Source organism: Chiloscyllium punctatum, unplaced genomic scaffold (assembly GCF_047496795.1).
Source record: "Chiloscyllium punctatum isolate Juve2018m unplaced genomic scaffold, sChiPun1.3 scaffold_116, whole genome shotgun sequence".
Lineage (NCBI taxonomy): Eukaryota > Metazoa > Chordata > Chondrichthyes > Orectolobiformes > Hemiscylliidae > Chiloscyllium > Chiloscyllium punctatum.
The window spans coordinates 645,856-717,944 of NW_027309850.1; positions in this window are offsets into that span (position 1 = coordinate 645,856).

Consider the following 72,089-nt stretch of genomic DNA (forward strand, 5'->3'; position numbering starts at 1 on the left):
CTCTGACAATGCTGCACCCCCTCCACACTGACTCTCTGACAATGCTGCACTCCCCCCATACTGATCCTCTGACAATGCTGCACCTCCTCCATACTGACCCTTGACAATGCTGCACTCCCTCGACTGTGAACCTCTGACAATGCTGCACTCACTCCACACTGATCCTCTGACAATGCTGCACTCCCTCCACAGTGATCCTCAGACAATGTTGCACTCCGTCCACACTGATCCTCTGACAATGCTGCACTTTCTCCACAGTGATCCTCTGACAATGCTGCACTTCCTCCACAGTGATCCTCTGACAATGCTGCACTGCCTCCACACTGACTGTCTGACAATTCTGCACTGCCTCCACACTGATCCTCTGACAATGCTGCACTCTCTCCACACTGATCCTCTGACAATGCTGCACTCTCTCCATACTGATCCTCTGACAATGCTGCACTCCCTCCACGCTGACCCTCTGACAATGCTGCACTCCGTCCACACTGATCCTCCGACAATGCTGCACTCCCTCCACAGTGATCCTCTCTCAATGCTACACTCCGTCCACACTGATCCTCTGACAATGCTGCAATACCTCCACACTCTTCCTCTGACAATGCTGCACTCTCTCCACACTGACCCTCTGACAATGCTGCACTCCCTCCATACTGAATCTCTGACAATGCTGCACTCCCTCCATACTGATCCTCTGACAATGCTAAACTCCCTCCAGACTGATCCTCGGACAATGCAGCACTTCCTCGTCACTGACCCTCTCACAATGCTGCACTCCCCCCACACTGACCCTCTGACAATTCAGCACTCCCTCCGTACTGATCCTCTGACAATTCTGCATTCCCTCCACACTGATCCTCTGACAATGCTGCACTCCCTCCACACTGACCCTCTGACAATGCTGCACTCCCTACATCCTGACCCTCTGACAATGCTGCAATACTTCCACACTGATCCTCTGACAATTCTACACTTCCTCCACAGTGATCCTCTGACAATGCTGCACTCCCTCCACAGTGAACCTCTGACAATGCTGCACTCCCTCCACACTGAACCTCTGACAATGCTGCACTCCCTCAACAGTGAAACTCTGACAAGTCTGCACTCCCTCCACACTGACCCTCTGACAATTCTGTACCCCCTCCACACTGACCCTCTGACAATGCTGCCCTCCCTGCACACTGTACGACTGTCAATGCTGCACTCCCTCCATACTGACTCTCTGACAATGCTGCACTCCCTCCACACTGATCCTCTGACAATGCTGCACTCCCTCAACAGTGAAACTCTGACAAGTCTGCACTCCCTCCACACTGACTCTCTGACAATGCTGAATTCCCTCCACACTGACCCTCTGATAATGCTGCAATACATCCACACTGATCCTCTGACAATGCTGCAGTCTCTCCACACTGATCCTCTGAAAATGCTGCACTCCCTCCTCACTCATCCTCTGACAATGCTGCTCTCCCTCCACACTGACCCTCTGACAATTCTGTACCCCCTCCACACTGACCCTCTGACAATGCTGCACTCCCTGCACACTGTACCACTGTCAATGCTGCACTCCCTCCATACTGACTCTCTGACAATGCTGCACTCCCTCCACACTGATCCTCTGACAATGCTGCACTCCCTCCACACTGATCCACTGATAATTCTGCACTCCCTCCACACTGATCCTCTGAAAATGTTGCACTCCCTCCACAGTGATCCTCTGACAATGCTGCACACCCTCCACAGTGAACCTCTGACAATGCTGCACTCCCTCCACACTGACTGTCTGACAATGCTGAATTCCCTCCACACTGACCCTCTGATAATGCTGCAATACATCCAAACTGATCCTCTGACAATGCTGCACTCTCTCCACACTGATCCTCTGACAATGCTGCACTCTCTCCACACTGATCCTCTGACAATGCTGCACTCACTGCACACTGATCCTCTGACAATGCTGCACTCCCTCCACACTGACCCTCTGATAATGCTGCAATACATCCACACTGATTCTCTGACAATGCTGCACTCTCTCCACACTGATCCGCTGAGAATGCTGCACTCCCTCCTCACTGATCCTCTGACAATGCTGCTCTCCCTCCACACTGAGCCTCTGACAATTCTGTACCCCCTCCACACTGACCCTCTGACAATGCTGCACTCCCTGCACACTGTACCACTGTCAATGCTGCACTCCCTCCATACTGACTCTTTGACAATGCTGCACTCCCTCCACACTGATCCTCTGACAATGCTGCACTCCCTCCATACTGACCCTCTGACAATGCTGCACTCTCTCCACACTGACCCTCTGACAATTCTGCACTCCCTCCACACTGATCCTCTGACAATGCTGCAATCCCTCCACACTGATCCTCTGACAACGCTGCACTCTCTCGACACTGACCCTCTGACAATTCTGCACACCCTCCTCACTGATCCTCTGATAATGCTGCTCTCCCTCCACACTGATCCTCTGACAATGCTGCACTCCCTCCATACTGATCCTCTGACAATTCTGCACTCCCTCCCCACTGACCCTCTGACAATTCTGCACTCCCTCCATACTGATCCTCTGACAATGCTGCACTCCCTCCACACTGATCCTCTGACAATGCTGCACTCCCTCCATACTGATCCTCTGACAATGCTGCACTCCCTCCACACTGATCCTCTGACAACGCTGCACTCTCTCGACACTGACCCTCTGACAATTCTGCACACCCTCCTCACTGATCCTCTGATAATGCTGCTCTCCCTCCACACTGATCCTCTGACAATGCTGCACTCCCTCCACACTGATCCACTGACAATGCTGCACTCTCTCAACACTGATCCTCTGAAAAGGCTGCACTCCCTCCACACTGACCCTCTGACAATGCTGCACCCCCTCCACACTGACTCTGACAATGCTGCACTCCCCCAATTCTGATCCTGTGACAATGCTGCACTCCCTCCACACTGATCCTCTGACCATGCTGCACCCCCTCCATTCTGACCTTCTGACAATGCTGCACTCCCTCCACATTGATCCTCTGACAATGCTGCACTCCCTCCACAGTGATCCTCTGACAATGCTGCACTCCCTCCACAGTGATCCTCTGACAATGCTGCACTCCGTCCACACTGATCCTCTGACAATGCTGCAATACCTCCACACTAATCCTCTGACAATGCTGCACTTCCTCCACTGTGATCCTCTGAGAATGCTGCACTCCCTCCACAGTGAACCTCTGACAATGCTGCACTCCGTCCACACTGATCCTCTGACAATGCTGCAATACCTCCACACTGATCCTCTGATAATGCTGCACTCTCTCCATACTGATCCTCTGACAATTCTGCATTCCCTCCATACTGATCCTCTGACAATGCAGCACTTCCTCGACACTGACCCTCTGACAATGCTGCACTCCGTCCACACTGATCCTCTGACAATGCTGCACTCCCTCCACACTGATCCTCTGAAAATGCTGCTCTCCCTCCACACTGATCCTCTGACAATGCTGCACTCCCTCCACACTGATCCTCTGACAATGCTGCACTCCCTCCACACTGACTCTCTGCCAATGCTGCACTCTCTCGACACTGACCCTCTGACAATTCTGCACACCCTCCTCACTGATCCTCTGATAATGCTGCTCTCCCTCCACACTGATCCTCTGACAATGCTGCACTCCCTCCACACTGATCCTCTGACAATGCTGCCCCCACGTCCACACTGAATCACTGACAATTCCGCACTACCTCCACACTGACCCTCTGACAATGCTGCAATACCTCCACTGTGATCCTCTGACAATGCTGCACTCCCTCCAGACTGATCCTCTGACAATGCAACACTTCCTCGACACTGACCCTCTGACAACGCTGCACTCCCTCCACACTGATCCTCTGATAATGCTGCACTCCCTCCACACTGATCCTCTGAAAATGCTGCACTCCCTCCATACTGATCCTCTGACAATGCTGCACTCCCTCCACACTGATCCTCTGACAATGCTGCACTCCCTCCACACTGATCCTCTGAGAATGCTGCACTCCCTCCACAGTGAACCTCTGACAATGCTGCACTCCCTACAGACTGATCCTCTGACAATGCAACACTTCCTCCACACTGACCCTCTGATAATGCTGCAATACCTCCACACTGATCCTCTGACAATGCTGCACTCCCTCCACACTGATCCTCTGACAATGCTTTACTCCCTCGACCCTGACCCGCTGACAAAGGTGCACTCCCTCCATACTGATCCTCTGACAATGCTGCACTCCCTCCACACTGATCCTCTGACAATGCTGTACTCCCTCCACACTGATCCTCTGACAATGCCGCGCTCCCTCCTCACTGATCCTCTGACAATGCTGCACTCCCTCCACACTGATCGTCTGAAAAGTCTGCACTCCCTCCACACTGATCTTCTGACAATGCTGCACTCCCTCCATACTGATCCTCTAACAAGGCTGAACTCTCTCCACATGGATCCTCTGACAATGCTGCACTCCGTCCACACTGATCCTCTGACAATGCTGCACTCCCTCCACACTGACTCTCCGACAATGCTGCACTTCCTCCACACTGACCCTCTGACAATGCTGCACACCCTCCTCACTGATCCACTGACAATGCTGCACCCCCTCCACACTGAACCTCTGACAAAGCTGCACTCTCTCAACACTGATCCTCTGAAAAGGCTGCACTCCCTCCACACTGACCCTCTGACAATGCTGCACTCCCTCCATCCTGACGCTCTGACAATGGTGCACTCCCTCCCCACTGACGCTCTGACCATGCTCCACCCCCTCCATACTGACCCTCTGACAATGGTGCACTCCCTCCCCACTGACGCTCTGACAATGCTGCACCCTCTCCACACTGAACCTCTGACAATGCTGCACTCTCTCCACGCTATCCTCTGACAATGCAGCACTCCCTCTATACTGATCCTCTGACAATGCTGCACTCCCTCCACACTGACCCTCTGACAATGCTGCACTCCCTCCACACTATCCTCTGACAATGCTGCACTCTCTCCACACTATCCTCTGACAATGCAGCACTCCCTCCACACTGATCCTCTGACAATGCTGCACTCCCTCCAAACTGACCCTCTGACAATGCTGAAGTCCCTCCAAACTGACCCTCTGACAATGCTGTACTCCCTCCACACTGATACTCTGACAATTCTGCACCCCCTCCACACTGACCCTCTGACAATGCTGCACTCCCTCCACACTGATACTCTGACAATGCTGCACCCCCTCCACACTGACCCTCTGACAATGCTGCACTCCCTCCATACTGACCCACTGACCATGCTGCACTCCCTCCACACTGATCCTCTGACAATGCTGCACTCCCTCCACACTGATCCTCTGACAAATGCTGCAATACCTCCACACTGATCCTCTGACAATGCTGCACTCTCTCCACACTGACCCTCTGACAATGCTGTACTCCCTCCATACTGATCCTCTGACAATGCTGCACTCCCTCCATACTGATCCTCTGACAATGCTGCACTACCTCCATACTGATCCTCTGACAATTCTGCATTCCCTCCATACTGATCCTCTGACAATGCAGCACTTCTTCGACACTGACCCTCTGACAATGCTGCACTCCCTCCACACTGATCCCCTGAAAATGCTGCTCTCCCTCCACACTGATCCTCTGACAATTCTACACTCCCTCCATACTGATCCTCTGACAATGCTGCACCCCCTCCACACTGACTCTCTGACAATGCTGCACTCCCCCCATACTGATCCTCTGACAATGCTGCACCCCCTCCACACTGACTCTCTGACAATGCTGCACTCCCCCCATACTGATCCTCTGACAATGCTGCACCTCCTCCATACTGACCCTTGACAATGCTGCACTCCCTCGACTGTGAACCTCTGACAATGCTGCACTCACTCCACACTGATCCTCTGACAATGCTGCACTCCCTCCACAGTGATCCTCAGACAATGTTGCACTCCGTCCACACTGATCCTCTGACAATGCTGCACTTTCTCCACAGTGATCCTCTGACAATGCTGCACTTCCTCCACAGTGATCCTCTGACAATGCTGCACTCCCTCCACAGTGAACCTCTGACAATGCTGCACTGCCTCCACACTGACTGTCTGACAATTCTGCACTGCCTCCACACTGATCCTCTGACAATGCTGCACTCTCTCCACACTGATCCTCTGACAATGCTGCACTCTCTCCATACTGATCCTCTGACAATGCTGCACTCCCTCCACACTGACCCTCTGACAATGCTGCACTCCGTCCACACTGATCCTCCGACAATGCTGCACTCCCTCCACAGTTATCCTCTCTCAATGCTACACTCCGTCCACACTGATCCTCTGACAATGCTGCAATACCTCCACACTCTTCCTCTGACAATGCTGCACTCTCTCCACACTGACCCTCTGACAATGCTGCACTCCCTCCATACTGACTCTCTGACAATGCTGCACTCCCTCCATACTGATCCTCTGACAATGCTAAACTCCCTCCAGACTGATCCTCGGACAATGCAGCACTTCCTCGACACTGACCCTCTCACAATGCTGCACTCCCCCCACACTGACCCTCTGACAATTCAGCACTCCCTCCGTACTGATCCTCTGACAATTCTGCATTCCCTCCACACTGATCCTCTGACAATGCTGCACTCCCTCCACACTGACCCTCTGACAATGCTGCACTCCCTACATCCTGACCCTCTTACAATGCTGCAATACTTCCACACTGATCCTCTGACAATTCTACACTTCCTCCACAGTGATCCTCTGACAATGCTGCACTCCCTCCACAGTGAACCTCTGACAATGCTGCACTCCCTCCACACTGAACCTCTGACAATGCTGCACTCCCTCAACAGTGAAACTCTGACAAGTCTGCACTCCCTCCACACTGACCCTCTGACAATTCTGTACCCCCTCCACACTGACCCTCTGACAATGCTGCCCTCCCTGCACACTGTACGACTGTCAATGCTGCACTCCCTCCATACTGACTCTCTGATAATGCTGCACTCCCTCCACACTGATCCTCTGACAATGCTGCACTCCCTCAACAGTGAAACTCTGACAAGTCTGCACTCCCTCCACACTGACTCTCTGACAATGCTGAATTCCCTCCACACTGACCCTCTGATAATGCTGCAATACATCCACACTGATCCTCTGACAATGCTGCAGTCTCTCCACACTGATCCTCTGAAAATGCTGCACTCCCTCCTCACTGATCGTCTGACAATGCTGCTCTCCCTCCACACTGACCCTCTGACAATTCTGTACCCCCTCCACACTGACCCTCTGACAATGCTGCACTCCCTGCACACTGTACCACTGTCAATGCTGCACTCCCTCCATACTGACTCTCTGACAATGCTGCACTCCCTCCACACTGATCCTCTGACAATGCTGCACTCCCTCCACACTGATCCACTGATAATTCTGCACTCCCTCCACACTGATCCTCTGAAAATGTTGCACTCCCTCCACAGTGATCCTCTGACAATGCTGCACACCCTCCACAGTGAACCTCTGACAATGCTGTACTCCCTCCACACTGACTCTCTGACAAAGCTGAATTCCCTCCACACTGACCCTCTGATAATGCTGCAATACATCCACACTGATCCTCTGACAATGCAGCACTCCCTCCACACTGATCCTCTGACAATGCTGCACTCCCTCAACAGTGAAACTCTGACAAGTCTGCACTCCCTCCACACTGACTCTCTGACAATGCTGAATTCCCTCCACACTGACCCTCTGATAATGCTGCAATACATCCACACTGATCCTCTGACAATGCTGCAGTCTCTCCACACTGATCCTCTGAAAATGCTGCACTCCCTCCTCACTGATCGTCTGACAATGCTGCTCTCCCTCCACACTGACCCTCTGACAATTCTGTACCCCCTCCACACTGACCCTCTGACAATGCTGCACTCCCTGCACACTGTACCACTGTCAATGCTGCACTCCCTCCATACTGACTCTCTGACAATGCTGCTCTCCCTCCACACTGATCCTCTGACAATGCTGCACTCCCTCCACACTGATCCACTGATAATTCTGCACTCCCTCCACACTGATCCTCTGAAAATGTTGCACTCCCTCCACAGTGATCCTCTGACAATGCTGCACACCCTCCACAGTGAACCTCTGACAATGCTGTTCTCCCTCCACACTGACTCTCTGACAAAGCTGAATTCCCTCCACACTGACCCTCTGATAATGCTGCAATACATCCACACTGATCCTCTGACAATGCAGCACTCCCTCCACACTGATCCTCTGACAATGCTGCACTCTCTCCAAACTGATCCTCTGACAATGCTGCACTGTCTCCACACTGATCCTCTGACAATGCTGCACTCACTCCACACTGATCCTCTGACAATGCTGCACTCCCTCCACACTGATCCTCTGACAATGCTGCACTCCCTCAACAGTGAAACTCTGACAAGTCTGCACTCCCTCCACACTGATCCTCTGACAATGCTGAATTCCCTCCACACTGACCCTCTGATAATGCTGCAATACATCCACACTGATTCTCTGACAATGCTGCACTCTCTCCACACTGATCCGCTGAGAATGCTGCACTCCCTCCTCACTGATCCTCTGACAATGCTGCTCTCCCTCCACACTGAGCCTCTGACAATTCTGTACCCCCTCCACACTGACCCTCTGACAATGCTGCACTCCCTGCACACTGTACCACTGTCAATGCTGCACTCCCTCCATACTGACTCTTTGACAATGCTGCACTCCCTCCACACTGATCCTCTGACAATGCTGCACTCCCTCCACAGTGATCCTCTGACAATGCTGCACGCCCTCCACAGTGAACCTCTGACAATGCTGCACTCCGTCCACACTGATCCTCTGACAATGCTGCACTCCCTCAACAGTGAAACTCAGACAAGTCTGCACTCCCTCCACACTGACTCTCTGACAATGCTGAATTCCCTCCACACTGACCCTCTGATAATGCTGCAATACATCCACACTGATCCTTTGACAATGCAGCACTCCCTCCACACTGATCCTCTGACAATGCTGCACTCCCTCCACACTGACCCTCTGACAATGCTGCACTCCCTCCTCACTGATCCTCTGACAATGCTGCTCTCCCTCCACACTGACCCTCTGACAATTCTGTACCCAGTCCACACTGACCCTCTGACAATGCTGCACTCCCTGCACACTGTACCACTGTCAATGCTGCACTCCCTCCATACTGACTCTCTGACAATGCTGCACTCCCTCCACACTGATCCTCTGACAATGCTGCACTCCCTCCACACTGACTCTCTGACAATGCTGAATTCCCTCCACACTGACCCTCTGATAATGCTGCAATACATCCACACTGATCCTCTGACAATGCAGCACTCCCTCCACACTGATCCTCTGACAATGCTGCACTCTCTCCACACTGATCCTCTGACAATGCTGCCCTCTCTCCACACTGATCCTCTGACAATGCTGCACTCACTCCACACTGATCCTCTGACAATGCTGCAAACCCTCCTCACTGATCCCCTGACAATGCTGCTCTCCCTCCACACTGACCCTCTGACAATTCTGTACCCCCTCCACACTGACCCTCTGACAATGCTGCACTCCCTGCACACTGTACCACTGTCAATGCTGCACTCCCTCCACACTGATCCTCTCACAATGCTGCACTCCCTCCACACTGATCCACTGACAATTCTGTCCTCCCTCCACACTGATCCTCTGACAATGCTGCACTCCCTCCACACTGACCCTCTGAAAATGTTGCACTCCCTCCACAGTGATCCTCTGACAATGCTGCACTCCCTCCACAGTGAACCTCTGACAATGCTGCACTCCCTCCACACTGATCCTCTGACAATGCTGAATTCCCTCCACACTGACCCTCTGATAATGCTGCAATACATCCAAACTGATCCTCTGACAATGCTGCACTCTCTCCACACTGATCCTCTGACAATGCTGCACTCACTCCACACTGATCCTCTGACAATGCTGCACTCCCTCCACACTGATCCTCTGACAATGCTGCACTCCCTCAACAGTGAAACTCTGACAAGTCTGCACTCCCTCCACACTGATCCTCTGACAATGCTGAATTCCCTCCACACTGACCCTCTGATAATGCTGCAATACATCCACACTGATCCTTGGACAATGCTGCACTCTCTCCACACTGATCCTCTGACAATGCTGCACTCCCTCCTCACTGATCCTCTGACAATGCTGCTCTCCCTCCACACTGAGCCTCTGACAATTCTGTACCCTCTCCACACTGACCCCCTGACAATGCTGCACTCCCTGCACACTGCACCACTGTCAATGCTGCACTCCCTCCATACTGACTCTCTGACAATGCTGCACTCCCTCCACACTGATCCTCTGACAATGCTGCACTCCCTCCACATTGATCCTCTGACAATGCTGCACTCCCTCCACAGTGAACCTCTGACAATGCTGCACTCCGTGCACACTGATCCTCTGACAATGCTGCACTCCCTCAACAGTGAAACTCAGACAAGTCTGCACTCCCTCCACACTGACTCTCTGACAATGCTGAATTCCCTCCACACTGACCCTCTGATAATGCTGCAATACATCCACACTGATCCTCTGACAATGCAGCACTCCCTCCACACTGATCCTCTGACAATGCTGCACTCCCTCCACACTGATCCTCTGACAATGCTGCACTCCCTCCACACTGACTCTCTGACAATGCTGAATTCCCTCCACACTGACCCTCTGATAATGCTGCAATACATCCACACTGGTCCTCTGACAATGCAGCACTCCCTCCACACTGATCCTCTGACAATGCTGCACTCTCTCCACACTGATCCTCTGACAATGCTGCACTCTCTCCACACTGATCCTCTGACAATGCTGCACTCACTCCACACTGATCCTCTGACAATGCTGCACTCCCTCCACACTGATCCTCTGACAATGCTGCACTCCCTCCACACTGACCCTCTGACAATGCTGCACTCCCTCCTCACTGATCCCCTGACAATGCTGCTCTCCCTCCACACTGATCCTCTGACAATGCTGCACTCCCTCCACACTGACTCTCTGACAATGCTGAATTCCCTCCACACTGACCCTCTGATAATGCTGCAATACATCCACACTGATCCTCTGACAATGCTGCACTCCCTGCACACTGTACCACTGTCAATGCTGCACTCCCTCCACACTGATACTCTGACAATGCTGCACTCCCTCCACACTGATCCACTGACAATTCTGCACTCCCTCCACACTGATCCTCTGACAATACTGCACTCCCTCCACAGTGATCCTCTGAGAATGCTGCACTCCCTCCACACTGATCCTCTGAAAAGTCTGCACTACCTCCACACTGACCCTCTGACAATTCTGCACTCCATCCACGCTGATCCTCTGACAATGCTGCACTCCCTCCACAATGATCTTCTGACAAAGCTGCACTCCCTCCACACTGACCCTCTGACAATGCTGCACTCTCTCAACACTGATCCACTGAAAAGGCTGCACTCCCTCCACACTGACTCTCTGACAAAGCTGCACCCCCTCCACACTGACTCTCTGACAATGCTGCACTCCCCCGATACTGATCCTGTGACAATGCTGCACTCCCTCCAAACTGATCCTCTGACCATGCTGCACCCCCTCCATTCTGACCCTCTGACAATGCTGCACTCCCTCCACACTGATCCTCTGACAATGCTGCACTCTCTCCACACTGATCCTCTGACAATGCAGCACTCCCTCCACACTGATCCTCTGACAATGCTGCACTCCCTCAACAGTGAAACTCTGACAAGTCTGCACTCCCTCCACACTGACTCTCTGACAATGCTGAATTCCCTCCACACTGACCCTCTGATAATGCTGCAATACATCCACACTGATCCTCTGACAATGCTGCAGTCTCTCCACACTGATCCTCTGAAAATGCTGCACTCCCTCCTCACTGATCGTCTGACAATGCTGCTCTCCCTCCACACTGACCCTCTGACAATTCTGTACCCCCTCCACACTGACCCTCTGACAATGCTGCACTCCCTGCACACTGTACCACTGTCAATGCTGCACTCCCTCCATACTGACTCTCTGACAATGCTGCTCTCCCTCCACACTGATCCTCTGACAATGCTGCACTCCCTCCACACTGATCCACTGATAATTCTGCACTCCCTCCACACTGATCCTCTGAAAATGTTGCACTCCCTCCACAGTGATCCTCTGACAATGCTGCACACCCTCCACAGTGAACCTCTGACAATGCTGTACTCCCTCCACACTGACTCTCTGACAAAGCTGAATTCCCTCCACACTGACCCTCTGATAATGCTGCAATACATCCACACTGATCCTCTGACAATGCAGCACTCCCTCCACACTGATCCTCTGACAATGCTGCACTCTCTCCAAACTGATCCTCTGACAATGCTGCACTGTCTCCACACTGATCCTCTGACAATGCTGCACTCACTCCACACTGATCCTCTGACAATGCTGCACTCCCTCCACACTGATCCTCTGACAATGCTGCACTCCCTCAACAGTGAAACTCTGACAAGTCTGCACTCCCTCCACACTGATCCTCTGACAATGCTGAATTCCCTCCACACTGACCCTCTGATAATGCTGCAATACATCCACACTGATTCTCTGACAATGCTGCACTCTCTCCACACTGATCCGCTGAGAATGCTGCACTCCCTCCTCACTGATCCTCTGACAATGCTGCTCTCCCTCCACACTGAGCCTCTGACAATTCTGTACCCCCTCCACACTGACCCTCTGACAATGCTGCACTCCCTGCACACTGTACCACTGTCAATGCTGCACTCCCTCCATACTGACTCTTTGACAATGCTGCACTCCCTCCACACTGATCCTCTGACAATGCTGCACTCCCTCCACAGTGATCCTCTGACAATGCTGCACGCCCTCCACAGTGAACCTCTGACAATGCTGCACTCCGTCCACACTGATCCTCTGACAATGCTGCACTCCCTCAACAGTGAAACTCAGACAAGTCTGCACTCCCTCCACACTGACTCTCTGACAATGCTGAATTCCCTCCACACTGACCCTCTGATAATGCTGCAATACATCCACACTGATCCTTTGACAATGCAGCACTCCCTCCACACTGATCCTCTGACAATGCTGCACTCCCTCCACACTGACCCTCTGACAATGCTGCACTCCCTCCTCACTGATCCTCTGACAATGCTGCTCTCCCTCCACACTGACCCTCTGACAATTCTGTACCCAGTCCACACTGACCCTCTGACAATGCTGCACTCCCTGCACACTGTACCACTGTCAATGCTGCACTCCCTCCATACTGACTCTCTGACAATGCTGCACTCCCTCCACACTGATCCTCTGACAATGCTGCACTCCCTCCACACTGACTCTCTGACAATGCTGAATTCCCTCCACACTGACCCTCTGATAATGCTGCAATACATCCACACTGATCCTCTGACAATGCAGCACTCCCTCCACACTGATCCTCTGACAATGCTGCACTCTCTCCACACTGATCCTCTGACAATGCTGCCCTCTCTCCACACTGATCCTCTGACAATGCTGCACTCACTCCACACTGATCCTCTGACAATGCTGCAAACCCTCCTCACTGATCCCCTGACAATGCTGCTCTCCCTCCACACTGACCCTCTGACAATTCTGTACCCCCTCCACACTGACCCTCTGACAATGCTGCACTCCCTGCACACTGTACCACTGTCAATGCTGCACTCCCTCCACACTGATCCTCTCACAATGCTGCACTCCCTCCACACTGATCCACTGACAATTCTGTCCTCCCTCCACACTGATCCTCTGACAATGCTGCACTCCCTCCACACTGACCCTCTGAAAATGTTGCACTCCCTCCACAGTGATCCTCTGACAATGCTGCACTCCCTCCACAGTGAACCTCTGACAATGCTGCACTCCCTCCACACTGATCCTCTGACAATGCTGAATTCCCTCCACACTGACCCTCTGATAATGCTGCAATACATCCAAACTGATCCTCTGACAATGCTGCACTCTCTCCACACTGATCCTCTGACAATGCTGCACTCACTCCACACTGATCCTCTGACAATGCTGCACTCCCTCCACACTGATCCTCTGACAATGCTGCACTCCCTCAACAGTGAAACTCTGACAAGTCTGCACTCCCTCCACACTGATCCTCTGACAATGCTGAATTCCCTCCACACTGACCCTCTGATAATGCTGCAATACATCCACACTGATCCTTGGACAATGCTGCACTCTCTCCACACTGATCCTCTGACAATGCTGCACTCCCTCCTCACTGATCCTCTGACAATGCTGCTCTCCCTCCACACTGAGCCTCTGACAATTCTGTACCCTCTCCACACTGACCCCCTGACAATGCTGCACTCCCTGCACACTGCACCACTGTCAATGCTGCACTCCCTCCATACTGACTCTCTGACAATGCTGCACTCCCTCCACACTGATCCTCTGACAATGCTGCACTCCCTCCACATTGATCCTCTGACAATGCTGCACTCCCTCCACAGTGAACCTCTGACAATGCTGCACTCCGTGCACACTGATCCTCTGACAATGCTGCACTCCCTCAACAGTGAAACTCTGACAAGTCTGCACTCCCTCCACACTGACTCTCTGACAATGCTGAATTCCCTCCACACTGACCCTCTGATAATGCTGCAATACATCCACACTGATCCTCTGACAATGCAGCACTCCCTCCACACTGATCCTCTGACAATGCTGCACTCCCTCCACACTGATCCTCTGACAATGCTGCACTCCCTCCACACTGACTCTCTGACAATGCTGAATTCCCTCCACACTGACCCTCTGATAATGCTGCAATACATCCACACTGGTCCTCTGACAATGCAGCACTCCCTCCACACTGATCCTCTGACAATGCTGCACTCTCTCCACACTGATCCTCTGACAATGCTGCACTCTCTCCACACTGATCCTCTGACAATGCTGCACTCACTCCACACTGATCCTCTGACAATGCTGCACTCCCTCCACACTGATCCTCTGACAATGCTGCACTCCCTCCACACTGACCCTCTGACAATGCTGCACTCCCTCCTCACTGATCCCCTGACAATGCTGCTCTCCCTCCACACTGATCCTCTGACAATGCTGCACTCCCTCCACACTGACTCTCTGACAATGCTGAATTCCCTCCACACTGACCCTCTGATAATGCTGCAATACATCCACACTGATCCTCTGACAATGCTGCACTCCCTGCACACTGTACCACTGTCAATGCTGCACTCCCTCCACACTGATACTCTGACAATGCTGCACTCCCTCCACACTGATCCACTGACAATTCTGCACTCCCTCCACACTGATCCTCTGACAATACTGCACTCCCTCCACAGTGATCCTCTGAGAATGCTGCACTCCCTCCACACTGATCCTCTGAAAAGTCTGCACTACCTCCACACTGACCCTCTGACAATTCTGCACTCCATCCACGCTGATCCTCTGACAATGCTGCACTCCCTCCACAATGATCTTCTGACAAAGCTGCACTCCCTCCACACTGACCCTCTGACAATGCTGCACTCTCTCAACACTGATCCACTGAAAAGGCTGCACTCCCTCCACACTGACTCTCTGACAAAGCTGCACCCCCTCCACACTGACTCTCTGACAATGCTGCACTCCCCCGATACTGATCCTGTGACAATGCTGCACTCCCTCCAAACTGATCCTCTGACCATGCTGCACCCCCTCCATTCTGACCCTCTGACAATGCTGCACTCCCTCCACACTGATCCTCTGACAATGCTGCACTCCCTCAACAGTGAAACTCTGACAAGTCTGCACTCCCTCCACACTGACTCTCTGACAATGCTGAATTCCCTCCACACTGATCCTCTGATAATGCTGCAATACATCCACACTGGTCCACTGACAATGCTGCACTCTCTCCACACTGAACCTCTGACAATGCTGCACTCTCTCCACACTGATCCTCTGACAATGCTGCACTCACTCCACACTGATCCTCTGACAATGCTGCACTCCATCCACACTGATCCTCTGAAAATGCTGCACTCCCTCCAGACTGACCCTCTGACAATGCTGCAATCCCTCCTCACTGATTCTCTGACAATTCTGTACCCCCTCCACACTGACCGTCTGACAATGCTGCATTCCCTGCACACTGATCCTCTGACAATGCTGCACTCCGTCCACACTAATCCACTGACAATTCTGCACTCCCGCCACACTGATCCTCTGAGAATGCTGCACTCTCTCCACACTGATCCTCTGAAAAGGCTGCACTCCATCCACACTGATCCTCTGACAATGCTGCACTCCCTCCACAATGACCTTCTGACAAAGCTGCACTCCCTCCACACTGATCCTCTGACCATGCTGCACCCCCTCCATACTGACCCTTTGACAATGCTGCACTCCCTCCACACTGATCCTCTGACAATTCTGCACTCCCTCCACACTGACCCTCTGACAATGCTGCACTCCCTCCACACTGACCCTCTTACAATGCTGCACTCCCTCCACACTGATCCTCTGACAATGCGGCACTCCCTCCATACCGATCCTCTGACAATGCTGTACTCCCTCCACACTGATCCTCTGACAATGCTGCACTCACTCCACACTGACCCTCTGACAATTCTGCACTCCCCCAACACTGACCCTCTGACAATGCTGCACTCTCCCCTCACTGATCCCCTGACAATGCAGCACCCCCTCCACACTGACCCTCTGACAATGCTGCACTCCCTGCACACAGATCCTCTGACAATGCTGCACTCCCTCCACACATATCCACTGACAATTCTGCACTCCCTCCACACTGATCCTCTGACATTGCTGCACTCCCTCCACACTGACCCTCTGACAATGCTGCACTCCCTCCATACTGACCCTCTGACAATGCTGCACTCCCTCCACTTTGATCCTCTGACCATGCTGCACCCCCTGCACACTGACCCTCTGACAATGCTGCACTCCCTCCACACTGATCCTCTGACAATGCGGCACTCCCTCCATACCGATCCTCTGACAATGCTGTACTCCCTCAACACTGATCCTATGACAATGCTGCACTCCCTCCACACATGACCCTCTGACAATGCTGCACTCCCCCAACACTGACCCTCTGACAATGCTGCACTCTCTCCTCACTGATCCTCTGACAATGCTGCACTCCCTCCACACTGATCCTCTGACAATGCAGCACCCCCTCCATACTGACCCTCTGACAATGCTGCACTCCCTCCATACTGATCCTCTGACAATGCTGCACTCCCTCCACACTGACCCTCTGACAATGCTGCACTCAGTCCACACTGATCCTCCGACAATGCTGCACTCCGTCCACACTGATCCTCTGACAATGCTGCAACACCTCCACACTCTTCCTCTGACAATGCTTCACTCTCTCCACACTGACCCTCTGACAATGCTGCACTCCCTCCATACTGATCCTCTGACAATTCTGCATTCCCTCCATACTGACTCTCTGACAATGCTGCACTCCCTCCACACTGACCCTCTGACAATGATAAAATCCCTCCACACTCTTCCTCTGACAATGCTGCACTCCCTCCGTACTGATCCTCTGACAATTCTGCACTCCCTCCACACTGATCCTCTGACAATGCTGCACTCCCTACACACTGATCCTCTGACAATTCTGCACTCCCTCCACACTGATCCTCTGACAATGCTGCACTCCCTCCACACTGATCCTCTGACAATGCTGCACTCCCTACATCCTGACCCTCTGACAATACTGCAATACCTCCACACTGATCTTCTGACAATTCTACACTTCCTCCACAGTGATCCTCTGACAATGCTGCACTCCGTCCACAGTGAACCTCTGACAATGCTGCACTCCCTCCACACTGATCCTCTGACAATGCTGCACTCCCTCCACACTGATCCTCTGACAATGCTGCACTCCCTCAACAGTGAAACTCTGACAAGTCTGCACTCCCTCCACACTGACTCTCTGACAATGCTGAATTCCCTCCACACTGACCCTCTGATAATGCTGCAATACATCCACACTGATCCTCTGACAATGCTGCACTCTCTCCACACTGATCCTCTGACAATGCTGCACTCACTCCTCACTGATCCTCTGACAATGCTGCTCTCCCTCCACACTGACCCTGTGACAATGCTGCCCTCCCTGCACACTGTACGACTGTCAATGCTGCACTCCCTCCATACTGACTCTCTGACAATGCTGCACTCCCTCCTCACTGATGCTCTGACAATGCTGCACTCCCTCAACAGTGAAACTCTGACAAGTCTGCACTCCCTCCACACTGACTATCTGACAATGCTGAATTCCCTCCACACTGACCCTCTGATAATGCTGCATTACATCCACACTGATCCTCTGACAATGCTGCACTCTCTCCACACTGATCCTCTGACAATGCTGCACTCCCTCCACAATGTCCCTCTGATAATGCTGCAATACATCCACACTGATCCTCTGACAATGCTGGATTCTCTCCACACTGATCCTCTGACAATGCTGCACTCCCTCCTCACTGATCCTCTGACAATGCTGCTCTCCCTCCACACTGAGCCTCTGACAATTCTGTACCCCCTCCACACTGACCCTCTGACAATGCTGCACTCCCTGCACACTGATCCTCTGACAATGCTGCACTCCGTCCACACTGACCCTCTGACAATGCAGCACTCCCTGCACACTGATCCTCTGACCATGCTGCACCCCCTCCATACTGACCCTTTGACAATGCTGCACTCCCTCCACACTGATCCTCTGACAATTCTGCACTCCCTCCACACTGACTCTCTGACAATGCAGCACTTCCTCGACACTGACCGTCTGACAATGCTGCACTCCCTCCACACTGACCCTCTGACAATGCTGCATTCCCTCCACACTGATCCTCTGACAATGCAGCACCCCCTCCATACTGACCCTCTGACAATGCTGCACTCCCTCCATACTGATCCTCTGACAATGCTGCACTCCCTCCACACTGACCCTCTGACAATGCTGCACTCAGTCCACACTGATCCTCCGACAATGCTGCACTCCGTCCACACTGATCCTCTGACAATGCTGCAATACCTCCACACTCTTCCTCTGACAATGCTTCACTCTCTCCACACTGACCCTCTGACAATGCTGCACTCCCTCCATACTGATCCTCTGACAATTCTGCATTCCCTCCATACTGACTCTCTGACAATGCTGCACTCCCTCCACACTGACCCTCTGACAATGATAAAATCCCTCCACACTCTTCCTCTGACAATGCTGCACTCCCTCCGTACTGATCCTCTGACAATTCTGCACTCCCTCCACACTGATCCTCTGACAATGCTGCACTCCCTACACACTGATCCTCTGACAATTCTGCACTCCCTCCACACTGATCCTCTGACAATGCTGCACTCCCTCCACACTGATCCTCTGACAATGCTGCACTCCCTACATCCTGACCCTCTGACAATACTGCAATACCTCCACACTGATCTTCTGACAATTCTACACTTCCTCCACAGTGATCCTCTGACAATGCTGCACTCCGTCCACAGTGAACCTCTGACAATGCTGCACTCCCTCCACACTGATCCTCTGACAATGCTGCACTCCCTCCACACTGATCCTCTGACAATGCTGCACTCCCTCAACAGTGAAACTCTGACAAGTCTGCACTCCCTCCACACTGACTCTCTGACAATGCTGAATTCCCTCCACACTGACCCTCTGATAATGCTGCAATACATCCACACTGATCCTCTGACAATGCTGCACTCTCTCCACACTGATCCTCTGACAATGCTGCACTCACTCCTCACTGATCCTCTGACAATGCTGCTCTCCCTCCACACTGACCCTGTGACAATGCTGCCCTCCCTGCACACTGTACGACTGTCAATGCTGCACTCCCTCCATACTGACTCTCTGACAATGCTGCACTCCCTCCTCACTGATGCTCTGACAATGCTGCACTCCCTCAACAGTGAAACTCTGACAAGTCTGCACTCCCTCCACACTGACTATCTGACAATGCTGAATTCCCTCCACACTGACCCTCTGATAATGCTGCATTACATCCACACTGATCCTCTGACAATGCTGCACTCTCTCCACACTGATCCTCTGACAATGCTGCACTCCCTCCACAATGTCCCTCTGATAATGCTGCAATACATCCACACTGATCCTCTGACAATGCTGGATTCTCTCCACACTGATCCTCTGACAATGCTGCACTCCCTCCTCACTGATCCTCTGACAATGCTGCTCTCCCTCCACACTGAGCCTCTGACAATTCTGTACCCCCTCCACACTGACCCTCTGACAATGCTGCACTCCCTGCACACTGATCCTCTGACAATGCTGCACTCCCTCCACACTGACCCTCTGACAATGCAGCACTCCCTGCACACTGATCCTCTGACCATGCTGCACCCCCTCCATACTGACCCTTTGACAATGCTGCACTCCCTCCACACTGATCCTCTGACAATTCTGCACTCCCTCCACACTGACTCTCTGACAATGCAGCACTTCCTCGACACTGACCGTCTGACAATGCTGCACTCCCTCCACACTGACCCTCTGACAATGCTGCATTCCCCCAACACTGACCCTCTGACAATGCTACACTCTCTCCTCACTGATCCCCTGACAATGCTGCTCTCCCTCCACACTGACCCTCTGACAATTCTGTACCCCCTCCACACTGACCCTCTGACAATGCTGCACTCCCTGCACACTGATCCTCTGACAATGCTGTACTCCCTCAACACTGATCTTCTGACAATGCTGCACTCCCTCCACACTGACCCTCTGACAATGCTGCATTCCCCCAACACTGACCCTCTGACAATGCTACACTCTCTCCTCACTGATCCCCTGACAATGCTGCTCTCCCTCCACACTGACCCTCTGACAATTCTGCACCCCCTCCACAGTGAACCTCTGACAATGCTGCACTCCGTCCATACTGATCCTCTGACAATGCTGCACTCCCTCAACAGTGAAACTCTGACAAGTCTGCACTCTCTCCACACTGACTCTCTGACAATGCTGAATTCCCTCCACACTGACCCTCTGATAATGCTGCACTCTCTCCACACTGATCCTCTGACAATGCTGCACTCACTCCTCATTGATCCTCTGACAATGCTGCTCTCCCTCCACACTGAGCCTCTGACAATTCTGTACCCCCTCCACACTGACCCTCTGACAATGCTGCCCTCCCTGCACACTGTACGACTGTCAATGCTGCACTCCCTCCGTACTGACTCTCTGACAATGCTGCACTCCCTCCACACTGATCCTCTGACAATGCTGCACTCCCTCAACAGTGAAACTCTGACAAGTCTGCACTCTCTCCACACTGACTCTCTGACAATGCTGAATTCCCTCCACACTGACCCTCTGATAATGCTGCAATACGTCCACACTGATCCTCTGACAATGCTGCACTCTCACCACAATGATCCTCTGACAATGCTGCACTCCCTCCTCACTGATCCTCTGACAATGCTGCTCTCCCTCCACACTGACCCTCTGACAATTCTGTACCCCCTCCACACTGACCCTCTGACAATGCTGCCCTCCCTGCACACTGTACGACCGTCAACGCTGCACTCCCTCCATACTGACTCTCTGACAATGCTGCACTCCCTCCACACTGATCCTCTGACAATGCTGCACTCCCTCCACACTGATCCACTGACAATTCTGCACTCCCTCCACACTGATCCTCTGAAAATGTTGCACTCCCTCCACAGTGATCCTCTGACAATGCTGCACTCCCTCCACAGTGAACCTCTGACAATGCTGCACTCCCTCCACACTGACTGCCTGACAATGCTGAATTCCCTCCACACTGACCCTCTGATAATACTGCACTCTCTCCACACTGATCCTCTGACAATGCTGCACTCTCTCCACACTGATCCTCTGACAATGCTGCACTCTCTCCACACTGATCCTCTGACAATGCTGCACTCCCTCCACACTGATCCTCTGACAATGCTACACTCCCTCCACAGTGATCCTCTGACAATGCTGCACTCTATCCACAGTGAACGTCTGACAATGCTGCACTCCGTCCACACTGATCCTCTGACAATGCTGCACTCCCTCAACAGTGAAACTCTGACAAGTCTGCACTCCCTCCACAATGACTCTCTGACAATGCTGAATTCCCTCCACACTGACCCTCTGATAATGCTGCTATACATCCACACTGATCCTCTGACAATGCAGCACTCCCTCCACACTGATCCTCTGACAATGCTGCACTCACTCCACACTGATCCTCTGACAATGCTGCACTCCCTCCACACTGACCCTCTGACAATGCTGCACTCCCTCCTCACTGATCCTCTGACAATGCTGCTCTCCCTCCACACTGACCCTCTGACAATTCTGTGCCCAGTCCACACTGTCCCTCTGACAATGCTGCACTCCCTGCACACTGTACCACTGTCAATGCTGCACTCCCTCCATACTGACTCTCTGACAATGCTGCACTCCCTCCACACTGATCCTCTGACAATGCTGCACTCCCTCCACACTGATCCACTGACAATGCTGCACTCCCTGCACACTGATCCTCTGACAATGCTGCACTCCGTCCACACTGATCCACTGACAATTCTGCACTCCCTCCACACTGATCCTCTGAGAATGCTGCACTCCCTCCACAATGACCTTCTGACAAAGCTGCACTCCCTCCACACTGATCCTCTGACCATGCTGCACCCCCTCCATACTGACCCTTTGACAATGATGCACTCCCTCCACACTGATCCTCTGACAATGCTGCCCTCCCTGCACACTGTACGACTGTCAACGCTGCACTCCCTCCATACTGACTCTCTGACAATGCTGCACTCCCTCCACACTGATCCTCTGACAATGCTGCACTCCCTCCACACTGATCCACTGACAATTCTGCACTCCCTCCACACTGATCCTCTGAAAATGTTGCACTCCCTCCACAGTGATCCTCTGACAATGCTGCACTCCCTCCACAGTGAACCTCTGACAATGCTGCACTCCCACCACACTGACTGCCTGACAATGCTGAATTCCCTCCACACTGACCCTCTGATAATACTGCACTCTCTCCACACTGATCCTCTGACAATGCTGCACTCTCTCCACACTGATCCTCTGACAATGCTGAACTCTCTCCACACTGATCCTCTGACAATGCTGCACTCACTCCACACTGATCCTCTGACAATGCTGCACTCCCTCAACAGTGAAACTCTGACAAGTCTGCACTCCCTCCACACTGATCCTCTGACAATGCTGAATTCCCTCCACACTGACCCTCTGATAATGCTGCAATACATCCACACTGATCCTCTGACAATGCTGCACTCTCTCCACACTGATCCTCTGACAATGCTGCACTCCCTCCTCACTGATCCTCTGACAATGCTGCTCTCCCTCCACACTGAGACTCTGACAATTCTGTACCCCTTCCCCACACTGACACTCTGACAATGCTGCACTCACTGCACACTGTACCACTGTCAATGCTGCACTCCCTCCATACTGACTCTCTGACAATGCTGCACTCCCTCCACACTGATCCTCTGACAATGCTACACTCCCTCCACACTGATCCTCTGACAATGCTGCACTCCCTCAACAGTGAAACTCTGACAAGTCTGCACTCCCTCCACAATGACTCTCTGACAATGCTGAATTCCCTCCACACTGAACCTCTGATAATGCTGCTATACATCCACACTGATCCTCTGACAATGCAGCACTCCCTCCACACTGATCCTCTGACAATGCTGCACTCACTCCACACTGATCCTCTGACAATGCTGCACTCCCTCCACACTGACCCTCTGACAATGCTGCACTCCCTCCTCACTGATCCTCTGACAATGCTGCTCTCCCTCCACACTGACCCTCTGACAATTCTGTACCCAGTCCACACTGTCCCTCTGACAATGCTGCACTCCCTGCACACTGTACCACTGTCAATGCTGCACTCCCTCCATACTGACTCTCTGACAATGCTGCACTCCCTCCACACTGATCCTCTGACAATGCTGCACTCCCTCCACACTGATCCACTGACAATGCTGCACTCCCTGCACACTGATCCTCTGACAATGCTGCACTCCGTCCACACTGATCCACTGACAATTCTGCACTCCATCCACACTGATCCTCTGAGAATGCTGCACTCCCTCCACAACGACTTTCTGACAAAGCTGCACTCCCTCCACACTGATCCTCTGACCATGCTGCACCCCCACCATACTGACCCTTTGACAATGCTGCACTCCCTCCACACTGATCCTCTGACAATTCTGCACTCCCTCCACACTGACCCTCTGACAATGCTGCACTCCCTCCACACTGACCCTCTTACAATGCTGCACTCCCTCCACACTGATCCTCTGACAATGCGGCACTCCCTCCATACCGATCCTCTAATAATGCTGCACTCCCTCCACACTGATCCTCTGACAATGCTGCACTCCCTCAACAGTGAAACTCTGACAAGTCTGCACTCTCTCCACACTGACTCTCTGACAATGCTGAATTCCCTCCACACTGACCCTCTGATAATGCTGCAATACATCCACACTGATCCTCTGACAATGCTGCACTCTCACCACAATGATCCTCTGACAATGCTGCACTCCCTCCTCACTGATCCTCTGACAATGCTGCTCTCCCTCCACACTGACCCTCTGACAATTCTGTACCCCCTCCACACTGACCCTCTGACAATGCTGCCCTCCCTGCACACTGTACGACTGTCAACGCTGCACTCCCTCCATACTGACTCTCTGACAATGCTGCACTCCCTTGACACTGATCCTCTGACAATGCTGCACTCCCTCCACACTGATCCACTGACAATTCTGCACTCCCTCCACACTGATCCTCTGAAAATGTTGCACTCCCTCCACAGTGATCCTCTGACAATGCTGCACTCCCTCCACAGTGAACCTCTGACAATGCTGCACTCCCTCCACACTGACTCTCTGACAATGCTGAATTCTCTCCACACTGATCCTCTGATAATGCTGCACTCTCTCCACACTGATCCTCTGACAATGCTGCACTCTCTCCACACTGATCCTCTGACAATGCTGCACTCTCTCCACACTGATCCTCTGACAATGCTGCACTCCCTCAACAGTGAAACTCTGACAAGTCTGCACTCCCTCCACACTGATCCTCTGACAATGCTGAATTCGCTCCTCACTGACCCTCTGATAATGCTGCAATACATCCACACTGATCCTCTGACAATGCTGCACTCTCTCCACACTGATCCTCTGACAATGCTGCACTCCCTCCTCACTGATCCTCTGACAATGCTGCTCTTCCTCCACACTGAGCCTCTGACAATTCTGTACCCCCTCCACACTGACCCTCTGACAATGCTGCACTCACTGCACCCTGTACCACTGTCAATGCTGCACTCCCTCCATACTGACTCTCTGACAATGCTGCACTCCCTCCACACTGATCCTCTGACAATGCTACACTCCCTCCACAGTGATCCTCTGACAATGCTGCACTCCCTCCACAGTGAACCTCTGACAATGCTGCACTCGGTCCACACTGATCCTCTGACAATGCTGCACTCCCTCAACAGTGAAACTCTGACAAGTCTGCACTCCCTCCACACTGACTCTCTGACAATGCTGAATTCCCTCCACACTGACCCTCTGATAATGCTGCGATACATCCACACTGATCCTCTGACAATGCAGCACTCCCTCCACACTGATCCTCTGACAATGCTACACTCCCTCCACAGTGACCCTCTGACAATGCTGCACTCCCTCCACAGTGAACCTCTGACAATGCTGCACTCCGTCCACACTGATCCTCTGACAATGCTGCACTCCCTCAACAGTGAAACTCTGACAAGTCTGCACTCCCTCCACACTGACTCTCTGACAATGCTGAATTCCCTCCACACTGACCCTCTGATAATGCTGCTATACATCCACACTGATCCTCTGACAATGCAGCACTCCCTCCACACTGATCCTCTGACAATGCTGCACTCCCTCCACACTGATCCTCTGACAATGCTGCACTCCCTCCACACTGACCCTCTGACAATGCTGCACTCCCTCCTCACTGATCCTCTGACAATGCTGCTCTCCCTCCACACTGACCCTCTGACAATTCTGTACCCAGTCCACACTGTCCCTCTGACAATGCTGCACTCCCTGCACACTGTACCACTGTCAATGCTGCACTCCCTCCATACTGACTCTCTGACAATGCTGCACTCCCTCCACACTGATCCTCTGACAAAGCTGCACTCCCTCCACACTGATCCACTGACAATGCTGCACTCCCTGCACACTGATCGTCTGACAATGCTGCACTCCTTCCACACTGATCCTCTGACAATGCTGCATTCACTCCACACTGATCCTCTGACAATGCTGCACTCCCTCCACACTGATCCTCTGACAATGCTGCACTCCCTCAACAGTGAAACTCTGACAAGTCTGCACTCCCTCCACACTGATCCTCTGACAATGCTGAATTCCCTCCTCACTGACCCTCTGATAATGCTGCAATACATCCACATTGATCCTCTGACAATGCTGCACTCTCTCCACACTGATCCTCTGACAATGCTGCACTCCCTCCTCACTGATCCTCTAACAATGCTGCTCTCCCTCCACACTGAGCCTCTGACAATTCTGTACCCCCTCCACACTGACCCTCTGACAATGCTGCACTCACTGCACACTGTACCACTGTCAATGCTGCACTCCCTCCATACTGACTCTCTGACAATGCTGCACTCCCTCCACACTGATCCTCTGACAATGCTACACTCCCTCCACAGTGATCCTCTGACAATGCTGCACTCCCTCCACAGTGAACCTCTGACAATGCTGCACTCGGTCCACACTGATCCTCTGACAATGCTGCACTCCCTCAACAGTGAAACTCAGACAAGTCTGCACTCCCTCCACACTGACTCTCTGACAATGCTGAATTCCCTCCACACTGACCCTCTGATAATGCTGCAATACATCCACACTGATCCTTTGACAATGCAGCACTCCCTCCACACTGATCCTCTGACAATGCTGCACTCCCTCCACACTGACCCTCTGACAATGCTGCACTCCCTCCTCACTGATCCTCTGACAATGCTGCTCTCCCTCCACACTGACCCTCTGACAATTCTGTACCCAGTCCACACTGACCCTCTGACAATGCTGCACTCCCTGCACACTGTACCACTGTCAATGCTGCACTCCCTCCATACTGACTCTCTGACAATGCTGCACTCCCTCCACACTGATCCTCTGACAATGCTGCACTCCCTCCACACTGACTCTCTGACAATGCTGAATTCCCTCCACACTGACCCTCTGATAATGCTGCAATACATCCACACTGATCCTCTGACAATGCAGCACTCCCTCCACACTGATCCTCTGACAATGCTGCACTCTCTCCACACTGATCCTCTGACAATGCTGCCCTCTCTCCACACTGATCCTCTGACAATGCTGCACTCACTCCACACTGATCCTCTGACAATGCTGCAAACCCTCCTCACTGATCCCCTGACAATGCTGCTCTCCCTCCACACTGACCCTCTGACAATTCTGTACCCCCTCCACACTGACCCTCTGACAATGCTGCACTCCCTGCACACTGTACCACTGTCAATGCTGCACTCCCTCCACACTGATCCTCTCACAATGCTGCACTCCCTCCACACTGATCCACTGACAATTCTGTCCTCCCTCCACACTGATCCTCTGACAATGCTGCACTCCCTCCACACTGACCCTCTGAAAATGTTGCACTCCCTCCACAGTGATCCTCTGACAATGCTGCACTCCCTCCACAGTGAACCTCTGACAATGCTGCACTCCCTCCACACTGATCCTCTGACAATGCTGAATTCCCTCCACACTGACCCTCTGATAATGCTGCAATACATCCAAACTGATCCTCTGACAATGCTGCACTCTCTCCACACTGATCCTCTGACAATGCTGCACTCACTCCACACTGATCCTCTGACAATGCTGCACTCCCTCCACACTGATCCTCTGACAATGCTGCACTCCCTCAACAGTGAAACTCTGACAAGTCTGCACTCCCTCCACACTGATCCTCTGACAATGCTGAATTCCCTCCACACTGACCCTCTGATAATGCTGCAATACATCCACACTGATCCTTGGACAATGCTGCACTCTCTCCACACTGATCCTCTGACAATGCTGCACTCCCTCCTCACTGATCCTCTGACAATGCTGCTCTCCCTCCACACTGAGCCTCTGACAATTCTGTACCCTCTCCACACTGACCCCCTGACAATGCTGCACTCCCTGCACACTGCACCACTGTCAATGCTGCACTCCCTCCATACTGACTCTCTGACAATGCTGCACTCCCTCCACACTGATCCTCTGACAATGCTGCACTCCCTCCACATTGATCCTCTGACAATGCTGCACTCCCTCCACAGTGAACCTCTGACAATGCTGCACTCCGTGCACACTGATCCTCTGACAATGCTGCACTCCCTCAACAGTGAAACTCTGACAAGTCTGCACTCCCTCCACACTGACTCTCTGACAATGCTGAATTCCCTCCACACTGACCCTCTGATAATGCTGCAATACATCCACACTGATCCTCTGACAATGCAGCACTCCCTCCACACTGATCCTCTGACAATGCTGCACTCCCTCCACACTGATCCTCTGACAATGCTGCACTCCCTCCACACTGACTCTCTGACAATGCTGAATTCCCTCCACACTGACCCTCTGATAATGCTGCAATACATCCACACTGGTCCTCTGACAATGCAGCACTCCCTCCACACTGATCCTCTGACAATGCTGCACTCTCTCCACACTGATCCTCTGACAATGCTGCACTCTCTCCACACTGATCCTCTGACAATGCTGCACTCACTCCACACTGATCCTCTGACAATGCTGCACTCCCTCCACACTGATCCTCTGACAATGCTGCACTCCCTCCACACTGACCCTCTGACAATGCTGCACTCCCTCCTCACTGATCCCCTGACAATGCTGCTCTCCCTCCACACTGATCCTCTGACAATGCTGCACTCCCTCCACACTGACTCTCTGACAATGCTGAATTCCCTCCACACTGACCCTCTGATAATGCTGCAATACATCCACACTGATCCTCTGACAATGCTGCACTCCCTGCACACTGTACCACTGTCAATGCTGCACTCCCTCCACACTGATACTCTGACAATGCTGCACTCCCTCCACACTGATCCACTGACAATTCTGCACTCCCTCCACACTGATCCTCTGACAATACTGCACTCCCTCCACAGTGATCCTCTGAGAATGCTGCACTCCCTCCACACTGATCCTCTGAAAAGTCTGCACTACCTCCACACTGACCCTCTGACAATTCTGCACTCCATCCACGCTGATCCTCTGACAATGCTGCACTCCCTCCACAATGATCTTCTGACAAAGCTGCACTCCCTCCACACTGACCCTCTGACAATGCTGCACTCTCTCAACACTGATCCACTGAAAAGGCTGCACTCCCTCCACACTGACTCTCTGACAAAGCTGCACCCCCTCCACACTGACTCTCTGACAATGCTGCACTCCCCCGATACTGATCCTGTGACAATGCTGCACTCCCTCCAAACTGATCCTCTGACCATGCTGCACCCCCTCCATTCTGACCCTCTGACAATGCTGCACTCCCTCCACACTGATCCTCTGACAATGCTGCACTCCCTCAACAGTGAAACTCTGACAAGTCTGCACTCCCTCCACACTGACTCTCTGACAATGCTGAATTCCCTCCACACTGATCCTCTGATAATGCTGCAATACATCCACACTGGTCCACTGACAATGCTGCACTCTCTCCACACTGAACCTCTGACAATGCTGCACTCTCTCCACACTGATCCTCTGACAATGCTGCACTCACTCCACACTGATCCTCTGACAATGCTGCACTCCATCCACACTGATCCTCTGAAAATGCTGCACTCCCTCCAGACTGACCCTCTGACAATGCTGCAATCCCTCCTCACTGATTCTCTGACAATTCTGTACCCCCTCCACACTGACCGTCTGACAATGCTGCATTCCCTGCACACTGATCCTCTGACAATGCTGCACTCCGTCCACACTAATCCACTGACAATTCTGCACTCCCGCCACACTGATCCTCTGAGAATGCTGCACTCTCTCCACACTGATCCTCTGAAAAGGCTGCACTCCATCCACACTGATCCTCTGACAATGCTGCACTCCCTCCACAATGACCTTCTGACAAAGCTGCACTCCCTCCACACTGATCCTCTGACCATGCTGCACCCCCTCCATACTGACCCTTTGACAATGCTGCACTCCCTCCACACTGATCCTCTGACAATTCTGCACTCCCTCCACACTGACCCTCTGACAATGCTGCACTCCCTCCACACTGACCCTCTTACAATGCTGCACTCCCTCCACACTGATCCTCTGACAATGCGGCACTCCCTCCATACCGATCCTCTGACAATGCTGTACTCCCTCCACACTGATCCTCTGACAATGCTGCACTCACTCCACACTGACCCTCTGACAATTCTGCACTCCCCCAACACTGACCCTCTGACAATGCTGCACTCTCCCCTCACTGATCCCCTGACAATGCAGCACCCCCTCCACACTGACCCTCTGACAATGCTGCACTCCCTGCACACAGATCCTCTGACAATGCTGCACTCCCTCCACACATATCCACTGACAATTCTGCACTCCCTCCACACTGATCCTCTGACATTGCTGCACTCCCTCCACACTGACCCTCTGACAATGCTGCACTCCCTCCATACTGACCCTCTGACAATGCTGCACTCCCTCCACTTTGATCCTCTGACCATGCTGCACCCCCTGCACACTGACCCTCTGACAATGCTGCACTCCCTCCACACTGATCCTCTGACAATGCGGCACTCCCTCCATACCGATCCTCTGACAATGCTGTACTCCCTCAACACTGATCCTATGACAATGCTGCACTCCCTCCACACATGACCCTCTGACAATGCTGCACTCCCCCAACACTGACCCTCTGACAATGCTGCACTCTCTCCTCACTGATCCTCTGACAATGCTGCACTCCCTCCACACTGATCCTCTGACAATGCAGCACCCCCTCCATACTGACCCTCTGACAATGCTGCACTCCCTCCATACTGATCCTCTGACAATGCTGCACTCCCTCCACACTGACCCTCTGACAATGCTGCACTCAGTCCACACTGATCCTCCGACAATGCTGCACTCCGTCCACACTGATCCTCTGACAATGCTGCAACACCTCCACACTCTTCCTCTGACAATGCTTCACTCTCTCCACACTGACCCTCTGACAATGCTGCACTCCCTCCATACTGATCCTCTGACAATTCTGCATTCCCTCCATACTGACTCTCTGACAATGCTGCACTCCCTCCACACTGACCCTCTGACAATGATAAAATCCCTCCACACTCTTCCTCTGACAATGCTGCACTCCCTCCGTACTGATCCTCTGACAATTCTGCACTCCCTCCACACTGATCCTCTGACAATGCTGCACTCCCTACACACTGATCCTCTGACAATTCTGCACTCCCTCCACACTGATCCTCTGACAATGCTGCACTCCCTCCACACTGATCCTCTGACAATGCTGCACTCCCTACATCCTGACCCTCTGACAATACTGCAATACCTCCACACTGATCTTCTGACAATTCTACACTTCCTCCACAGTGATCCTCTGACAATGCTGCACTCCGTCCACAGTGAACCTCTGACAATGCTGCACTCCCTCCACACTGATCCTCTGACAATGCTGCACTCCCTCCACACTGATCCTCTGACAATGCTGCACTCCCTCAACAGTGAAACTCTGACAAGTCTGCACTCCCTCCACACTGACTCTCTGACAATGCTGAATTCCCTCCACACTGACCCTCTGATAATGCTGCAATACATCCACACTGATCCTCTGACAATGCTGCACTCTCTCCACACTGATCCTCTGACAATGCTGCACTCACTCCTCACTGATCCTCTGACAATGCTGCTCTCCCTCCACACTGACCCTGTGACAATGCTGCCCTCCCTGCACACTGTACGACTGTCAATGCTGCACTCCCTCCATACTGACTCTCTGACAATGCTGCACTCCCTCCTCACTGATGCTCTGACAATGCTGCACTCCCTCAACAGTGAAACTCTGACAAGTCTGCACTCCCTCCACACTGACTATCTGACAATGCTGAATTCCCTCCACACTGACCCTCTGATAATGCTGCATTACATCCACACTGATCCTCTGACAATGCTGCACTCTCTCCACACTGATCCTCTGACAATGCTGCACTCCCTCCACAATGTCCCTCTGATAATGCTGCAATACATCCACACTGATCCTCTGACAATGCTGGATTCTCTCCACACTGATCCTCTGACAATGCTGCACTCCCTCCTCACTGATCCTCTGACAATGCTGCTCTCCCTCCACACTGAGCCTCTGACAATTCTGTACCCCCTCCACACTGACCCTCTGACAATGCTGCACTCCCTGCACACTGATCCTCTGACAATGCTGCACTCCGTCCACACTGACCCTCTGACAATGCAGCACTCCCTGCACACTGATCCTCTGACCATGCTGCACCCCCTCCATACTGACCCTTTGACAATGCTGCACTCCCTCCACACTGATCCTCTGACAATTCTGCACTCCCTCCACACTGACTCTCTGACAATGCAGCACTTCCTCGACACTGACCGTCTGACAATGCTGCACTCCCTCCACACTGACCCTCTGACAATGCTGCATTCCCTCCACACTGATCCTCTGACAATGCAGCACCCCCTCCATACTGACCCTCTGACAATGCTGCACTCCCTCCATACTGATCCTCTGACAATGCTGCACTCCCTCCACACTGACCCTCTGACAATGCTGCACTCAGTCCACACTGATCCTCCGACAATGCTGCACTCCGTCCACACTGATCCTCTGACAATGCTGCAATACCTCCACACTCTTCCTCTGACAATGCTTCACTCTCTCCACACTGACCCTCTGACAATGCTGCACTCCCTCCATACTGATCCTCTGACAATTCTGCATTCCCTCCATACTGACTCTCTGACAATGCTGCACTCCCTCCACACTGACCCTCTGACAATGATAAAATCCCTCCACACTCTTCCTCTGACAATGCTGCACTCCCTCCGTACTGATCCTCTGACAATTCTGCACTCCCTCCACACTGATCCTCTGACAATGCTGCACTCCCTACACACTGATCCTCTGACAATTCTGCACTCCCTCCACACTGATCCTCTGACAATGCTGCACTCCCTCCACACTGATCCTCTGACAATGCTGCACTCCCTACATCCTGACCCTCTGACAATACTGCAATACCTCCACACTGATCTTCTGACAATTCTACACTTCCTCCACAGTGATCCTCTGACAATGCTGCACTCCGTCCACAGTGAACCTCTGACAATGCTGCACTCCCTCCACACTGATCCTCTGACAATGCTGCACTCCCTCCACACTGATCCTCTGACAATGCTGCACTCCCTCAACAGTGAAACTCTGACAAGTCTGCACTCCCTCCACACTGACTCTCTGACAATGCTGAATTCCCTCCACACTGACCCTCTGATAATGCTGCAATACATCCACACTGATCCTCTGACAATGCTGCACTCTCTCCACACTGATCCTCTGACAATGCTGCACTCACTCCTCACTGATCCTCTGACAATGCTGCTCTCCCTCCACACTGACCCTGTGACAATGCTGCCCTCCCTGCACACTGTACGACTGTCAATGCTGCACTCCCTCCATACTGACTCTCTGACAATGCTGCACTCCCTCCTCACTGATGCTCTGACAATGCTGCACTCCCTCAACAGTGAAACTCTGACAAGTCTGCACTCCCTCCACACTGACTATCTGACAATGCTGAATTCCCTCCACACTGACCCTCTGATAATGCTGCATTACATCCACACTGATCCTCTGACAATGCTGCACTCTCTCCACACTGATCCTCTGACAATGCTGCACTCCCTCCACAATGTCCCTCTGATAATGCTGCAATACATCCACACTGATCCTCTGACAATGCTGGATTCTCTCCACACTGATCCTCTGACAATGCTGCACTCCCTCCTCACTGATCCTCTGACAATGCTGCTCTCCCTCCACACTGAGCCTCTGACAATTCTGTACCCCCTCCACACTGACCCTCTGACAATGCTGCACTCCCTGCACACTGATCCTCTGACAATGCTGCACTCCCTCCACACTGACCCTCTGACAATGCAGCACTCCCTGCACACTGATCCTCTGACCATGCTGCACCCCCTCCATACTGACCCTTTGACAATGCTGCACTCCCTCCACACTGATCCTCTGACAATTCTGCACTCCCTCCACACTGACTCTCTGACAATGCAGCACTTCCTCGACACTGACCGTCTGACAATGCTGCACTCCCTCCACACTGACCCTCTGACAATGCTGCATTCCCCCAACACTGACCCTCTGACAATGCTACACTCTCTCCTCACTGATCCCCTGACAATGCTGCTCTCCCTCCACACTGACCCTCTGACAATTCTGTACCCCCTCCACACTGACCCTCTGACAATGCTGCACTCCCTGCACACTGATCCTCTGACAATGCTGTACTCCCTCAACACTGATCTTCTGACAATGCTGCACTCCCTCCACACTGACCCTCTGACAATGCTGCATTCCCCCAACACTGACCCTCTGACAATGCTACACTCTCTCCTCACTGATCCCCTGACAATGCTGCTCTCCCTCCACACTGACCCTCTGACAATTCTGCACCCCCTCCACAGTGAACCTCTGACAATGCTGCACTCCGTCCATACTGATCCTCTGACAATGCTGCACTCCCTCAACAGTGAAACTCTGACAAGTCTGCACTCTCTCCACACTGACTCTCTGACAATGCTGAATTCCCTCCACACTGACCCTCTGATAATGCTGCACTCTCTCCACACTGATCCTCTGACAATGCTGCACTCACTCCTCATTGATCCTCTGACAATGCTGCTCTCCCTCCACACTGAGCCTCTGACAATTCTGTACCCCCTCCACACTGACCCTCTGACAATGCTGCCCTCCCTGCACACTGTACGACTGTCAATGCTGCACTCCCTCCGTACTGACTCTCTGACAATGCTGCACTCCCTCCACACTGATCCTCTGACAATGCTGCACTCCCTCAACAGTGAAACTCTGACAAGTCTGCACTCTCTCCACACTGACTCTCTGACAATGCTGAATTCCCTCCACACTGACCCTCTGATAATGCTGCAATACGTCCACACTGATCCTCTGACAATGCTGCACTCTCACCACAATGATCCTCTGACAATGCTGCACTCCCTCCTCACTGATCCTCTGACAATGCTGCTCTCCCTCCACACTGACCCTCTGACAATTCTGTACCCCCTCCACACTGACCCTCTGACAATGCTGCCCTCCCTGCACACTGTACGACCGTCAACGCTGCACTCCCTCCATACTGACTCTCTGACAATGCTGCACTCCCTCCACACTGATCCTCTGACAATGCTGCACTCCCTCCACACTGATCCACTGACAATTCTGCACTCCCTCCACACTGATCCTCTGAAAATGTTGCACTCCCTCCACAGTGATCCTCTGACAATGCTGCACTCCCTCCACAGTGAACCTCTGACAATGCTGCACTCCCTCCACACTGACTGCCTGACAATGCTGAATTCCCTCCACACTGACCCTCTGATAATACTGCACTCTCTCCACACTGATCCTCTGACAATGCTGCACTCTCTCCACACTGATCCTCTGACAATGCTGCACTCTCTCCACACTGATCCTCTGACAATGCTGCACTCCCTCCACACTGATCCTCTGACAATGCTACACTCCCTCCACAGTGATCCTCTGACAATGCTGCACTCGCTCCACAGTGAACGTCTGACAATGCTGCACTCCGTCCACACTGATCCTCTGACAATGCTGCACTCCCTCAACAGTGAAACTCTGACAAGTCTGCACTCCCTCCACAATGACTCTCTGACAATGCTGAATTCCCTCCACACTGACCCTCTGATAATGCTGCTATACATCCACACTGATCCTCTGACAATGCAGCACTCCCTCCACACTGATCCTCTGACAATGCTGCACTCACTCCACACTGATCCTCTGACAATGCTGCACTCCCTCCACACTGACCCTCTGACAATGCTGCACTCCCTCCTCACTGATCCTCTGACAATGCTGCTCTCCCTCCACACTGACCCTCTGACAATTCTGTGCCCAGTCCACACTGTCCCTCTGACAATGCTGCACTCCCTGCACACTGTACCACTGTCAATGCTGCACTCCCTCCATACTGACTCTCTGACAATGCTGCACTCCCTCCACACTGATCCTCTGACAATGCTGCACTCCCTCCACACTGATCCACTGACAATGCTGCACTCCCTGCACACTGATCCTCTGACAATGCTGCACTCCGTCCACACTGATCCACTGACAATTCTGCACTCCCTCCACACTGATCCTCTGAGAATGCTGCACTCCCTCCACAATGACCTTCTGACAAAGCTGCACTCCCTCCACACTGATCCTCTGACCATGCTGCACCCCCTCCATACTGACCCTTTGACAATGATGCACTCCCTCCACACTGATCCTCTGACAATGCTGCCCTCCCTGCACACTGTACGACTGTCAACGCTGCACTCCCTCCATACTGACTCTCTGACAATGCTGCACTCCCTCCACACTGATCCTCTGACAATGCTGCACTCCCTCCACACTGATCCACTGACAATTCTGCACTCCCTCCACACTGATCCTCTGAAAATGTTGCACTCCCTCCACAGTGATCCTCTGACAATGCTGCACTCCCTCCACAGTGAACCTCTGACAATGCTGCACTCCCACCACACTGACTGCCTGACAATGCTGAATTCCCTCCACACTGACCCTCTGATAATACTGCACTCTCTCCACACTGATCCTCTGACAATGCTGCACTCTCTCCACACTGATCCTCTGACAATGCTGAACTCTCTCCACACTGATCCTCTGACAATGCTGCACTCACTCCACACTGATCCTCTGACAATGCTGCACTCCCTCAACAGTGAAACTCTGACAAGTCTGCACTCCCTCCACACTGATCCTCTGACAATGCTGAATTCCCTCCACACTGACCCTCTGATAATGCTGCAATACATCCACACTGATCCTCTGACAATGCTGCACTCTCTCCACACTGATCCTCTGACAATGCTGCACTCCCTCCTCACTGATCCTCTGACAATGCTGCTCTCCCTCCACACTGAGACTCTGACAATTCTGTACCCCTTCCCCACACTGACACTCTGACAATGCTGCACTCACTGCACACTGTACCACTGTCAATGCTGCACTCCCTCCATACTGACTCTCTGACAATGCTGCACTCCCTCCACACTGATCCTCTGACAATGCTACACTCCCTCCACACTGATCCTCTGACAATGCTGCACTCCCTCAACAGTGAAACTCTGACAAGTCTGCACTCCCTCCACAATGACTCTCTGACAATGCTGAATTCCCTCCACACTGAACCTCTGATAATGCTGCTATACATCCACACTGATCCTCTGACAATGCAGCACTCCCTCCACACTGATCCTCTGACAATGCTGCACTCACTCCACACTGATCCTCTGACAATGCTGCACTCCCTCCACACTGACCCTCTGACAATGCTGCACTCCCTCCTCACTGATCCTCTGACAATGCTGCTCTCCCTCCACACTGACCCTCTGACAATTCTGTACCCAGTCCACACTGTCCCTCTGACAATGCTGCACTCCCTGCACACTGTACCACTGTCAATGCTGCACTCCCTCCATACTGACTCTCTGACAATGCTGCACTCCCTCCACACTGATCCTCTGACAATGCTGCACTCCCTCCACACTGATCCACTGACAATGCTGCACTCCCTGCACACTGATCCTCTGACAATGCTGCACTCCGTCCACACTGATCCACTGACAATTCTGCACTCCATCCACACTGATCCTCTGAGAATGCTGCACTCCCTCCACAACGACTTTCTGACAAAGCTGCACTCCCTCCACACTGATCCTCTGACCATGCTGCACCCCCACCATACTGACCCTTTGACAATGCTGCACTCCCTCCACACTGATCCTCTGACAATTCTGCACTCCCTCCACACTGACCCTCTGACAATGCTGCACTCCCTCCACACTGACCCTCTTACAATGCTGCACTCCCTCCACACTGATCCTCTGACAATGCGGCACTCCCTCCATACCGATCCTCTAATAATGCTGCACTCCCTCCACACTGATCCTCTGACAATGCTGCACTCCCTCAACAGTGAAACTCTGACAAGTCTGCACTCTCTCCACACTGACTCTCTGACAATGCTGAATTCCCTCCACACTGACCCTCTGATAATGCTGCAATACATCCACACTGATCCTCTGACAATGCTGCACTCTCACCACAATGATCCTCTGACAATGCTGCACTCCCTCCTCACTGATCCTCTGACAATGCTGCTCTCCCTCCACACTGACCCTCTGACAATTCTGTACCCCCTCCACACTGACCCTCTGACAATGCTGCCCTCCCTGCACACTGTACGACTGTCAACGCTGCACTCCCTCCATACTGACTCTCTGACAATGCTGCACTCCCTTGACACTGATCCTCTGACAATGCTGCACTCCCTCCACACTGATCCACTGACAATTCTGCACTCCCTCCACACTGATCCTCTGAAAATGTTGCACTCCCTCCACAGTGATCCTCTGACAATGCTGCACTCCCTCCACAGTGAACCTCTGACAATGCTGCACTCCCTCCACACTGACTCTCTGACAATGCTGAATTCTCTCCACACTGATCCTCTGATAATGCTGCACTCTCTCCACACTGATCCTCTGACAATGCTGCACTCTCTCCACACTGATCCTCTGACAATGCTGCACTCTCTCCACACTGATCCTCTGACAATGCTGCACTCCCTCAACAGTGAAACTCTGACAAGTCTGCACTCCCTCCACACTGATCCTCTGACAATGCTGAATTCGCTCCTCACTGACCCTCTGATAATGCTGCAATACATCCACACTGATCCTCTGACAATGCTGCACTCTCTCCACACTGATCCTCTGACAATGCTGCACTCCCTCCTCACTGATCCTCTGACAATGCTGCTCTTCCTCCACACTGAGCCTCTGACAATTCTGTACCCCCTCCACACTGACCCTCTGACAATGCTGCACTCACTGCACCCTGTACCACTGTCAATGCTGCACTCCCTCCATACTGACTCTCTGACAATGCTGCACTCCCTCCACACTGATCCTCTGACAATGCTACACTCCCTCCACAGTGATCCTCTGACAATGCTGCACTCCCTCCACAGTGAACCTCTGACAATGCTGCACTCGGTCCACACTGATCCTCTGACAATGCTGCACTCCCTCAACAGTGAAACTCTGACAAGTCTGCACTCCCTCCACACTGACTCTCTGACAATGCTGAATTCCCTCCACACTGACCCTCTGATAATGCTGCGATACATCCACACTGATCCTCTGACAATGCAGCACTCCCTCCACACTGATCCTCTGACAATGCTACACTCCCTCCACAGTGACCCTCTGACAATGCTGCACTCCCTCCACAGTGAACCTCTGACAATGCTGCACTCTCTCCACACTGATCCTCTGACAATGCTGCACTCTCTCCATACTGATCCTCTGACAATGCTGCACTCCCTCCACGCTGACCCTCTGACAATGCTGCACTCCGTCCACACTGATCCTCCGACAATGCTGCACTCCCTCCACAGTGATCCTCTCTCAATGCTACACTCCGTCCACACTGATCCTCTGACAATGCTGCAATACCTCCACACTCTTCCTCTGACAATGCTGCACTCTCTCCACACTGACCCTCTGACAATGCTGCACTCCCTCCATACTGAATCTCTGACAATGCTGCACTCCCTCCATACTGATCCTCTGACAATGCTAAACTCCCTCCAGACTGATCCTCGGACAATGCAGCACTTCCTCGTCACTGACCCTCTCACAATGCTGCACTCCCCCCACACTGACCCTCTGACAATTCAGCACTCCCTCCGTACTGATCCTCTGACAATTCTGCATTCCCTCCACACTGATCCTCTGACAATGCTGCACTCCCTCCACACTGACCCTCTGACAATGCTGCACTCCCTACATCCTGACCCTCTGACAATGCTGCAATACTTCCACACTGATCCTCTGACAATTCTACACTTCCTCCACAGTGATCCTCTGACAATGCTGCACTCCCTCCACAGTGAACCTCTGACAATGCTGCACTCCCTCCACACTGAACCTCTGACAATGCTGCACTCCCTCAACAGTGAAACTCTGACAAGTCTGCACTCCCTCCACACTGACCCTCTGACAATTCTGTACCCCCTCCACACTGACCCTCTGACAATGCTGCCCTCCCTGCACACTGTACGACTGTCAATGCTGCACTCCCTCCATACTGACTCTCTGACAATGCTGCACTCCCTCCACACTGATCCTCTGACAATGCTGCACTCCCTCAACAGTGAAACTCTGACAAGTCTGCACTCCCTCCACACTGACTCTCTGACAATGCTGAATTCCCTCCACACTGACCCTCTGATAATGCTGCAATACATCCACACTGATCCTCTGACAATGCTGCAGTCTCTCCACACTGATCCTCTGAAAATGCTGCACTCCCTCCTCACTCATCCTCTGACAATGCTGCTCTCCCTCCACACTGACCCTCTGACAATTCTGTACCCCCTCCACACTGACCCTCTGACAATGCTGCACTCCCTGCACACTGTACCACTGTCAATGCTGCACTCCCTCCATACTGACTCTCTGACAATGCTGCACTCCCTCCACACTGATCCTCTGACAATGCTGCACTCCCTCCACACTGATCCACTGATAATTCTGCACTCCCTCCACACTGATCCTCTGAAAATGTTGCACTCCCTCCACAGTGATCCTCTGACAATGCTGCACACCCTCCACAGTGAACCTCTGACAATGCTGCACTCCCTCCACACTGACTGTCTGACAATGCTGAATTCCCTCCACACTGACCCTCTGATAATGCTGCAATACATCCAAACTGATCCTCTGACAATGCTGCACTCTCTCCACACTGATCCTCTGACAATGCTGCACTCTCTCCACACTGATCCTCTGACAATGCTGCACTCACTCCACACTGATCCTCTGACAATGCTGCACTCCCTCCACACTGACCCTCTGATAATGCTGCAATACATCCACACTGATTCTCTGACAATGCTGCACTCTCTCCACACTGATCCGCTGAGAATGCTGCACTCCCTCCTCACTGATCCTCTGACAATGCTGCTCTCCCTCCACACTGAGCCTCTGACAATTCTGTACCCCCTCCACACTGACCCTCTGACAATGCTGCACTCCCTGCACACTGTACCACTGTCAATGCTGCACTCCCTCCATACTGACTCTTTGACAATGCTGCACTCCCTCCACACTGATCCTCTGACAATGCTGCACTCCCTCCATACTGACCCTCTGACAATGCTGCACTCTCTCCACACTGACCCTCTGACAATTCTGCACTCCCTCCACACTGATCCTCTGACAATGCTGCAATCCCTCCACACTGATCCTCTGACAACGCTGCACTCTCTCGACACTGACCCTCTGACAATTCTGCACACCCTCCTCACTGATCCTCTGATAATGCTGCTCTCCCTCCACACTGATCCTCTGACAATGCTGCACTCCCTCCATACTGATCCTCTGACAATTCTGCACTCCCTCCCCACTGACCCTCTGACAATTCTGCACTCCCTCCATACTGATCCTCTGACAATGCTGCACTCCCTCCACACTGATCCTCTGACAATGCTGCACTCCCTCCATACTGATCCTCTGACAATGCTGCACTCCCTCCACACTGATCCTCTGACAACGCTGCACTCTCTCGACACTGACCCTCTGACAATTCTGCACACCCTCCTCACTGATCCTCTGATAATGCTGCTCTCCCTCCACACTGATCCTCTGACAATGCTGCACTCCCTCCACACTGATCCACTGACAATGCTGCACTCTCTCAACACTGATCCTCTGAAAAGGCTGCACTCCCTCCACACTGACCCTCTGACAATGCTGCACCCCCTCCACACTGACTCTGACAATGCTGCACTCCCCCAATTCTGATCCTGTGACAATGCTGCACTCCCTCCACACTGATCCTCTGACCATGCTGCACCCCCTCCATTCTGACCTTCTGACAATGCTGCACTCCCTCCACATTGATCCTCTGACAATGCTGCACTCCCTCCACAGTGATCCTCTGACAATGCTGCACTCCCTCCACAGTGATCCTCTGACAATGCTGCACTCCGTCCACACTGATCCTCTGACAATGCTGCAATACCTCCACACTAATCCTCTGACAATGCTGCACTTCCTCCACTGTGATCCTCTGAGAATGCTGCACTCCCTCCACAGTGAACCTCTGACAATGCTGCACTCCGTCCACACTGATCCTCTGACAATGCTGCAATACCTCCACACTGATCCTCTGATAATGCTGCACTCTCTCCATACTGATCCTCTGACAATTCTGCATTCCCTCCATACTGATCCTCTGACAATGCAGCACTTCCTCGACACTGACCCTCTGACAATGCTGCACTCCGTCCACACTGATCCTCTGACAATGCTGCACTCCCTCCACACTGATCCTCTGAAAATGCTGCTCTCCCTCCACACTGATCCTCTGACAATGCTGCACTCCCTCCACACTGATCCTCTGACAATGCTGCACTCCCTCCACACTGACTCTCTGCCAATGCTGCACTCTCTCGACACTGACCCTCTGACAATTCTGCACACCCTCCTCACTGATCCTCTGATAATGCTGCTCTCCCTCCACACTGATCCTCTGACAATGCTGCACTCCCTCCACACTGATCCTCTGACAATGCTGCCCCCACGTCCACACTGAATCACTGACAATTCCGCACTACCTCCACACTGACCCTCTGACAATGCTGCAATACCTCCACTGTGATCCTCTGACAATGCTGCACTCCCTCCAGACTGATCCTCTGACAATGCAACACTTCCTCGACACTGACCCTCTGACAACGCTGCACTCCCTCCACACTGATCCTCTGATAATGCTGCACTCCCTCCACACTGATCCTCTGAAAATGCTGCACTCCCTCCATACTGATCCTCTGACAATGCTGCACTCCCTCCACACTGATCCTCTGACAATGCTGCACTCCCTCCACACTGATCCTCTGAGAATGCTGCACTCCCTCCACAGTGAACCTCTGACAATGCTGCACTCCCTACAGACTGATCCTCTGACAATGCAACACTTCCTCCACACTGACCCTCTGATAATGCTGCAATACCTCCACACTGATCCTCTGACAATGCTGCACTCCCTCCACACTGATCCTCTGACAATGCTTTACTCCCTCGACCCTGACCCGCTGACAAAGGTGCACTCCCTCCATACTGATCCTCTGACAATGCTGCACTCCCTCCACACTGATCCTCTGACAATGCTGTACTCCCTCCACACTGATCCTCTGACAATGCCGCGCTCCCTCCTCACTGATCCTCTGACAATGCTGCACTCCCTCCACACTGATCGTCTGAAAAGTCTGCACTCCCTCCACACTGATCTTCTGACAATGCTGCACTCCCTCCATACTGATCCTCTAACAAGGCTGAACTCTCTCCACATGGATCCTCTGACAATGCTGCACTCCGTCCACACTGATCCTCTGACAATGCTGCACTCCCTCCACACTGACTCTCCGACAATGCTGCACTTCCTCCACACTGACCCTCTGACAATGCTGCACACCCTCCTCACTGATCCACTGACAATGCTGCACCCCCTCCACACTGAACCTCTGACAAAGCTGCACTCTCTCAACACTGATCCTCTGAAAAGGCTGCACTCCCTCCACACTGACCCTCTGACAATGCTGCACTCCCTCCATCCTGACGCTCTCACAATGGTGCACTCCCTCCCCACTGACGCTCTGACCATGCTCCACCCCCTCCATACTGACCCTCTGACAATGGTGCACTCCCTCCCCACTGACGCTCTGACAATGCTGCACCCTCTCCACACTGAACCTCTGACAATGCTGCACTCTCTCCACGCTATCCTCTGACAATGCAGCACTCCCTCTATACTGATCCTCTGACAATGCTGCACTCCCTCCACACTGACCCTCTGACAATGCTGCACTCCCTCCACACTATCCTCTGACAATGCTGCACTCTCTCCACACTATCCTCTGACAATGCAGCACTCCCTCCACACTGATCCTCTGACAATGCTGCACTCCCTCCAAACTGACCCTCTGACAATGCTGAAGTCCCTCCAAACTGACCCTCTGACAATGCTGTACTCCCTCCACACTGATACTCTGACAATTCTGCACCCCCTCCACACTGACCCTCTGACAATGCTGCACTCCCTCCACACTGATACTCTGACAATGCTGCACCCCCTCCACACTGACCCTCTGACAATGCTGCACTCCCTCCATACTGACCCACTGACCATGCTGCACTCCCTCCACACTGATCCTCTGACAATGCTGCACTCCCTCCACACTGATCCTCTGACAAATGCTGCAATACCTCCACACTGATCCTCTGACAATGCTGCACTCTCTCCACACTGACCCTCTGACAATGCTGTACTCCCTCCATACTGATCCTCTGACAATGCTGCACTCCCTCCATACTGATCCTCTGACAATGCTGCACTACCTCCATACTGATCCTCTGACAATTCTGCATTCCCTCCATACTGATCCTCTGACAATGCAGCACTTCTTCGACACTGACCCTCTGACAATGCTGCACTCCCTCCACACTGATCCCCTGAAAATGCTGCTCTCCCTCCACACTGATCCTCTGACAATTCTACACTCCCTCCATACTGATCCTCTGACAATGCTGCACCCCCTCCACACTGACTCTCTGACAATGCTGCACTCCCCCCATACTGATCCTCTGACAATGCTGCACCCCCTCCACACTGACTCTCTGACAATGCTGCACTCCCCCCATACTGATCCTCTGACAATGCTGCACCTCCTCCATACTGACCCTTGACAATGCTGCACTCCCTCGACTGTGAACCTCTGACAATGCTGCACTCACTCCACACTGATCCTCTGACAATGCTGCACTCCCTCCACAGTGATCCTCAGACAATGTTGCACTCCGTCCACACTGATCCTCTGACAATGCTGCACTTTCTCCACAGTGATCCTCTGACAATGCTGCACTTCCTCCACAGTGATCCTCTGACAATGCTGCACTCCCTCCACAGTGAACCTCTGACAATGCTGCACTGCCTCCACACTGACTGTCTGACAATTCTGCACTGCCTCCACACTGATCCTCTGACAATGCTGCACTCTCTCCACACTGATCCTCTGACAATGCTGCACTCTCTCCATACTGATCCTCTGACAATGCTGCACTCCCTCCACACTGACCCTCTGACAATGCTGCACTCCGTCCACACTGATCCTCCGACAATGCTGCACTCCCTCCACAGTTATCCTCTCTCAATGCTACACTCCGTCCACACTGATCCTCTGACAATGCTGCAATACCTCCACACTCTTCCTCTGACAATGCTGCACTCTCTCCACACTGACCCTCTGACAATGCTGCACTCCCTCCATACTGACTCTCTGACAATGCTGCACTCCCTCCATACTGATCCTCTGACAATGCTAAACTCCCTCCAGACTGATCCTCGGACAATGCAGCACTTCCTCGACACTGACCCTCTCACAATGCTGCACTCCCCCCACACTGACCCTCTGACAATTCAGCACTCCCTCCGTACTGATCCTCTGACAATTCTGCATTCCCTCCACACTGATCCTCTGACAATGCTGCACTCCCTCCACACTGACCCTCTGACAATGCTGCACTCCCTACATCCTGACCCTCTTACAATGCTGCAATACTTCCACACTGATCCTCTGACAATTCTACACTTCCTCCACAGTGATCCTCTGACAATGCTGCACTCCCTCCACAGTGAACCTCTGACAATGCTGCACTCCCTCCACACTGAACCTCTGACAATGCTGCACTCCCTCAACAGTGAAACTCTGACAAGTCTGCACTCCCTCCACACTGACCCTCTGACAATTCTGTACCCCCTCCACACTGACCCTCTGACAATGCTGCCCTCCCTGCACACTGTACGACTGTCAATGCTGCACTCCCTCCATACTGACTCTCTGATAATGCTGCACTCCCTCCACACTGATCCTCTGACAATGCTGCACTCCCTCAACAGTGAAACTCTGACAAGTCTGCACTCCCTCCACACTGACTCTCTGACAATGCTGAATTCCCTCCACACTGACCCTCTGATAATGCTGCAATACATCCACACTGATCCTCTGACAATGCTGCAGTCTCTCCACACTGATCCTCTGAAAATGCTGCACTCCCTCCTCACTGATCGTCTGACAATGCTGCTCTCCCTCCACACTGACCCTCTGACAATTCTGTACCCCCTCCACACTGACCCTCTGACAATGCTGCACTCCCTGCACACTGTACCACTGTCAATGCTGCACTCCCTCCATACTGACTCTCTGACAATGCTGCACTCCCTCCACACTGATCCTCTGACAATGCTGCACTCCCTCCACACTGATCCACTGATAATTCTGCACTCCCTCCACACTGATCCTCTGAAAATGTTGCACTCCCTCCACAGTGATCCTCTGACAATGCTGCACACCCTCCACAGTGAACCTCTGACAATGCTGTACTCCCTCCACACTGACTCTCTGACAAAGCTGAATTCCCTCCACACTGACCCTCTGATAATGCTGCAATACATCCACACTGATCCTCTGACAATGCAGCACTCCCTCCACACTGATCCTCTGACAATGCTGCACTCCCTCAACAGTGAAACTCTGACAAGTCTGCACTCCCTCCACACTGACTCTCTGACAATGCTGAATTCCCTCCACACTGACCCTCTGATAATGCTGCAATACATCCACACTGATCCTCTGACAATGCTGCAGTCTCTCCACACTGATCCTCTGAAAATGCTGCACTCCCTCCTCACTGATCGTCTGACAATGCTGCTCTCCCTCCACACTGACCCTCTGACAATTCTGTACCCCCTCCACACTGACCCTCTGACAATGCTGCACTCCCTGCACACTGTACCACTGTCAATGCTGCACTCCCTCCATACTGACTCTCTGACAATGCTGCTCTCCCTCCACACTGATCCTCTGACAATGCTGCACTCCCTCCACACTGATCCACTGATAATTCTGCACTCCCTCCACACTGATCCTCTGAAAATGTTGCACTCCCTCCACAGTGATCCTCTGACAATGCTGCACACCCTCCACAGTGAACCTCTGACAATGCTGTTCTCCCTCCACACTGACTCTCTGACAAAGCTGAATTCCCTCCACACTGACCCTCTGATAATGCTGCAATACATCCACACTGATCCTCTGACAATGCAGCACTCCCTCCACACTGATCCTCTGACAATGCTGCACTCTCTCCAAACTGATCCTCTGACAATGCTGCACTGTCTCCACACTGATCCTCTGACAATGCTGCACTCACTCCACACTGATCCTCTGACAATGCTGCACTCCCTCCACACTGATCCTCTGACAATGCTGCACTCCCTCAACAGTGAAACTCTGACAAGTCTGCACTCCCTCCACACTGATCCTCTGACAATGCTGAATTCCCTCCACACTGACCCTCTGATAATGCTGCAATACATCCACACTGATTCTCTGACAATGCTGCACTCTCTCCACACTGATCCGCTGAGAATGCTGCACTCCCTCCTCACTGATCCTCTGACAATGCTGCTCTCCCTCCACACTGAGCCTCTGACAATTCTGTACCCCCTCCACACTGACCCTCTGACAATGCTGCACTCCCTGCACACTGTACCACTGTCAATGCTGCACTCCCTCCATACTGACTCTTTGACAATGCTGCACTCCCTCCACACTGATCCTCTGACAATGCTGCACTCCCTCCACAGTGATCCTCTGACAATGCTGCACGCCCTCCACAGTGAACCTCTGACAATGCTGCACTCCGTCCACACTGATCCTCTGACAATGCTGCACTCCCTCAACAGTGAAACTCAGACAAGTCTGCACTCCCTCCACACTGACTCTCTGACAATGCTGAATTCCCTCCACACTGACCCTCTGATAATGCTGCAATACATCCACACTGATCCTTTGACAATGCAGCACTCCCTCCACACTGATCCTCTGACAATGCTGCACTCCCTCCACACTGACCCTCTGACAATGCTGCACTCCCTCCTCACTGATCCTCTGACAATGCTGCTCTCCCTCCACACTGACCCTCTGACAATTCTGTACCCAGTCCACACTGACCCTCTGACAATGCTGCACTCCCTGCACACTGTACCACTGTCAATGCTGCACTCCCTCCATACTGACTCTCTGACAATGCTGCACTCCCTCCACACTGATCCTCTGACAATGCTGCACTCCCTCCACACTGACTCTCTGACAATGCTGAATTCCCTCCACACTGACCCTCTGATAATGCTGCAATACATCCACACTGATCCTCTGACAATGCAGCACTCCCTCCACACTGATCCTCTGACAATGCTGCACTCTCTCCACACTGATCCTCTGACAATGCTGCCCTCTCTCCACACTGATCCTCTGACAATGCTGCACTCACTCCACACTGATCCTCTGACAATGCTGCAAACCCTCCTCACTGATCCCCTGACAATGCTGCTCTCCCTCCACACTGACCCTCTGACAATTCTGTACCCCCTCCACACTGACCCTCTGACAATGCTGCACTCCCTGCACACTGTACCACTGTCAATGCTGCACTCCCTCCACACTGATCCTCTCACAATGCTGCACTCCCTCCACACTGATCCACTGACAATTCTGTCCTCCCTCCACACTGATCCTCTGACAATGCTGCACTCCCTCCACACTGACCCTCTGAAAATGTTGCACTCCCTCCACAGTGATCCTCTGACAATGCTGCACTCCCTCCACAGTGAACCTCTGACAATGCTGCACTCCCTCCACACTGATCCTCTGACAATGCTGAATTCCCTCCACACTGACCCTCTGATAATGCTGCAATACATCCAAACTGATCCTCTGACAATGCTGCACTCTCTCCACACTGATCCTCTGACAATGCTGCACTCACTCCACACTGATCCTCTGACAATGCTGCACTCCCTCCACACTGATCCTCTGACAATGCTGCACTCCCTCAACAGTGAAACTCTGACAAGTCTGCACTCCCTCCACACTGATCCTCTGACAATGCTGAATTCCCTCCACACTGACCCTCTGATAATGCTGCAATACATCCACACTGATCCTTGGACAATGCTGCACTCTCTCCACACTGATCCTCTGACAATGCTGCACTCCCTCCTCACTGATCCTCTGACAATGCTGCTCTCCCTCCACACTGAGCCTCTGACAATTCTGTACCCTCTCCACACTGACCCCCTGACAATGCTGCACTCCCTGCACACTGCACCACTGTCAATGCTGCACTCCCTCCATACTGACTCTCTGACAATGCTGCACTCCCTCCACACTGATCCTCTGACAATGCTGCACTCCCTCCACATTGATCCTCTGACAATGCTGCACTCCCTCCACAGTGAACCTCTGACAATGCTGCACTCCGTGCACACTGATCCTCTGACAATGCTGCACTCCCTCAACAGTGAAACTCAGACAAGTCTGCACTCCCTCCACACTGACTCTCTGACAATGCTGAATTCCCTCCACACTGACCCTCTGATAATGCTGCAATACATCCACACTGATCCTCTGACAATGCAGCACTCCCTCCACACTGATCCTCTGACAATGCTGCACTCCCTCCACACTGATCCTCTGACAATGCTGCACTCCCTCCACACTGACTCTCTGACAATGCTGAATTCCCTCCACACTGACCCTCTGATAATGCTGCAATACATCCACACTGGTCCTCTGACAATGCAGCACTCCCTCCACACTGATCCTCTGACAATGCTGCACTCTCTCCACACTGATCCTCTGACAATGCTGCACTCTCTCCACACTGATCCTCTGACAATGCTGCACTCACTCCACACTGATCCTCTGACAATGCTGCACTCCCTCCACACTGATCCTCTGACAATGCTGCACTCCCTCCACACTGACCCTCTGACAATGCTGCACTCCCTCCTCACTGATCCCCTGACAATGCTGCTCTCCCTCCACACTGATCCTCTGACAATGCTGCACTCCCTCCACACTGACTCTCTGACAATGCTGAATTCCCTCCACACTGACCCTCTGATAATGCTGCAATACATCCACACTGATCCTCTGACAATGCTGCACTCCCTGCACACTGTACCACTGTCAATGCTGCACTCCCTCCACACTGATACTCTGACAATGCTGCACTCCCTCCACACTGATCCACTGACAATTCTGCACTCCCTCCACACTGATCCTCTGACAATACTGCACTCCCTCCACAGTGATCCTCTGAGAATGCTGCACTCCCTCCACACTGATCCTCTGAAAAGTCTGCACTACCTCCACACTGACCCTCTGACAATTCTGCACTCCATCCACGCTGATCCTCTGACAATGCTGCACTCCCTCCACAATGATCTTCTGACAAAGCTGCACTCCCTCCACACTGACCCTCTGACAATGCTGCACTCTCTCAACACTGATCCACTGAAAAGGCTGCACTCCCTCCACACTGACTCTCTGACAAAGCTGCACCCCCTCCACACTGACTCTCTGACAATGCTGCACTCCCCCGATACTGATCCTGTGACAATGCTGCACTCCCTCCAAACTGATCCTCTGACCATGCTGCACCCCCTCCATTCTGACCCTCTGACAATGCTGCACTCCCTCCACACTGATCCTCTGACAATGCTGCACTCTCTCCACACTGATCCTCTGACAATGCAGCACTCCCTCCACACTGATCCTCTGACAATGCTGCACTCCCTCAACAGTGAAACTCTGACAAGTCTGCACTCCCTCCACACTGACTCTCTGACAATGCTGAATTCCCTCCACACTGACCCTCTGATAATGCTGCAATACATCCACACTGATCCTCTGACAATGCTGCAGTCTCTCCACACTGATCCTCTGAAAATGCTGCACTCCCTCCTCACTGATCGTCTGACAATGCTGCTCTCCCTCCACACTGACCCTCTGACAATTCTGTACCCCCTCCACACTGACCCTCTGACAATGCTGCACTCCCTGCACACTGTACCACTGTCAATGCTGCACTCCCTCCATACTGACTCTCTGACAATGCTGCTCTCCCTCCACACTGATCCTCTGACAATGCTGCACTCCCTCCACACTGATCCACTGATAATTCTGCACTCCCTCCACACTGATCCTCTGAAAATGTTGCACTCCCTCCACAGTGATCCTCTGACAATGCTGCACACCCTCCACAGTGAACCTCTGACAATGCTGTACTCCCTCCACACTGACTCTCTGACAAAGCTGAATTCCCTCCACACTGACCCTCTGATAATGCTGCAATACATCCACACTGATCCTCTGACAATGCAGCACTCCCTCCACACTGATCCTCTGACAATGCTGCACTCTCTCCAAACTGATCCTCTGACAATGCTGCACTGTCTCCACACTGATCCTCTGACAATGCTGCACTCACTCCACACTGATCCTCTGACAATGCTGCACTCCCTCCACACTGATCCTCTGACAATGCTGCACTCCCTCAACAGTGAAACTCTGACAAGTCTGCACTCCCTCCACACTGATCCTCTGACAATGCTGAATTCCCTCCACACTGACCCTCTGATAATGCTGCAATACATCCACACTGATTCTCTGACAATGCTGCACTCTCTCCACACTGATCCGCTGAGAATGCTGCACTCCCTCCTCACTGATCCTCTGACAATGCTGCTCTCCCTCCACACTGAGCCTCTGACAATTCTGTACCCCCTCCACACTGACCCTCTGACAATGCTGCACTCCCTGCACACTGTACCACTGTCAATGCTGCACTCCCTCCATACTGACTCTTTGACAATGCTGCACTCCCTCCACACTGATCCTCTGACAATGCTGCACTCCCTCCACAGTGATCCTCTGACAATGCTGCACGCCCTCCACAGTGAACCTCTGACAATGCTGCACTCCGTCCACACTGATCCTCTGACAATGCTGCACTCCCTCAACAGTGAAACTCAGACAAGTCTGCACTCCCTCCACACTGACTCTCTGACAATGCTGAATTCCCTCCACACTGACCCTCTGATAATGCTGCAATACATCCACACTGATCCTTTGACAATGCAGCACTCCCTCCACACTGATCCTCTGACAATGCTGCACTCCCTCCACACTGACCCTCTGACAATGCTGCACTCCCTCCTCACTGATCCTCTGACAATGCTGCTCTCCCTCCACACTGACCCTCTGACAATTCTGTACCCAGTCCACACTGACCCTCTGACAATGCTGCACTCCCTGCACACTGTACCACTGTCAATGCTGCACTCCCTCCATACTGACTCTCTGACAATGCTGCACTCCCTCCACACTGATCCTCTGACAATGCTGCACTCCCTCCACACTGACTCTCTGACAATGCTGAATTCCCTCCACACTGACCCTCTGATAATGCTGCAATACATCCACACTGATCCTCTGACAATGCAGCACTCCCTCCACACTGATCCTCTGACAATGCTGCACTCTCTCCACACTGATCCTCTGACAATGCTGCCCTCTCTCCACACTGATCCTCTGACAATGCTGCACTCACTCCACACTGATCCTCTGACAATGCTGCAAACCCTCCTCACTGATCCCCTGACAATGCTGCTCTCCCTCCACACTGACCCTCTGACAATTCTGTACCCCCTCCACACTGACCCTCTGACAATGCTGCACTCCCTGCACACTGTACCACTGTCAATGCTGCACTCCCTCCACACTGATCCTCTCACAATGCTGCACTCCCTCCACACTGATCCACTGACAATTCTGTCCTCCCTCCACACTGATCCTCTGACAATGCTGCACTCCCTCCACACTGACCCTCTGAAAATGTTGCACTCCCTCCACAGTGATCCTCTGACAATGCTGCACTCCCTCCACAGTGAACCTCTGACAATGCTGCACTCCCTCCACACTGATCCTCTGACAATGCTGAATTCCCTCCACACTGACCCTCTGATAATGCTGCAATACATCCAAACTGATCCTCTGACAATGCTGCACTCTCTCCACACTGATCCTCTGACAATGCTGCACTCACTCCACACTGATCCTCTGACAATGCTGCACTCCCTCCACACTGATCCTCTGACAATGCTGCACTCCCTCAACAGTGAAACTCTGACAAGTCTGCACTCCCTCCACACTGATCCTCTGACAATGCTGAATTCCCTCCACACTGACCCTCTGATAATGCTGCAATACATCCACACTGATCCTTGGACAATGCTGCACTCTCTCCACACTGATCCTCTGACAATGCTGCACTCCCTCCTCACTGATCCTCTGACAATGCTGCTCTCCCTCCACACTGAGCCTCTGACAATTCTGTACCCTCTCCACACTGACCCCCTGACAATGCTGCACTCCCTGCACACTGCACCACTGTCAATGCTGCACTCCCTCCATACTGACTCTCTGACAATGCTGCACTCCCTCCACACTGATCCTCTGACAATGCTGCACTCCCTCCACATTGATCCTCTGACAATGCTGCACTCCCTCCACAGTGAACCTCTGACAATGCTGCACTCCGTGCACACTGATCCTCTGACAATGCTGCACTCCCTCAACAGTGAAACTCTGACAAGTCTGCACTCCCTCCACACTGACTCTCTGACAATGCTGAATTCCCTCCACACTGACCCTCTGATAATGCTGCAATACATCCACACTGATCCTCTGACAATGCAGCACTCCCTCCACACTGATCCTCTGACAATGCTGCACTCCCTCCACACTGATCCTCTGACAATGCTGCACTCCCTCCACACTGACTCTCTGACAATGCTGAATTCCCTCCACACTGACCCTCTGATAATGCTGCAATACATCCACACTGGTCCTCTGACAATGCAGCACTCCCTCCACACTGATCCTCTGACAATGCTGCACTCTCTCCACACTGATCCTCTGACAATGCTGCACTCTCTCCACACTGATCCTCTGACAATGCTGCACTCACTCCACACTGATCCTCTGACAATGCTGCACTCCCTCCACACTGATCCTCTGACAATGCTGCACTCCCTCCACACTGACCCTCTGACAATGCTGCACTCCCTCCTCACTGATCCCCTGACAATGCTGCTCTCCCTCCACACTGATCCTCTGACAATGCTGCACTCCCTCCACACTGACTCTCTGACAATGCTGAATTCCCTCCACACTGACCCTCTGATAATGCTGCAATACATCCACACTGATCCTCTGACAATGCTGCACTCCCTGCACACTGTACCACTGTCAATGCTGCACTCCCTCCACACTGATACTCTGACAATGCTGCACTCCCTCCACACTGATCCACTGACAATTCTGCACTCCCTCCACACTGATCCTCTGACAATACTGCACTCCCTCCACAGTGATCCTCTGAGAATGCTGCACTCCCTCCACACTGATCCTCTGAAAAGTCTGCACTACCTCCACACTGACCCTCTGACAATTCTGCACTCCATCCACGCTGATCCTCTGACAATGCTGCACTCCCTCCACAATGATCTTCTGACAAAGCTGCACTCCCTCCACACTGACCCTCTGACAATGCTGCACTCTCTCAACACTGATCCACTGAAAAGGCTGCACTCCCTCCACACTGACTCTCTGACAAAGCTGCACCCCCTCCACACTGACTCTCTGACAATGCTGCACTCCCCCGATACTGATCCTGTGACAATGCTGCACTCCCTCCAAACTGATCCTCTGACCATGCTGCACCCCCTCCATTCTGACCCTCTGACAATGCTGCACTCCCTCCACACTGATCCTCTGACAATGCTGCACTCCCTCAACAGTGAAACTCTGACAAGTCTGCACTCCCTCCACACTGACTCTCTGACAATGCTGAATTCCCTCCACACTGATCCTCTGATAATGCTGCAATACATCCACACTGGTCCACTGACAATGCTGCACTCTCTCCACACTGAACCTCTGACAATGCTGCACTCTCTCCACACTGATCCTCTGACAATGCTGCACTCACTCCACACTGATCCTCTGACAATGCTGCACTCCATCCACACTGATCCTCTGAAAATGCTGCACTCCCTCCAGACTGACCCTCTGACAATGCTGCAATCCCTCCTCACTGATTCTCTGACAATTCTGTACCCCCTCCACACTGACCGTCTGACAATGCTGCATTCCCTGCACACTGATCCTCTGACAATGCTGCACTCCGTCCACACTAATCCACTGACAATTCTGCACTCCCGCCACACTGATCCTCTGAGAATGCTGCACTCTCTCCACACTGATCCTCTGAAAAGGCTGCACTCCATCCACACTGATCCTCTGACAATGCTGCACTCCCTCCACAATGACCTTCTGACAAAGCTGCACTCCCTCCACACTGATCCTCTGACCATGCTGCACCCCCTCCATACTGACCCTTTGACAATGCTGCACTCCCTCCACACTGATCCTCTGACAATTCTGCACTCCCTCCACACTGACCCTCTGACAATGCTGCACTCCCTCCACACTGACCCTCTTACAATGCTGCACTCCCTCCACACTGATCCTCTGACAATGCGGCACTCCCTCCATACCGATCCTCTGACAATGCTGTACTCCCTCCACACTGATCCTCTGACAATGCTGCACTCACTCCACACTGACCCTCTGACAATTCTGCACTCCCCCAACACTGACCCTCTGACAATGCTGCACTCTCCCCTCACTGATCCCCTGACAATGCAGCACCCCCTCCACACTGACCCTCTGACAATGCTGCACTCCCTGCACACAGATCCTCTGACAATGCTGCACTCCCTCCACACATATCCACTGACAATTCTGCACTCCCTCCACACTGATCCTCTGACATTGCTGCACTCCCTCCACACTGACCCTCTGACAATGCTGCACTCCCTCCATACTGACCCTCTGACAATGCTGCACTCCCTCCACTTTGATCCTCTGACCATGCTGCACCCCCTGCACACTGACCCTCTGACAATGCTGCACTCCCTCCACACTGATCCTCTGACAATGCGGCACTCCCTCCATACCGATCCTCTGACAATGCTGTACTCCCTCAACACTGATCCTATGACAATGCTGCACTCCCTCCACACATGACCCTCTGACAATGCTGCACTCCCCCAACACTGACCCTCTGACAATGCTGCACTCTCTCCTCACTGATCCTCTGACAATGCTGCACTCCCTCCACACTGATCCTCTGACAATGCAGCACCCCCTCCATACTGACCCTCTGACAATGCTGCACTCCCTCCATACTGATCCTCTGACAATGCTGCACTCCCTCCACACTGACCCTCTGACAATGCTGCACTCAGTCCACACTGATCCTCCGACAATGCTGCACTCCGTCCACACTGATCCTCTGACAATGCTGCAACACCTCCACACTCTTCCTCTGACAATGCTTCACTCTCTCCACACTGACCCTCTGACAATGCTGCACTCCCTCCATACTGATCCTCTGACAATTCTGCATTCCCTCCATACTGACTCTCTGACAATGCTGCACTCCCTCCACACTGACCCTCTGACAATGATAAAATCCCTCCACACTCTTCCTCTGACAATGCTGCACTCCCTCCGTACTGATCCTCTGACAATTCTGCACTCCCTCCACACTGATCCTCTGACAATGCTGCACTCCCTACACACTGATCCTCTGACAATTCTGCACTCCCTCCACACTGATCCTCTGACAATGCTGCACTCCCTCCACACTGATCCTCTGACAATGCTGCACTCCCTACATCCTGACCCTCTGACAATACTGCAATACCTCCACACTGATCTTCTGACAATTCTACACTTCCTCCACAGTGATCCTCTGACAATGCTGCACTCCGTCCACAGTGAACCTCTGACAATGCTGCACTCCCTCCACACTGATCCTCTGACAATGCTGCACTCCCTCCACACTGATCCTCTGACAATGCTGCACTCCCTCAACAGTGAAACTCTGACAAGTCTGCACTCCCTCCACACTGACTCTCTGACAATGCTGAATTCCCTCCACACTGACCCTCTGATAATGCTGCAATACATCCACACTGATCCTCTGACAATGCTGCACTCTCTCCACACTGATCCTCTGACAATGCTGCACTCACTCCTCACTGATCCTCTGACAATGCTGCTCTCCCTCCACACTGACCCTGTGACAATGCTGCCCTCCCTGCACACTGTACGACTGTCAATGCTGCACTCCCTCCATACTGACTCTCTGACAATGCTGCACTCCCTCCTCACTGATGCTCTGACAATGCTGCACTCCCTCAACAGTGAAACTCTGACAAGTCTGCACTCCCTCCACACTGACTATCTGACAATGCTGAATTCCCTCCACACTGACCCTCTGATAATGCTGCATTACATCCACACTGATCCTCTGACAATGCTGCACTCTCTCCACACTGATCCTCTGACAATGCTGCACTCCCTCCACAATGTCCCTCTGATAATGCTGCAATACATCCACACTGATCCTCTGACAATGCTGGATTCTCTCCACACTGATCCTCTGACAATGCTGCACTCCCTCCTCACTGATCCTCTGACAATGCTGCTCTCCCTCCACACTGAGCCTCTGACAATTCTGTACCCCCTCCACACTGACCCTCTGACAATGCTGCACTCCCTGCACACTGATCCTCTGACAATGCTGCACTCCGTCCACACTGACCCTCTGACAATGCAGCACTCCCTGCACACTGATCCTCTGACCATGCTGCACCCCCTCCATACTGACCCTTTGACAATGCTGCACTCCCTCCACACTGATCCTCTGACAATTCTGCACTCCCTCCACACTGACTCTCTGACAATGCAGCACTTCCTCGACACTGACCGTCTGACAATGCTGCACTCCCTCCACACTGACCCTCTGACAATGCTGCATTCCCTCCACACTGATCCTCTGACAATGCAGCACCCCCTCCATACTGACCCTCTGACAATGCTGCACTCCCTCCATACTGATCCTCTGACAATGCTGCACTCCCTCCACACTGACCCTCTGACAATGCTGCACTCAGTCCACACTGATCCTCCGACAATGCTGCACTCCGTCCACACTGATCCTCTGACAATGCTGCAATACCTCCACACTCTTCCTCTGACAATGCTTCACTCTCTCCACACTGACCCTCTGACAATGCTGCACTCCCTCCATACTGATCCTCTGACAATTCTGCATTCCCTCCATACTGACTCTCTGACAATGCTGCACTCCCTCCACACTGACCCTCTGACAATGATAAAATCCCTCCACACTCTTCCTCTGACAATGCTGCACTCCCTCCGTACTGATCCTCTGACAATTCTGCACTCCCTCCACACTGATCCTCTGACAATGCTGCACTCCCTACACACTGATCCTCTGACAATTCTGCACTCCCTCCACACTGATCCTCTGACAATGCTGCACTCCCTCCACACTGATCCTCTGACAATGCTGCACTCCCTACATCCTGACCCTCTGACAATACTGCAATACCTCCACACTGATCTTCTGACAATTCTACACTTCCTCCACAGTGATCCTCTGACAATGCTGCACTCCGTCCACAGTGAACCTCTGACAATGCTGCACTCCCTCCACACTGATCCTCTGACAATGCTGCACTCCCTCCACACTGATCCTCTGACAATGCTGCACTCCCTCAACAGTGAAACTCTGACAAGTCTGCACTCCCTCCACACTGACTCTCTGACAATGCTGAATTCCCTCCACACTGACCCTCTGATAATGCTGCAATACATCCACACTGATCCTCTGACAATGCTGCACTCTCTCCACACTGATCCTCTGACAATGCTGCACTCACTCCTCACTGATCCTCTGACAATGCTGCTCTCCCTCCACACTGACCCTGTGACAATGCTGCCCTCCCTGCACACTGTACGACTGTCAATGCTGCACTCCCTCCATACTGACTCTCTGACAATGCTGCACTCCCTCCTCACTGATGCTCTGACAATGCTGCACTCCCTCAACAGTGAAACTCTGACAAGTCTGCACTCCCTCCACACTGACTATCTGACAATGCTGAATTCCCTCCACACTGACCCTCTGATAATGCTGCATTACATCCACACTGATCCTCTGACAATGCTGCACTCTCTCCACACTGATCCTCTGACAATGCTGCACTCCCTCCACAATGTCCCTCTGATAATGCTGCAATACATCCACACTGATCCTCTGACAATGCTGGATTCTCTCCACACTGATCCTCTGACAATGCTGCACTCCCTCCTCACTGATCCTCTGACAATGCTGCTCTCCCTCCACACTGAGCCTCTGACAATTCTGTACCCCCTCCACACTGACCCTCTGACAATGCTGCACTCCCTGCACACTGATCCTCTGACAATGCTGCACTCCCTCCACACTGACCCTCTGACAATGCAGCACTCCCTGCACACTGATCCTCTGACCATGCTGCACCCCCTCCATACTGACCCTTTGACAATGCTGCACTCCCTCCACACTGATCCTCTGACAATTCTGCACTCCCTCCACACTGACTCTCTGACAATGCAGCACTTCCTCGACACTGACCGTCTGACAATGCTGCACTCCCTCCACACTGACCCTCTGACAATGCTGCATTCCCCCAACACTGACCCTCTGACAATGCTACACTCTCTCCTCACTGATCCCCTGACAATGCTGCTCTCCCTCCACACTGACCCTCTGACAATTCTGTACCCCCTCCACACTGACCCTCTGACAATGCTGCACTCCCTGCACACTGATCCTCTGACAATGCTGTACTCCCTCAACACTGATCTTCTGACAATGCTGCACTCCCTCCACACTGACCCTCTGACAATGCTGCATTCCCCCAACACTGACCCTCTGACAATGCTACACTCTCTCCTCACTGATCCCCTGACAATGCTGCTCTCCCTCCACACTGACCCTCTGACAATTCTGCACCCCCTCCACAGTGAACCTCTGACAATGCTGCACTCCGTCCATACTGATCCTCTGACAATGCTGCACTCCCTCAACAGTGAAACTCTGACAAGTCTGCACTCTCTCCACACTGACTCTCTGACAATGCTGAATTCCCTCCACACTGACCCTCTGATAATGCTGCACTCTCTCCACACTGATCCTCTGACAATGCTGCACTCACTCCTCATTGATCCTCTGACAATGCTGCTCTCCCTCCACACTGAGCCTCTGACAATTCTGTACCCCCTCCACACTGACCCTCTGACAATGCTGCCCTCCCTGCACACTGTACGACTGTCAATGCTGCACTCCCTCCGTACTGACTCTCTGACAATGCTGCACTCCCTCCACACTGATCCTCTGACAATGCTGCACTCCCTCAACAGTGAAACTCTGACAAGTCTGCACTCTCTCCACACTGACTCTCTGACAATGCTGAATTCCCTCCACACTGACCCTCTGATAATGCTGCAATACGTCCACACTGATCCTCTGACAATGCTGCACTCTCACCACAATGATCCTCTGACAATGCTGCACTCCCTCCTCACTGATCCTCTGACAATGCTGCTCTCCCTCCACACTGACCCTCTGACAATTCTGTACCCCCTCCACACTGACCCTCTGACAATGCTGCCCTCCCTGCACACTGTACGACCGTCAACGCTGCACTCCCTCCATACTGACTCTCTGACAATGCTGCACTCCCTCCACACTGATCCTCTGACAATGCTGCACTCCCTCCACACTGATCCACTGACAATTCTGCACTCCCTCCACACTGATCCTCTGAAAATGTTGCACTCCCTCCACAGTGATCCTCTGACAATGCTGCACTCCCTCCACAGTGAACCTCTGACAATGCTGCACTCCCTCCACACTGACTGCCTGACAATGCTGAATTCCCTCCACACTGACCCTCTGATAATACTGCACTCTCTCCACACTGATCCTCTGACAATGCTGCACTCTCTCCACACTGATCCTCTGACAATGCTGCACTCTCTCCACACTGATCCTCTGACAATGCTGCACTCCCTCCACACTGATCCTCTGACAATGCTACACTCCCTCCACAGTGATCCTCTGACAATGCTGCACTCTATCCACAGTGAACGTCTGACAATGCTGCACTCCGTCCACACTGATCCTCTGACAATGCTGCACTCCCTCAACAGTGAAACTCTGACAAGTCTGCACTCCCTCCACAATGACTCTCTGACAATGCTGAATTCCCTCCACACTGACCCTCTGATAATGCTGCTATACATCCACACTGATCCTCTGACAATGCAGCACTCCCTCCACACTGATCCTCTGACAATGCTGCACTCACTCCACACTGATCCTCTGACAATGCTGCACTCCCTCCACACTGACCCTCTGACAATGCTGCACTCCCTCCTCACTGATCCTCTGACAATGCTGCTCTCCCTCCACACTGACCCTCTGACAATTCTGTGCCCAGTCCACACTGTCCCTCTGACAATGCTGCACTCCCTGCACACTGTACCACTGTCAATGCTGCACTCCCTCCATACTGACTCTCTGACAATGCTGCACTCCCTCCACACTGATCCTCTGACAATGCTGCACTCCCTCCACACTGATCCACTGACAATGCTGCACTCCCTGCACACTGATCCTCTGACAATGCTGCACTCCGTCCACACTGATCCACTGACAATTCTGCACTCCCTCCACACTGATCCTCTGAGAATGCTGCACTCCCTCCACAATGACCTTCTGACAAAGCTGCACTCCCTCCACACTGATCCTCTGACCATGCTGCACCCCCTCCATACTGACCCTTTGACAATGATGCACTCCCTCCACACTGATCCTCTGACAATGCTGCCCTCCCTGCACACTGTACGACTGTCAACGCTGCACTCCCTCCATACTGACTCTCTGACAATGCTGCACTCCCTCCACACTGATCCTCTGACAATGCTGCACTCCCTCCACACTGATCCACTGACAATTCTGCACTCCCTCCACACTGATCCTCTGAAAATGTTGCACTCCCTCCACAGTGATCCTCTGACAATGCTGCACTCCCTCCACAGTGAACCTCTGACAATGCTGCACTCCCACCACACTGACTGCCTGACAATGCTGAATTCCCTCCACACTGACCCTCTGATAATACTGCACTCTCTCCACACTGATCCTCTGACAATGCTGCACTCTCTCCACACTGATCCTCTGACAATGCTGAACTCTCTCCACACTGATCCTCTGACAATGCTGCACTCACTCCACACTGATCCTCTGACAATGCTGCACTCCCTCAACAGTGAAACTCTGACAAGTCTGCACTCCCTCCACACTGATCCTCTGACAATGCTGAATTCCCTCCACACTGACCCTCTGATAATGCTGCAATACATCCACACTGATCCTCTGACAATGCTGCACTCTCTCCACACTGATCCTCTGACAATGCTGCACTCCCTCCTCACTGATCCTCTGACAATGCTGCTCTCCCTCCACACTGAGACTCTGACAATTCTGTACCCCTTCCCCACACTGACACTCTGACAATGCTGCACTCACTGCACACTGTACCACTGTCAATGCTGCACTCCCTCCATACTGACTCTCTGACAATGCTGCACTCCCTCCACACTGATCCTCTGACAATGCTACACTCCCTCCACACTGATCCTCTGACAATGCTGCACTCCCTCAACAGTGAAACTCTGACAAGTCTGCACTCCCTCCACAATGACTCTCTGACAATGCTGAATTCCCTCCACACTGAACCTCTGATAATGCTGCTATACATCCACACTGATCCTCTGACAATGCAGCACTCCCTCCACACTGATCCTCTGACAATGCTGCACTCACTCCACACTGATCCTCTGACAATGCTGCACTCCCTCCACACTGACCCTCTGACAATGCTGCACTCCCTCCTCACTGATCCTCTGACAATGCTGCTCTCCCTCCACACTGACCCTCTGACAATTCTGTACCCAGTCCACACTGTCCCTCTGACAATGCTGCACTCCCTGCACACTGTACCACTGTCAATGCTGCACTCCCTCCATACTGACTCTCTGACAATGCTGCACTCCCTCCACACTGATCCTCTGACAATGCTGCACTCCCTCCACACTGATCCACTGACAATGCTGCACTCCCTGCACACTGATCCTCTGACAATGCTGCACTCCGTCCACACTGATCCACTGACAATTCTGCACTCCATCCACACTGATCCTCTGAGAATGCTGCACTCCCTCCACAACGACTTTCTGACAAAGCTGCACTCCCTCCACACTGATCCTCTGACCATGCTGCACCCCCACCATACTGACCCTTTGACAATGCTGCACTCCCTCCACACTGATCCTCTGACAATTCTGCACTCCCTCCACACTGACCCTCTGACAATGCTGCACTCCCTCCACACTGACCCTCTTACAATGCTGCACTCCCTCCACACTGATCCTCTGACAATGCGGCACTCCCTCCATACCGATCCTCTAATAATGCTGCACTCCCTCCACACTGATCCTCTGACAATGCTGCACTCCCTCAACAGTGAAACTCTGACAAGTCTGCACTCTCTCCACACTGACTCTCTGACAATGCTGAATTCCCTCCACACTGACCCTCTGATAATGCTGCAATACATCCACACTGATCCTCTGACAATGCTGCACTCTCACCACAATGATCCTCTGACAATGCTGCACTCCCTCCTCACTGATCCTCTGACAATGCTGCTCTCCCTCCACACTGACCCTCTGACAATTCTGTACCCCCTCCACACTGACCCTCTGACAATGCTGCCCTCCCTGCACACTGTACGACTGTCAACGCTGCACTCCCTCCATACTGACTCTCTGACAATGCTGCACTCCCTTGACACTGATCCTCTGACAATGCTGCACTCCCTCCACACTGATCCACTGACAATTCTGCACTCCCTCCACACTGATCCTCTGAAAATGTTGCACTCCCTCCACAGTGATCCTCTGACAATGCTGCACTCCCTCCACAGTGAACCTCTGACAATGCTGCACTCCCTCCACACTGACTCTCTGACAATGCTGAATTCTCTCCACACTGATCCTCTGATAATGCTGCACTCTCTCCACACTGATCCTCTGACAATGCTGCACTCTCTCCACACTGATCCTCTGACAATGCTGCACTCTCTCCACACTGATCCTCTGACAATGCTGCACTCCCTCAACAGTGAAACTCTGACAAGTCTGCACTCCCTCCACACTGATCCTCTGACAATGCTGAATTCGCTCCTCACTGACCCTCTGATAATGCTGCAATACATCCACACTGATCCTCTGACAATGCTGCACTCTCTCCACACTGATCCTCTGACAATGCTGCACTCCCTCCTCACTGATCCTCTGACAATGCTGCTCTTCCTCCACACTGAGCCTCTGACAATTCTGTACCCCCTCCACACTGACCCTCTGACAATGCTGCACTCACTGCACCCTGTACCACTGTCAATGCTGCACTCCCTCCATACTGACTCTCTGACAATGCTGCACTCCCTCCACACTGATCCTCTGACAATGCTACACTCCCTCCACAGTGATCCTCTGACAATGCTGCACTCCCTCCACAGTGAACCTCTGACAATGCTGCACTCGGTCCACACTGATCCTCTGACAATGCTGCACTCCCTCAACAGTGAAACTCTGACAAGTCTGCACTCCCTCCACACTGACTCTCTGACAATGCTGAATTCCCTCCACACTGACCCTCTGATAATGCTGCGATACATCCACACTGATCCTCTGACAATGCAGCACTCCCTCCACACTGATCCTCTGACAATGCTACACTCCCTCCACAGTGACCCTCTGACAATGCTGCACTCCCTCCACAGTGAACCTCTGACAATGCTGCACTCCGTCCACACTGATCCTCTGACAATGCTGCACTCCCTCAACAGTGAAACTCTGACAAGTCTGCACTCCCTCCACACTGACTCTCTGACAATGCTGAATTCCCTCCACACTGACCCTCTGATAATGCTGCTATACATCCACACTGATCCTCTGACAATGCAGCACTCCCTCCACACTGATCCTCTGACAATGCTGCACTCCCTCCACACTGATCCTCTGACAATGCTGCACTCCCTCCACACTGACCCTCTGACAATGCTGCACTCCCTCCTCACTGATCCTCTGACAATGCTGCTCTCCCTCCACACTGACCCTCTGACAATTCTGTACCCAGTCCACACTGTCCCTCTGACAATGCTGCACTCCCTGCACACTGTACCACTGTCAATGCTGCACTCCCTCCATACTGACTCTCTGACAATGCTGCACTCCCTCCACACTGATCCTCTGACAAAGCTGCACTCCCTCCACACTGATCCACTGACAATGCTGCACTCCCTGCACACTGATCGTCTGACAATGCTGCACTCCTTCCACACTGATCCTCTGACAATGCTGCATTCACTCCACACTGATCCTCTGACAATGCTGCACTCCCTCCACACTGATCCTCTGACAATGCTGCACTCCCTCAACAGTGAAACTCTGACAAGTCTGCACTCCCTCCACACTGATCCTCTGACAATGCTGAATTCCCTCCTCACTGACCCTCTGATAATGCTGCAATACATCCACATTGATCCTCTGACAATGCTGCACTCTCTCCACACTGATCCTCTGACAATGCTGCACTCCCTCCTCACTGATCCTCTAACAATGCTGCTCTCCCTCCACACTGAGCCTCTGACAATTCTGTACCCCCTCCACACTGACCCTCTGACAATGCTGCACTCACTGCACACTGTACCACTGTCAATGCTGCACTCCCTCCATACTGACTCTCTGACAATGCTGCACTCCCTCCACACTGATCCTCTGACAATGCTACACTCCCTCCACAGTGATCCTCTGACAATGCTGCACTCCCTCCACAGTGAACCTCTGACAATGCTGCACTCGGTCCACACTGATCCTCTGACAATGCTGCACTCCCTCAACAGTGAAACTCTGACAAGTCTGCACTCCCTCCACACTGACTCTCTGACAATGCTGAATTCCCTCCACACTGACCCTCTGATAATGCTGCAATACATCCACACTGATCCTTTGACAATGCAGCACTCCCTCCACACTGATCCTCTGACAATGCTGCACTCCCTCCACACTGACCCTCTGACAATGCTGCACTCCCTCCTCACTGATCCTCTGACAATGCTGCTCTCCCTCCACACTGACCCTCTGACAATTCTGTACCCAGTCCACACTGACCCTCTGACAATGCTGCACTCCCTGCACACTGTACCACTGTCAATGCTGCACTCCCTCCATACTGACTCTCTGACAATGCTGCACTCCCTCCACACTGATCCTCTGACAATGCTGCACTCCCTCCACACTGACTCTCTGACAATGCTGAATTCCCTCCACACTGACCCTCTGATAATGCTGCAATACATCCACACTGATCCTCTGACAATGCAGCACTCCCTCCACACTGATCCTCTGACAATGCTGCACTCTCTCCACACTGATCCTCTGACAATGCTGCCCTCTCTCCACACTGATCCTCTGACAATGCTGCACTCACTCCACACTGATCCTCTGACAATGCTGCAAACCCTCCTCACTGATCCCCTGACAATGCTGCTCTCCCTCCACACTGACCCTCTGACAATTCTGTACCCCCTCCACACTGACCCTCTGACAATGCTGCACTCCCTGCACACTGTACCACTGTCAATGCTGCACTCCCTCCACACTGATCCTCTCACAATGCTGCACTCCCTCCACACTGATCCACTGACAATTCTGTCCTCCCTCCACACTGATCCTCTGACAATGCTGCACTCCCTCCACACTGACCCTCTGAAAATGTTGCACTCCCTCCACAGTGATCCTCTGACAATGCTGCACTCCCTCCACAGTGAACCTCTGACAATGCTGCACTCCCTCCACACTGATCCTCTGACAATGCTGAATTCCCTCCACACTGACCCTCTGATAATGCTGCAATACATCCAAACTGATCCTCTGACAATGCTGCACTCTCTCCACACTGATCCTCTGACAATGCTGCACTCACTCCACACTGATCCTCTGACAATGCTGCACTCCCTCCACACTGATCCTCTGACAATGCTGCACTCCCTCAACAGTGAAACTCTGACAAGTCTGCACTCCCTCCACACTGATCCTCTGACAATGCTGAATTCCCTCCACACTGACCCTCTGATAATGCTGCAATACATCCACACTGATCCTTGGACAATGCTGCACTCTCTCCACACTGATCCTCTGACAATGCTGCACTCCCTCCTCACTGATCCTCTGACAATGCTGCTCTCCCTCCACACTGAGCCTCTGACAATTCTGTACCCTCTCCACACTGACCCCCTGACAATGCTGCACTCCCTGCACACTGCACCACTGTCAATGCTGCACTCCCTCCATACTGACTCTCTGACAATGCTGCACTCCCTCCACACTGATCCTCTGACAATGCTGCACTCCCTCCACATTGATCCTCTGACAATGCTGCACTCCCTCCACAGTGAACCTCTGACAATGCTGCACTCCGTGCACACTGATCCTCTGACAATGCTGCACTCCCTCAACAGTGAAACTCTGACAAGTCTGCACTCCCTCCACACTGACTCTCTGACAATGCTGAATTCCCTCCACACTGACCCTCTGATAATGCTGCAATACATCCACACTGATCCTCTGACAATGCAGCACTCCCTCCACACTGATCCTCTGACAATGCTGCACTCCCTCCACACTGATCCTCTGACAATGCTGCACTCCCTCCACACTGACTCTCTGACAATGCTGAATTCCCTCCACACTGACCCTCTGATAATGCTGCAATACATCCACACTGGTCCTCTGACAATGCAGCACTCCCTCCACACTGATCCTCTGACAATGCTGCACTCTCTCCACACTGATCCTCTGACAATGCTGCACTCTCTCCACACTGATCCTCTGACAATGCTGCACTCACTCCACACTGATCCTCTGACAATGCTGCACTCCCTCCACACTGATCCTCTGACAATGCTGCACTCCCTCCACACTGACCCTCTGACAATGCTGCACTCCCTCCTCACTGATCCCCTGACAATGCTGCTCTCCCTCCACACTGATCCTCTGACAATGCTGCACTCCCTCCACACTGACTCTCTGACAATGCTGAATTCCCTCCACACTGACCCTCTGATAATGCTGCAATACATCCACACTGATCCTCTGACAATGCTGCACTCCCTGCACACTGTACCACTGTCAATGCTGCACTCCCTCCACACTGATACTCTGACAATGCTGCACTCCCTCCACACTGATCCACTGACAATTCTGCACTCCCTCCACACTGATCCTCTGACAATACTGCACTCCCTCCACAGTGATCCTCTGAGAATGCTGCACTCCCTCCACACTGATCCTCTGAAAAGTCTGCACTACCTCCACACTGACCCTCTGACAATTCTGCACTCCATCCACGCTGATCCTCTGACAATGCTGCACTCCCTCCACAATGATCTTCTGACAAAGCTGCACTCCCTCCACACTGACCCTCTGACAATGCTGCACTCTCTCAACACTGATCCACTGAAAAGGCTGCACTCCCTCCACACTGACTCTCTGACAAAGCTGCACCCCCTCCACACTGACTCTCTGACAATGCTGCACTCCCCCGATACTGATCCTGTGACAATGCTGCACTCCCTCCAAACTGATCCTCTGACCATGCTGCACCCCCTCCATTCTGACCCTCTGACAATGCTGCACTCCCTCCACACTGATCCTCTGACAATGCTGCACTCCCTCAACAGTGAAACTCTGACAAGTCTGCACTCCCTCCACACTGACTCTCTGACAATGCTGAATTCCCTCCACACTGATCCTCTGATAATGCTGCAATACATCCACACTGGTCCACTGACAATGCTGCACTCTCTCCACACTGAACCTCTGACAATGCTGCACTCTCTCCACACTGATCCTCTGACAATGCTGCACTCACTCCACACTGATCCTCTGACAATGCTGCACTCCATCCACACTGATCCTCTGAAAATGCTGCACTCCCTCCAGACTGACCCTCTGACAATGCTGCAATCCCTCCTCACTGATTCTCTGACAATTCTGTACCCCCTCCACACTGACCGTCTGACAATGCTGCATTCCCTGCACACTGATCCTCTGACAATGCTGCACTCCGTCCACACTAATCCACTGACAATTCTGCACTCCCGCCACACTGATCCTCTGAGAATGCTGCACTCTCTCCACACTGATCCTCTGAAAAGGCTGCACTCCATCCACACTGATCCTCTGACAATGCTGCACTCCCTCCACAATGACCTTCTGACAAAGCTGCACTCCCTCCACACTGATCCTCTGACCATGCTGCACCCCCTCCATACTGACCCTTTGACAATGCTGCACTCCCTCCACACTGATCCTCTGACAATTCTGCACTCCCTCCACACTGACCCTCTGACAATGCTGCACTCCCTCCACACTGACCCTCTTACAATGCTGCACTCCCTCCACACTGATCCTCTGACAATGCGGCACTCCCTCCATACCGATCCTCTGACAATGCTGTACTCCCTCCACACTGATCCTCTGACAATGCTGCACTCACTCCACACTGACCCTCTGACAATTCTGCACTCCCCCAACACTGACCCTCTGACAATGCTGCACTCTCCCCTCACTGATCCCCTGACAATGCAGCACCCCCTCCACACTGACCCTCTGACAATGCTGCACTCCCTGCACACAGATCCTCTGACAATGCTGCACTCCCTCCACACATATCCACTGACAATTCTGCACTCCCTCCACACTGATCCTCTGACATTGCTGCACTCCCTCCACACTGACCCTCTGACAATGCTGCACTCCCTCCATACTGACCCTCTGACAATGCTGCACTCCCTCCACTTTGATCCTCTGACCATGCTGCACCCCCTGCACACTGACCCTCTGACAATGCTGCACTCCCTCCACACTGATCCTCTGACAATGCGGCACTCCCTCCATACCGATCCTCTGACAATGCTGTACTCCCTCAACACTGATCCTATGACAATGCTGCACTCCCTCCACACATGACCCTCTGACAATGCTGCACTCCCCCAACACTGACCCTCTGACAATGCTGCACTCTCTCCTCACTGATCCTCTGACAATGCTGCACTCCCTCCACACTGATCCTCTGACAATGCAGCACCCCCTCCATACTGACCCTCTGACAATGCTGCACTCCCTCCATACTGATCCTCTGACAATGCTGCACTCCCTCCACACTGACCCTCTGACAATGCTGCACTCAGTCCACACTGATCCTCCGACAATGCTGCACTCCGTCCACACTGATCCTCTGACAATGCTGCAACACCTCCACACTCTTCCTCTGACAATGCTTCACTCTCTCCACACTGACCCTCTGACAATGCTGCACTCCCTCCATACTGATCCTCTGACAATTCTGCATTCCCTCCATACTGACTCTCTGACAATGCTGCACTCCCTCCACACTGACCCTCTGACAATGATAAAATCCCTCCACACTCTTCCTCTGACAATGCTGCACTCCCTCCGTACTGATCCTCTGACAATTCTGCACTCCCTCCACACTGATCCTCTGACAATGCTGCACTCCCTACACACTGATCCTCTGACAATTCTGCACTCCCTCCACACTGATCCTCTGACAATGCTGCACTCCCTCCACACTGATCCTCTGACAATGCTGCACTCCCTACATCCTGACCCTCTGACAATACTGCAATACCTCCACACTGATCTTCTGACAATTCTACACTTCCTCCACAGTGATCCTCTGACAATGCTGCACTCCGTCCACAGTGAACCTCTGACAATGCTGCACTCCCTCCACACTGATCCTCTGACAATGCTGCACTCCCTCCACACTGATCCTCTGACAATGCTGCACTCCCTCAACAGTGAAACTCTGACAAGTCTGCACTCCCTCCACACTGACTCTCTGACAATGCTGAATTCCCTCCACACTGACCCTCTGATAATGCTGCAATACATCCACACTGATCCTCTGACAATGCTGCACTCTCTCCACACTGATCCTCTGACAATGCTGCACTCACTCCTCACTGATCCTCTGACAATGCTGCTCTCCCTCCACACTGACCCTGTGACAATGCTGCCCTCCCTGCACACTGTACGACTGTCAATGCTGCACTCCCTCCATACTGACTCTCTGACAATGCTGCACTCCCTCCTCACTGATGCTCTGACAATGCTGCACTCCCTCAACAGTGAAACTCTGACAAGTCTGCACTCCCTCCACACTGACTATCTGACAATGCTGAATTCCCTCCACACTGACCCTCTGATAATGCTGCATTACATCCACACTGATCCTCTGACAATGCTGCACTCTCTCCACACTGATCCTCTGACAATGCTGCA